This window comes from Amblyomma mixtum, chromosome 3 (assembly GCF_055824585.1).
Source record: "Amblyomma mixtum isolate Tamu chromosome 3, ASM5582458v1, whole genome shotgun sequence".
Lineage (NCBI taxonomy): Eukaryota > Metazoa > Arthropoda > Arachnida > Ixodida > Ixodidae > Amblyomma > Amblyomma mixtum.
This window is the reverse complement of record NC_143014.1, coordinates 64,244,197-64,315,781: the sequence shown is the minus strand read 5'-3', so window position 1 is coordinate 64,315,781 and position 71,585 is coordinate 64,244,197. Positions and strand designations below refer to the sequence as shown.

Below are 71,585 nucleotides of genomic sequence, written 5' to 3'. Positions count from 1 at the left end.
CGTCATGTAAAACGTCGTGGTGATAAAGCTTGTGAAACGGATAGGCGAGCGTATTTTCGTCGTAGTGATAGGGGATCTAATTCGGCGTGGTTTTTTAAAGATGTAACACTGGTGTACGGGGAATGGTCTGAAAAAATAAAGTGAACAGGGCTTTGCAGGGATTCAATGTTACGTATGGTGTAATCCTGGCTCGGGTCCCAGATTGCACATGCATATTCAATTTTAGGCCTGATTAAGGTGGTGGATGCGAGCTTTTTTAAGTGTGAGGGTACTTATTATAAATGTACTTATGTGAAGGCAAACACAGAAACTAGGTTGTACATACATGAACTCTTCGTTTGTGTGTGCACATGCATATACACCCCAGCTGACATTGCTGTGAAGTCAAGAAAGGGCTTGGCAGGTCATTCCTATCTAGCTGTTGGGCTAGGCAAGATCTAGTCGTCTTGAAAAGGCTTCAAAGGAACACATGCCAAAATGTCTCGTTGAGCCCTAAACAAAATTCCCATTTTGTACATCCCACATCGCGGTATTTTCTTAGTGGCAAATGTCATATCAGTAGGGGTTGGCCTTTTCAACTTAAACCAAAAAATGCGAATAAAAGTATGCCTAACTCATTTTTTTTAAATTCAATTCTAACCGAGAATGGTCAGTGTTTAGGCATGCATGTCGCAGCTAACTGGCTTTTCAGTACCAGTTACAGTAGGTCACAGCAAAAAAGTAAGAAAGTGCCAGAACCAAAAACGCAGTGAGACACAGGTATCTTGGGAGTTTATTGCAGTGGTTTTGGATGATTTTGGGATCACCAGCTTAGGGCTGCCACTTCGTTAGATTTGGCCACACGTAAGGACATTGACAATTTTTGGAATAATAACAAGCAACTGTCGGTGCAAAACCCTGCATAGTAAATGACGTAAATGCCATAAATGGCACAAAAGTGTTGTGTTCTGGCTTTTGCAATAATCATGCAGCAGGTCCATCGTTGCCTCACCACGCAGAGTAAATCTGAGAATGTAAATCGCTCGCACGCAATGAAACAGATGCAGTCGGTGCCTTTTTTTCTTGAAGAAACCCAATGTGGTTACAAAGTAGCTTTCGTGTTTGGCTGCTGATCCGAAAGTTACAGGTTTGATCCCGGTTGTCCCAGCTGCATTTCGATGGAGGTGAAATGCAAAAATGCCCATGTGCTGTGCGATGTTGGCGCATAATAAAGAACCCCAGGTGGTCGAAATTAGAGTAGAGACACCAGATTTTAGTTGTGTTTTCTATTTTGACGCTGCTGAAAAAAACTTTTCTTGTTTTGCTAGTAGTTTATATGTTAGAGGAGAGCACCTTTTCACTGGTTTGGAAATAGTTTGACAGGGAAAAATTCTTTCAACGCTAACATGATGTCACGGGGAAGCAAGAATCTCTATTCTCCCAACAGTCCTTGATACTACAAACTTGAGAGAGAGGCGGGGAAAAAAGAAAAAATGCCTAACCAATGAAACATAAGGTTGTGCTTGATTGTGATAAAAGTATGGGGGCGTGACTGTGAAGATCAACAGCTGACATCATTCCGCTTGTTGCATAAATATGCCAAAGGTTACTAGTAAATATTTGTTACGTGATGTATTTGGCTGCTTAAAACGGCTGCATACTGTACCATAAAGGTACTGGAAAGAAAATGTGCTACACCGACTGGAAAGTTTATCTTGTCAAATTGATCATTAAAGGGACTGTGTCGCCTGGGTACAAATGAAGTGAAAAACTAACTATAGCACCGCCCCCGCTGCATCTATAAGTTTGGGAATGGGGCCATTTTGCTCTTCAAATACCTCCCAATGCTGTTGAACCAAACCCGTCATATAGGTGCTTAGTTTGTAAAGTGCAGGGTAAAAATAGTGAAAGTTGTTGGGAGTGTGAAAATGAAACATGCCACTTGACATGCCTGAATGTTGAAAGATTTTTCTCACAAAAAAAAAAAAAAATTAGATGCTCAAGATTGCATCTTCCTTGAGAGCACAGTAAACTAAAATGGTTTTGCTGTGATGTTTACAGCACAATTTTTTGCAAATTATTTGCAGCGACTAAGGTCATGCTGAGCCCCCAAAGAAGGCACGGAACGCTGCAAGGGAAATATGCATGAAACGGTGGCAGCAAGTAGGTTAAACCCCACATATCACGCCATCTGTATGTGAAAAAGCTCATGTGCAGCTACTTTCTGCTTGTGCCCAGAACCATAACTTTAGGAAATAATCACTACCGAAAGCAGAGGAATGTGATAGCAGATGTATGCCATCATTTCTTGGGTAAATTTGCATTATGTTCCATTATCTGTTTCATTGTATGCAGACAAGTGCACCTAAGAATGCAAGTTGAAAGTGCAGTACTTGTATGTTTTTCTGTATGTTTGGTTTATGGAGGTTTAACGTCCCAAAGTGACTCTGGCTCTGAGGGACGCCGTAGTGAAGGGCTCCGGAAATTTCAACCACCTGGGGTTCTTTGACGTGCACTGACCGCTCACAGTACACGGGCCAAATTTCGCCTCCATCGAAATTTGACCGCTGTGGCCGGGGTCGAACCCGCGTCTTTCGGTTCAGCAGCCGAGCGCTATAGCCACTGAGCCACCGCGGCTTTTTTTTTTTTTATGTGACCATCTATGTAGCGCTGTTTTACATTGAATGCACAATATTTAAATCTTTTTTCGGTTTGTATCAATCGTGTTTCATCTAAAACTTGTACACCATCCAATAAGGTTGTAGCAATTAGAATTTGCATCACTCACTTGTTCATTTGCATTTTCTTGATGACTTGAAAAGAATGTAGCAAAACTTCATGTACAGATATATCTGTACTTGCTTCAAGCATGTCCTGTCAACGTGCGCAAAATATTCATATGTCTGCCTGTATTCTTGAGCAAACACAAAGTGAACAAGGGAAGGGGAAGTCTCGGATAGCTTGTCTGCAAAAGATATTCTCCAAAATGTGGGCATCTGTAACTGGATATTTCTTGGACACATGAAAGGCCTTTTTCTGGTTTTGGATGTTTCAATGGTTGCTGAACAGCAAAGGTCTCAAACACACAGCCCACTAGCCCTAAAGATTTCAGCCTTCGGTCCTGGAGCATCATACGAGTAACGTCTTGGTTTCTGTGTCATTTTTTTCCCATCTATTTATTGCTTTCCATGATTTGACACTGGCCAGTTGTTCACCGTGTTCTCCTTGTAAAGTCAGCAGCTGAACATACTTTGTGTGGAAATGGAGGGGTAGTAATCTCCTGTCTTTACTCTATCTCCAGCTGTTGGTTACCACTTGACTTCTGCTATTACTGTTTAGCTTTTGCAAAAAACCACCAGTCATCATTTTGATAAAAAATATTAGTGCAATGCGATTAGGAGCTCTGAATTAACAGAATATTACCACTTGAAGCAGGAACTTTCTCGCTATCAATATTAACAGCTCGCATTTTAACTTATGACCCCTAGAGCCTGCTGTTTAAATTGCTTACTCTGCCACCTTTGTGTAACCACAGCAAAAATTTCCATTAAAGAAGCTGTAATTCAAGGACCTCTGCAGGTTTTTGGCTATTTTTGTTTCTTTTGAATACTTGCCCTCTGGACGCGGGCTCGGTCCCAGCCGTGGCGGTCAAATTTCGATGGAGGCGAGATTTTACAGGCTCGTGTTCTGGGTGATGTCAGTGCACGTTAAAGAACCCCAGGTGGTCGATATTTCTGGAGCCCTCCACTACGGCGTCCCTCATATCCTGTGTCACTTCGGGGCGTTACACTTGGTAAGCCAAACTTGCCATCCTTTATGCTTATTAATACAACAAATTGGGCTAATTTCTTTTTACTCATGCGATAGAGTTGATAGTCTGCGCTTTGTCTACATTGTCTTCTTTTCATTCTTCATTTGTGTACACAGTGTACATTGCTAAATGAAAGATTTGTGTTGTATCACTGGGGGTAAAAGGCCACCACAAGCTGGTTTCCTTGCGTGAGAGGAGGAGAGGCCATGCTCACTAGTGTAACTTACAAAAAAAGAAGGTAGGGTACAGTACATTGATGAAAGGATGGCTGATTATTGCATGCATTGCCCATGCTGTGCTGGACCTGCCCGTTTAGCTTTTTCATGCTAGCATAGCCAAGAGGAGAGGGAGAGATAGAGAATGTGCACTGTTTTTGGAGGTTGTTTCGAAGAGTTTGTCCCCATTTTGGTCAGCACTTATATGTCACTGGGCAGTGCTGTCATAGCTAATCTTAAGGTTATTAAAGAAGTACTGGCAGAAAGTTTGGTTTTGATCAAACGCTAGGTGTTAGCTAGGTAATGATGGTATGTGACATCATTAATTATGCATGCAATGAATAAATGTTGTTTGTTATGACTGGTTTCGGTTTGATAGCCAAGACCACCAATAAGTGTGTGATGTCAAAGACTCACAACTGCAGCTTGTGATCACTTGGACTTGAAAGTCTCTGATGCTTGCAGTGCTTGAGCATGTGATACATCAGCTCTTTGCCAGTATGTTGAAGAGTCTGTTGATGGCAGGCCAGTACTGGACATCAGCAATTTGAATGCTGCTCTTGGATCTTGCATTATGTGTCATGCAAACACTTTTGATCACATTCATGTCTGCATTGTGTGGTCCTGCGCTTATGAAGCAACCACTTGTGCAGTCATTAAAATATATGCTAGCTTCCGCTCACTTTTAATACCTTATGGAAAACATCCGTGTACGCACAGAAATTGAACCACACACATATTTGGACTGCAAGATTTTCTGTCGATACTTCTTTACTATGCATGTCATAATCAAGGATGTGAAAAGGGATGGTGCATACCCACACTATTGAGGCTATTGCAACCAGTTGGTGGTAGCCTTTGTGGTTCCTATTTGTTCACTGTTTGACCAGTTGCTTACTGTCTCAGGATGACTGAAGCTGCAACAAGTTGCTTTTGTTCATTGTTAGAAAAGGCAGCTAACAGTTATACCTTCGGTGTGCTTTATTAGCTGCAATCTTGTATTGCGTGTGGTTTGTTTAATATTAACGATGCAAAACACTCATATGCCGAACTTAAGCATGAGACACAGAAAAGGCCTGGTTACCTCTACTCCCATCTTTTGTTCATCAATGCTCACCATTGCTGCCACCACTGCTTCTCATTGTTGCCCTTAACTATGATCTGTTTTATTTGTATAATGTGCATTTTGGTTGGTGAACAGCCTTTATATGTACAATATTTGTGGCAAGAAAAGCAAGTGAGGGCAATAGAAGTAGTAAAATTCTGCCTAGTCGCCTATTTCTTTCCAAGCAGTTATAAAGCTTCAATATTTAGATTGTAAATCAAAATTATGCTTGGTCATATTCACAGAATGAACCTTGTGCACTGCATGTTGCTCCCAAAACATTGAGACAGAGCTTGTTTACATTGTTAGGCTTTTAATATTGCTTTCTTAACAAATGTTTGTGCCATAGCTCTGACACTGTGCTGCATTTTTTGCAGAGACTGCATTGCCCATTTTTGTATTTGACCCTATGCTGCAGAGGCTGTTACAAACAGGGTATTGTCAGTAATGGATTCCATCATGTTCTTGCCTTATTGGAATAGTGCAATTTCATCACAGGAAATCAGGTGCAGAAGGAACCAGAATTTAAAATGTCAGATATTATTTGAACTTGTTGAGAAGAGACAGCTCAGCTGCTGCCTAATTATTGTACTGCATATCTTTGTCACTAACACTGAAAGAGATAGCGGGGTACCAGACATTCACAAGCGCAAAAAAATTAATCAAGAATGACACCTCAGTCCAGTTCCAACGTCCCACCAGCAAGTTAACAAACAACACCGGGCTTGGGTACTGCAAGAAACTGCACCCGGTATGCTGATGGCTAGATGTGATGTTTTCATAGAGTCAGATTACTGCTGAAGTGTTTGCGTTGTTCCCCCAAATATGTATTGTACTTTCACACATGGTACAGCACTAACACGATCAGAAGAGACAGTGAAGGTGGCAGGAAAGCACTGATCTCATCATGGTCTGCCCACATTATGTTTGCACTGTACCATTTGTGAAAAAGAATACATACCAACCTAACCAGCTCGCCATCCTGTTAAATGTTTACTAGGATTCAGTCTGTGTGGTTGTTTATAAGATTTCATCGAAGGTGAAAAATAACATGGACCTACTTCAGAAGCCCTCACAGTGATTTGTGAATATAATTATGGTGATCCACCATAGTCTGGCTGAGGACAGTCTTGTGCAATGTAATGTACTGTTGACCTTATTTTTTTGTAGGCACTTACTCGTTAAATAAAATATGTTGTGTTTGTTTTTGAGTGAACATCAGTAATTGATACTAGCATTCAGTAGCCCTACTTGATAGAAATTTCGCTTCGGCTAAATTGGCTGTGGTATGTGTAAAGAAACCAACTGTAGCTGAGTTGGACGACAGTCAAGTATATAATTTTTCATTGAGAGGAACAGAAGAACCCCATTCACTCACTGCAAGCCCTCCCACTGCTTTTCACTGCATGGTTCCTTGTTTGAAGGTCATGTTTGAAGGTTTATGGCTTGTTTTTCTCGTTGCTGTCACCATCATTTCTGCATGGAACATTATGTACCTGTATAAATAAATTCTCATATTCGTAGATATCCTTTCAGGAAGGTGAGATAATGAGCATAAATATGTTATCTTTTTACACCTACAAGGCCCGTTAAAATTTGGTGCGTGTTTTGTTTAGTAATTATTTGTAAGTCTTTCTTTTAGAGGCAGTATATAATGTTTTTTGCATCTTTCCTACACTTTCAGTACTAAAGTTCTGTGCCAAACACGCTCACACACAAAATGACTGCGCTTATACAGCAAAATGGGCAGCTCTGGAACACTGAAGTTTCAGCATGCTGCGTACAGTTCTAGAGCTTCTACCATTATTGTAACAATGCGACCAATATAATTTAATACAGCTCAAGGACAAGGTGGTAAACACCCCTCAAAGGAGGCCCTCCAGCCAATGGCGTCAAAGTTAATTCCTTAGTCTGACATCGCAGGTGACTGGCAGGTGCCCTCATAAGATAGGATTAACTTCAGCGTGATGACAATTGGTCAACACCATAGCCTGAGTCGCTTTGGGACGTTAAACCTCATAAACCAAACCAATAGGGGATATTCAAAATTCCGCAAGTGCGCTTTCCCGCATAACAATGTTGCCCCAAACAAGATGGCCGACTTCGCTATAAAGAAAGTACATGGGCTACGGGACCGGCACTAAAGGTGTGGATAGAATGTAAGAAACGTATTTTGGAAGAATCAAACAAAAAACCAGTCCTTCTTGCTTTGTTTCTGCTGGAAACACATGGTCAGCCATCTTGTTTTGGGCAAAATTGTTATGCGGGAAAGCGCACTTGAGGAATTTTGAATATCCCCTATTGGTCAATGTCATTGGTTGGAAGGCCTTCTTTGAGAGGCGTCTGCCGCTTCATTTTTATGTTGTACCTGACTGTTGTGCACAAAATGCATTGAGAGCCTGTTATAGTTAGCATTAAGTGTAGCAAGAGTATAGGGGCTCAGTGGTTATGGTGCTCGGCTGCTGACCCTAAAGACGCGGGTTCGATCGCAGCCGCGGCAGTCGCATTTGGATGGAGGCAGAATGCTAGAGGCCCATGTACTGTGCGGTTTCAGTGCACGTTTAAAAACCCCGGATGGTCGCAATTGTCCAGAACCTTCCACTAGATGTCCCTCATAGCCTCAGTCGCTTTGGGACGTTAAACCCCATAACCAAACCAACCAAACAAGTTTTATGGTACAAAAACAAGCAAAAAAACCAGTGGCACTACATAGAGAAGACGTGCTTCTGGTCTGGGAAGTACTGAAGTGTTATTTTTGTGTTCTTTTTATAGTCACTTTCTGTTTGTTGTAGATGCCACCTGGGCATTTTTGCTTTTGTTGTTGCTTAAAGGCCAACTTGGCGGGGTTTTTTGGACATTTTGAGTTGATAATTGCATCACATTCCTTAGGGTCCCCTTACACTGGGACACAAAAATATTTTTCAAAATTCCAAGTAAAAGTACTTAAAAAGAGCAAAAACTCTCAGGAAACCAAAGCTGGTACTGGGTTTCAACCAAACTATGAAGTCATGAATACTGTAACAAAACCTATCGTATGCACACTGATTGGCTAAACTGGCAACTGTGAGAGCTTGGGTCATTATTCGGCTGAAGTGAAGCGAACTCGAAATTTCATCCTCCAGCAAATTCAGAGCGAATATCAATGGCCGTGCGTCCAGTGCCATCACACGCAAAGTTGCCCGTAGAAATCTCCTTGATTGAGGCCTTGGGGCCATCGAATGGGAAATTTTAAAATTTGTTTCTGCAGCAACAATACACCGTCCCACTGTGAAATTTAGCATAAAAGACCAGAAAACTGCGGAGAACATACTACGACAGTTTCAGTAAAATCAGAGGAGGATACCAGCTGTGGTATTTGTTTAAGGTGCATTCGCTTCTGCATTCCCCTTCTTTGAGAGCTTTGTTCATTCGAAGTACCTCGGCATCCAGAATTTATAGTGGCCAGCTGCACGCAAATCTGTTAATTATGCATGACACTCGGGTACTGTCACCTGGTACTGGATGTTTCAACCTGTTTCAACAGGGTTTTTGCCCAGACTAGCTGTCGGTGTACCCAGCTGACGTCACCCACTTGTGAACAGAACTGCTGATCGACTCAACATGTCGCACCGAGGTGTGGTTAAAATCGCCAGTGCAACTGAAAATGCATTGGTGATGCATTCGATATGTGTCACTACACTAATACTGCTGTGCTAATACCACCGTCCGGTTATGCTGACTACTAATATGGTAATGCTAAACTCGGGGAATGGGCCTTTAACAGCTGTCGCTCTTAAATGCTTCTGATAAAAAAAAATCTCGGGGGTGTGATGCAGCAACAGGACGTTCCATTGCAAACACACATCAAACACCATACCACTGGCCTGTGTGCATGCATGCTAAATTTGTTTATTGGCCAAACCGGCGGGCGGTGTTGACAGTGTGAACACATTTTTGAAATCAAGCCACACTGAATAAAATAAAGCTTAAATTTTCATGGCTTTTATAGAATGCTTTTCTGCATGTTTCATTTTTATTAATCGTGCTGACCGGTATGATCGACAAGCATGCGACATTCTGATATGCTGCCAACCGAAAAAAAGTTCGCCTTGAAGGAGTGTAGACACAAATTTTAGGTTGCATGTTTTCTGCTTTGTAATGATGTGTAAGATATTAGCTACATGGATCACCGCGTGGCATTCACCTGTGGCCGCTAAACAATTTAAAACTGCATTTTTTTCTCATATTGTTCTAATTTCGGTTTTAACAGTCTAGTGATGGCTATGTCAAAGGTCAATGTAAGTCATGTGAGGCATGAGCAAAACTGATATAATTGCTGTTTTGTCGTTTTTATTCACTACAATATTAAGTTAAGCCAGCCTGTCTCAAAAGCCAAAACAATAGCGAGTGAAGAAGCAGCGATTTTAGTTTTTTAATTACTCGTGTGACCTGTCATGACCTTTGATATGAACCGAAACAGCATGACAAAAATTCAACTGTAAATTATTTAATGGTAGTTGGTAAATACCACAAGGTGATCTGTGTATTTGGATAGAGTTTTAGCACCACTGTATCCGTATACAGCAAATGTGGTTAGGCAAGCCTGGAAACGGTAGCAATGGCAACATGTTGCACGTTACTGTATTTGCCGTGCAGCTGTCCAGCTGTGCTAAAACTCTCCAATGTCTTAAGCATCATTAGAGAGAAGAAAACATGCAACTGAACTTTGATGACTATACTCCTTTAATTATAGATTTGTGTGATAACTCCTACAATGAAATATTTTAAGGCTACAAACTTGCAGCACTGCTTTCCAGGACGGCGCTTATTAGTTTCTGATAAGAGGCGAGTATTGTGAATCGTGGTACATACAAAAGGTAATGTGTACAAGTGCAGTCAAAATATTCTGAAGCACATTTCAGTATTTAAAATTTTCTCTTGCATTCCGTGGAGAAGATATAAAGGTTTATTGCATTCATATGCAAGCACACCAGCGGCATGTGCTAGCGTAAACGTATATACCAGGTAGCACCGAACATTAGAATAATATGGTATAAAAATATTACGCAAGTTGCAGTAATGTTATATATTGCATTGTAATGTTCCTATCATGATAAAAATTGACATATGATCACAAGACAATATGTTGGGCGAGTTGGTTTTTGACTTCCATAACTACAGCACATTTGATGGCACAGAGAAGACATACAACACACAGAGTATTGATAAAAAGCCTGCTGGCCATCCAATAGTTAGCTGTCAGTCAGTGCTCTGCGTGTTGTGTCTCCCCTGTGCTGTCAAATGCACTGTAGTTATGGAAGGGATAACATATGATGTTATAAGTTATATAGAAAATATTAGTTTAATTAACATTCTAAATAAATATTTTTTAATAGTCTTCTAAACATTGCAGTAATATTAGAGTCATAACTATAAAAAAATATTACAAATATGTTTAAAGCACTGGTTCTGAGAACTATTCCCACTGTTTTTAAGTAAAAATGTTTTTCAACAAGCACTACTTGCAACCACACCTCTAGGATAGTACTCGCCATAGACTTCATACAGAGCCCCATTATTTTGTCAGAAAACTTCGATTATTACCTATTTGCCACTATAATCACTCATGGGACACTCCTCAGTATATAATGGGCTTATAATAGCTTTTCTCCATGGTATCTGTTCGGAGGTGAGTGAATACGAGTTACATGTTATGCTGTATAGTGGAGCTCAAGTGTCGCTGTCATTGTTGGTTCTTGCAAAGCATTGTAAGTTGTGTGCTGTCGCAATTGGTAGGCCTGCAAGCTCGTGCAGGGCTGCTTCACCATTTTCGAGAATGTAGCAGTTACGTTACATTTATGTTGTTTAAATGTTTCATGAATGTTAGGAGATGGTTTTTTTAACATTCAGCTATAACATTGCATTACCAAAAGGTTAGAAAGAAAAGGATATTGAAATAACATTTGACCAAAAAAAAAAATGTATCATTATTGTAATGTTTCGGCGCTGCCTGGGATAGTGCATCCTAATTGTCGCGTGACTAAAGTTCGATCGCCGAAGTCTGCTCATATTATTGTCATTATGGTCAGGACTGTATGTGCGTATTCATGGAAACGTGTGTGAAAGCATGCGCAGTTGCATTAGTGAGAGATGTTAAGTAGCTATTATCCATTAACGGCTCACATTGAGGTATTGGTCGCTTTTCATCAGCATTACAATGTATAAAACATTGGCGAACAGCGGCACACGCATGCAATGAGCAGGTGCGCCATAGCACTCTAAATGAATCTGAATTCTGCGTCACTTCCGGAGGCCAGTAATATAGCAAGGCTGCAGTGTCTTCAGTTTCGGTATAATTTAGCTCGGTTTCAGCAGTTTCAGTATCAGGTCAAGTTTGACCGCCTCTTCTGGCATTGTATGTATAGACTGCATAAGAAATGGGTGTAAAAAAAAATATTGGAGCTGCTGCACTTTCCTTTTATTTTCAAAATTTCTGTTTCTCGTCAGAAATTCTGGAACATACCGACTGTTGCGTTGATCAGAGAAAATTAAAAAAAAATTCTCTCGGCCTAACCGCCTGCTTGTTCGGTCTCCAATTTCATACCAGTGGCATCTGGTGGTCAGTTTTGTTTTACACTTCGTTTGGATAGGGTACTTGCCTGATTCAGTCAGAATTAATCGAAAATCTTCATTGTATGCGATGATGGCGGACCGAAACGGCAAGCTTTTGCAGCAGTCGAGCCCATAGCTCCAGCTGTGCCCGCCGGGGGAACGAGCGCTCTAGCATTCAGGCTGCAGCGAAATGCAAGAGGGGTGAAAGCGCTTTCTCGGCTATTTTATCAAAATTGGGTGCAGAAAACGTTGCACAAAACTGCCCCCACCCCGCACCCCACGCTTCTCCCATATGAGTTTCTATGCAGCCTCCCTGCACTGATAAAGCGGTTGAGAAAGCGTATTCAAGCCCCCCGCACAGCACACCCCACCTCACTTCTTTGCACAATCTCCATGGCCGACAAACGAGATTGGCGCCACCGGTGCAATCGTTCAGATAACGGCTAGTTTTAAGGCGAAAGCCTTTAATGGCTCATGCTTGCAGTCGCGTCCGTCTGTGCGCTGGAATCGTGCCAACTGTGGCCTCTCCTCCGCACAGCGGCGCAACCTCCTCCCCTCCTTAGCAACCGGCGCGCCAGTGGGGGGCGCAGCTGTACATAGCAACCGTGACGACACACAGCAGCGGTAGAACGAGCGCGCGCGCGTCGGCGGCGGCAGCTGCACCGCCGTTCCTTCGTCAGGCGTCTCGTTCCCCTCCCCTTTCATTGGTCCGCAAGAGCCACTGACTGGCCAACATACGTCGGGACCAGTATCCCCTCCCCAGAATATTTCGTAGTTTCACCACCACCACTTCTCGTTGTGAGTGAGACGCATGGCTCCGAAGCGGCCCAGTGATTCCGCGCCAAGCGGTTCGGGGAAGCGGCAGCGGACGCCGGATTCCCCCAACACCAAACGCCAGAAGAATAAGGAGCGAATGCTCATGCGACGACTGAACATATCACCAGATGCGAACCACAAGGCTTTCTCCAAGCACACCCTGTATAAATATATAAACAGTTTTGACAGGTTTGCCTGTGATTAACCGCCTCCCCACAGTCTGGAAACGTGCCTCACGGTCTTAACTCCTCGCCCCGTACTCCTTTGTCATATATGGGTACGCGCCATTATTTTGAGGACAACAACAACAATCCAAGAATAGAGAAGATGAATAAGTATTAAGGCGGAAGCCTTTAATGCCTCATCGTTGTAAGTAGGAGTTGTCGACAGAAATGTCACGCTTTTCAATTGGTCGAAATGGTCGTGACGTCACAGTGCGCGAATTTCAAACGGGGCCAATTGTACTTTGGCTCTTAACCATGCAACCAATTAAAGGGATGGTGTAGTGATGCTCCAAGTAAGTGGGACTGAGTTTAGGTAATTCGTTTAGCCAGTTAGCCTAATTAATCTTTCTAGTCAGACGAGGTAAATAAATAAAACCGAGTAGGAAAATCGCCGAGTTGGGGAATCGAACCATGGTCCCCCGAGTGTGAGACTACCACGCTAACAACTCCGCCATGACAGCTCGATGGTTTGGAATGAACAAAGGCGCGTCTAGTGAATACGGTGTCATTCGTTCACTCTCATCTTCCTCCATTTCCTTACGGCGAGGTTCAGGTGTCCACCGAGGTATGCGAGATACATTTCCTTTCCTCAAAAACGAATTTACCAACGAGCAAGGCATGCATAGAGCAGAACGGGCGATGGCGTTCTGTGGACCCTCTGGCAGCGCTGCAAGACGCTGTCGCGTTCCACTCAGAGGCTAAGCTTAACATCTTAACCACACATCAGTGACACAGGCAGCAACACCGCGCTTAAGGCTTCCGCCTCACCGCACTTTAGGTCAACAAAGTGCACCCTGAATTTTTCGGTGAGGTGGGAAGAGTTGATTGGTGGAGAAGAGAAGATGATGACGACGAAGACAAGGATGACGTGTATTAATGACAAGGCTTTAAAAGCGCGAGGGATAGCGTGGCACGGGGGGGGGGGGGGGGGGGGGAGAACAGAGAAGCGGAGATTCCGGCGGGTCAGGAGCACCTCGGCTGGAAGAGAGCAACGCCGCTTACTGCTCCGGTGATCTCGAGTTCTACGGCATCGCACCGTAGACTTCCTGCCGTTCCTGAGCCCGTTCCGGGGAGTAAACGGATGACGCAACCACCTGCTATGGCCAGGGTGCCTCCAGAGCTGTTGCCACCTATCCGGGTGGTGCCCTCAACGCCAACATCGCCAGCAACGCCTCCACGGGCACTTGGACGACGCCGACGACGCCGCCAGCGACGCCAGCCTGAGCACTTTGAACGCCGCCTCGACGCCGGCTACCTAGATGCCACTGTTTGGACCCATGCAACGCACCAGCAGCACCGAACCGTGAGCACGAACGCCGAACGCTAGTAGACTGGGTGTTCCCGGGCCGTGTGTACTGGCAGTCTGTGTTTTGTGTTAGTTTTGTTAGGTAGTTTTGTGCGCTAGTGTTTGTGTCGCGTAGGGTGTATTAAATGTGCGTCTGTGTGGGTACACCTGTCGCCTATAGTCCATTCTTCCGGCCCCAGTGTTGTCGGGGGGATCCGTGACAAAGTGGCGAGCCTGTGCCAGGATTCATTTCCGTTTCTTTTTGTTTTGTCTCGGATCTTTCCGATCACTCGACGGCAGAAAGTATGGAGTTGGCAAAAACGTTAGAACTGGCTCTCAGGCTAGGTTTAAGCAAGGAAGAGGCGATTCGTCTCTATGACGAGGAGGCAACGAAGCAGAGAGAGGAAAGAGCACAGGCGCGTGAAGATGGCAGAGCGGCGGAGGAACGCGAAATACGTCGAGCAGCGCGGGCCAAAGAGGAGGAAGCACGTGAGAACGGGAGAAAGAAAGGATTGAACGGGAGAGGGGGTTGAGGCGGGCGCATATCACGGGAGGATATGAGGAGTTCACGGGCGATGATCAGCGTTCCTTAGCGGGTGCAGAATCTCCTAGACGGCCAGAGTTTGTCCAAGAAAGCTGATGGCTCCTTTTGATGAGAAAAGAGATGATTTGGACGCACATCTGCAATGATTCGAGCGGATAGCTTTGGGGCAAAGCTGGGAGCGCAGTGAACGGGCCACGGCGTTGAGCATGTGTTTAGTCGAGGCGCTGAATGTGTCAGGGAGGATGCCTGCTGCTGATTCGATGAACTACGAGAAAGTCAAGGCACTCCTCCAAATATTCAGGCTTACGGCAGAGGGTTTTCGCGAGATTTCGCACCGCGAAACCCGAGGATTCTGAAACCGCTAAGCAGTTATCATACAGACTGTCGGAACTATTTCGACAGGTAGCTTGATAACAGAAGAGTTTTGAAGGGGTGCGTGACAAGCTGGTGACAGAGCAGTTTTTAACATGTTGCAGTCCAAAGCTAGCGCTATTCTTGAAAGAAAGTTGTGTTCATTGGACCGATACAGCAGACCAATTCCTCGGGTCTCAAGGGCTGAGAAATATGAGTAAGGCAATTGAAGGAGGGAACTGAAAAGGTCCCAGAGACATGCGACAAAACGAAGAGCGTATGGCGGTGCTTCTAAGGCGCCAGTAAGCTGTTTCCTCTGTGGCAAGGTGGGACACCGTGAATTTGACTGTCGGACTGGCCCAAGCAACCACCGATATCCTTCGGACGGCCGACAGAGGTCTGTTTCGGATGTTCCGTACGTCCGCTGAACATCCGCAAACAACCGATAGACGTCCGTCGGCCGTCCGATAGCAGGTCAAAGGTATACGTTTCGCCCGCCGACGGACGTCCAGTTGAGTACGTCCATTGGCGGATCTTTTTCGAATATTCGCATATATAGTGCATGCGTGCTTTTTTTCACTTCGCGCGATTAGCGCGATGCAATAAAACGAAAAACAATTTGATGCACAGCAGGCATATTTTATTGTGGTTGATGATACATCAGCAGAGCGATGGGTTATATCAGGAAAATTTCTTAAATGTGACTCATCAAATGTGGCAAGCTTAAGGGACACGCATTCATAACCTTCCCACCCACAGGATTTCTGAAAAAAAAAAGAACGCGGCAAACATCAGTCACGTGAAACAAACGGTACAATGCAGTAGCCCAAGTAAAAACATTGGAACTAATAGAAGTGTTTAATGCTGCATGCTACCAAGCTAACAGACAATGCACTTTAACAAACACCTCAATAAGTATAAGGCAATAACAGCTCTCACTTTTCCACGCCATATTTTACAATGTATCTATTCTTTATTTATTCTTAAGGCACTAACTTGCGCAGCACTGTACGCGACAGTGCACAGAAAGCCGCAAAGCTTCCGTTGCGAACCACTGCGAACTACACGTGCTTCCTATGGTCTGCCTTTCGCGCGTTGGCACTCTTTATATAGGAACAGTGAACCTAGCGATGCCTTAAAAATTAACAAGATGCGAAAATACTCCGTCCCGCAACTTTCAAGAGGAGTGGGAATTAGCCGCGCGAGTTGAGGGCTCCCGCAGCTGTGTGATGTAGGCTCCCGAAAGTGTGAGAACAGCACACACTTGTGGAACCCATCTCCTCGCGCTTACTGCTCCCACTGCCCTGCGAACGAATGTTATATGATCATGCTGCATTGTCCTAAAAGCAAGTTCCAAGAAGTGTACTGGATACATACCGTCGTAGGCAATCACATGTGCACTAAGCCTTCTTTAAACCAAGGTCGACGCAGTACGGCATTCCGGTGTTCCAGACGAGCTTCAAGCGCTTCCCGTATTTTTCGAATTGCTTAACGTCCACAGACCGAACAAAGCCGCGCATTATAATAACAAAGCTATAAAGCAGCGCAACACTACGCAACAAATCATTTTCTTCCTCCATGCAACAACTCAACAATTACGCAAGACCCTAACTACGCTGCCGTACTGGATTGGATTGGGCTGACTGCAAACTGACATCTATGATGATGGTGATAGCAGAATGCGCGGGAGTTTTGATGTTTGCGAATGGTTTCAATGGCAAGTTTAGCTAGCAAAACGGTGGACATGTCGCACAACTCCACTAATTTGCAAAATTTTTATAAATATAAAACTAGTCATTGAGTTCCTGCAAAATTCTGCAACACCTGCTTCTCCTCTTAGATAAATTTAGCTTATAGCGCCCGCCAACGCTATAAAGAGCAGGCGCTGAGATCGGCGGTACCAGCACGCGCTAGAGGAAAATAAAGATGGACAGCGCGTGCTCGGAGCGCGCACGCCCGGCACGGGCAGTTCGGAACTAGAAGTCTGCCACGCTGGTCGTCTCTCTCTGGTGCTCTGCTGCGACCCCGCAAATCCTCAACAAGCCCGTTGGCGGCTCTTGCACTGCAGGTAGGAGTGGAATCGCACCAATTTACAAACATCTTCGCATCAAACCCTCCAACTGATGCAAATATATATTTCTTGAAAGAAGATTTGCGGAATAAGTCTTTCGCGGTTAAAAAAGCAAACTGCATAGTATACACAGTATACATACATGAAAGGCACGAATTTTCTGTGAAAAAAAAAAAAGTCCATACTCATGGTCTGGGAAAATACTCGGCCTTACATCCTTCGGACGTACACCTCGTCTCTTATGCGGATATACAAAAGTGGACACTGTCCGTAGCTTTGACGGAAGTACCGAAAAGGATATCCGAAGCCGAAATGTGCTTGTATGTCCGACGGACGTCCGATCTCGGCTCAGGACGTTAGGATCTAGCTCGGAAGTACGACGGATATCTGTGGTTGCTTGGGAGTAGCGTTGCCCAAAAGACGCAGGTTGTGTGTCAAGGTTGTAATAGGAGAGGGCATACTGTGGATGAATGCGCTGGAAAATGAGGGGGTGAGTGGAACACCCAAGTCGAAAGCAGTAATGCCGGTGGTGGTTGGACAAATAGGGGACCGTCTTATATTGGTGCTTAGAGACAGCGGAGCCAACACAGTTTTGGTTCGGAGAAACCTGAAGGACGAGGATCTTACAGGGGAGGCGTCGGCCGTCACTCTTGTAGATATCTGTCAGGCACCTTCCGGAAGCCAGGATTCTAGTGTCCACGTCATATTGTACTGCACAGGTAGTGGCAAAATGCGTAGAACAACCAATCTACGATCTGATCTTGGGAAACATTACGGGTGCAATAAGTGTCGAGAACCCCGATCCCGAGTGGAGGTTGCGCGACGTTGAGGAATGCCCAAAGGAGGAAAGGCCCACGACAGCTCAGGCGGTTGATGGGACAGTCAGTTGCTCGTCGGCAGTGGAGACAAGAGCTCAAGTGGCAGCCCGAACGCTATACTGGGTGTTCCCGGGCCGTGCACAGTGTATTAGCAGACTGTGTTTTGTGTTAGTTTTGTGCGCTAGCGTAGGGTGCATTAAGTCTGTGTGGGTACACCTATCACCCATTCTTTCGGCCCGAGTGTTCTCGGGGGGGGGGGGGGGGGGGGGGGGGGGGATCCGTGACACCCTTCCCACCCTCTCCCGCGCCTTTCGCATCACAGCTTTCGTTCTTTTGACCTCCTGCACCGGGCCCCTCCATGCATACATGGATGTACTCGACGCAAGCTACTGCCATGGTTACTGCTCCCAGTCACGTACCCCTGAAGGAGCCGAGCCAGCTCCGAAACTTTGGGTTTCAAGTTAAAGTTTTTGGTTGGAGATGTGTTAGAGTTTATTATAACACGCTGTATAGACTTTTATCATAGGGCGCGCGCAGATCTCCCTGAGGCATGCCGTTATGGAGCCGGGTGCCAGCCAAATGTAACAAATGCGCGTACGTTCTCATGTGGACAATCGGCACGTGCGCACTGGCGGTACGCGGTATACGCTGTGCTGAAATTTAATGGTGAAACTATGCTTTGCGCTAGCAGATTTTTGCCACTCTACAAATTCGATATCAGATACAGAAGAACGTGGTTGTGGCCATGATGAAATGCTAGTCGGGTGGCAAGGGTATGTACAGTGCAAGCATAACGAATGCAAGTACGCGCGAGCTTATATGCGGGCCGATCCCGTGTCTGTTGTAAAGGTTTGAGGAACGCCGCTCTTCGCGTCTGCGTGCCATCTGATTCAGAAGGGTGCGCATTTCACGTAATCCCGTTTTTAAAACTGGGGCGCAGGGTCCTCATATAATTGCTTGAGGGTGTGGGAAGCGTGCGCGTCATCCGCAGCTGCCCCCGGCCGGCATCCACTTATTGATACGGGCATGTGCCTTTCATAATGCTTGCATCTGCTGCTCTACGTACAGCTTGAAACGTCATTCTGCAGGAGCATAGAAATAAGTGAATCTGTTTACAGCTTGTGTGGACTGCGTGCGATAGGGATCGAGGGACGCATGCATGTTGCCACACATCGCTAGGAACTAAACACCCGTGGTCACACCGCTCGGGTTGCGGTTCAGTCGGTGGCCGTTCGATCTGGTCTCCACCGATGGCCTGTCCTGCCTCTTTCCACCTTTCATTGCATCTCTTCAAAACAAAGAAAAACGCGTTTATATCCGCAAAAAGGATAAGTGGTACTTATTTCCAGTCTCGTTCAATTTCAGTGGTAAAAGCGTTTCCATAATGGTCCCTGCTGTTCACCAAGTACAAACAGAAGTGCTAGTGGCAATTCTTCGAGCCACATTAATGCCAAAGCTGTCAAAAACTCGCAAGAGCACACAGCCCACAAGCAGCCCAAGCAGACTCAACCCCAACGCCTCCACTGCACACCAAGCTACCGGATTTTTGACTTCGCCCTTCGTACTTCGTCCACTAGGGGGACAAAAATGATGTCCTCGGCTTTATTAATTTCGGTACCTTCTCTATAGTGGCTCACCACTGCTCGACGTAGAGTGCTCTTCATGGTGGGCGTCAATCGAAGTATTTTTGGCGTGTTCACAGTGGCGTACAGCCTTAGCATTCAAGCTGGTTAAATTTTAGGCTACGTAAACGGTATAGTGCTTTATTAGCAAGTGATCGAGAGGCCTGATTACTGTCCCGAAGCATTGCCACCAGACATCCAGAAATGGTACGTACGTATGTACTAGGTAGACTTGCATTGATAAATATTGAAAAGAATACTTTGAGCTGCTGTTGACAGATTTAAAAGGTGAACACTTTCTTTTAGCTGTTTATGGTCAACCTCTCGATTTTATTCGACCTATTGAAGCGGTCACTGGCCCGTTTAAACGTTGACCTCACATGATGTAGCAATCAAAAGACCTCGTCAGAGCTTCAGTAAACTCGAGCGCGTGTTGTCGTAGTTAAGTGGCATGACGTGTATCATTCTGTTGTTGTACACTGCAATTTGTTAAAATAACGTTTCAGAGTGAAACTGCTTACTGTAAACCATGCAGACCATGTTGATCAGTGCTGAAGTCGCATCGTTCGCAGTACAGCTTCCGCGCAGTTAGCTACGTTAGTTCAAACCTGTAATTTTGTTGCAGCCTCAGACACCACAAGCATCTCCCCAAGAAGATCAAGAAAAGCTGCTTGATGATGCTGCCAGCATTGTCAAAGTCCAAGCATTTCACATGAAGCGCTGCCTTGATAAAGGAAAGCTTATGGAAGCATTAAAACATGCTTCCAACATGCTTGGCGAACTTCGCACTTCTCTCTTGAGTCCAAAAAGCTACTACGAATTGTGTATCCTTTGTTTTTGTTGTTCATGCTGCCTTGTACGCAAAGATGTGGCTAATTTTCAGCTTTTTTGTGCATAAGCCTTGTTTTTCCAGTTATTTCCTTGAGTCTTTCTACAGATATGGCAGTCACTGATGAACTGAGGCATTTAGAAATTCATCTTCTAGATGAGATTCAAAAAGGCCGCAAGATGTCTGATCTCTACGAGCTTGTGCAGTATGCCGGCAACATCATTCCTCGTCTGTAAGTTCAAATTGAGCTATGGCTGAGTTGCTTTTTGTCAATTCTTTTGACATAGTGCCATAGGTATAGTCTATATTATATGCAGTCAGCTGTGTATAAACTGGCTGTTAGCTTCATGGTCCTAGAGCATACAATAGCACAAGAATAAAGGATTACTTGCTACATGCTTGGCAGTCTTGTTACTTCACGTTCACTGAAGTGTTTAACTGCAAAACATAATACATGTTTGGCTACTGCCTGCATATTTAAAGTTGTGGGGAGCACACCTGTTTGTAGTTTTTCAACGCCCCTTTGCTTAAAAGAGTAAATGTTTTCCTTGACGTCTTGTATAAAAGCTCTTCCACCATGTGGCTAAATCTTACTTTCCTTTTTGTCATTACAAATTGTTTGTTACTGATTTCAGAGCCTGTTGTGATTTCCCATTTGAACCTTATGATAAATTGTATTATGAGACCTGCGTAAGGAGTAGCTGTGTTCATTAACATTATGGCCGAGTTGTTTGAGGCAGCTGGTGTATTCTGCTGTTGGGAACACGCTTCACTTTTCACAGACTTAAAAGTGTACCCAGGAAAGGAGCTGGCATTTGATGGCACAAGTTTTGATGTGAAAGTGTGCTGCCTGTGATGATGTACAAGCTGTGTGTTCTATATGAAACCACGTAGGGAAAATTTGTGTGTATGTGTGTATTTGTCTGTAGGTGTAGGCAAATTACTTAGTAATAACAATGCTTTTTAAGCAATTATTCACCTAAACATGGGGCCTGTGCTTTTGAAAGTTAGAGCTTTAACATAAAATCTATATGAAACCAGTGGAAAATGATGCAAACCGTTAGTAGGACACCAGGAAAATTGCAGGGTTCATCCTTTCTCCTCGCAACCCCTTTCATTTTCTAAGTTTCTGGTTTCAAAGTGATTTGCTGTTTATTTGTGGGAACGGAACGTAGATGTCATGCAGTTAAAAATAAAATGCTTTCTTGAAGCGTTCCTTCCATCTTTATGACTTGTAATTGTTGCATCTCTCCAAAGATTGTCTGGGGCCTGTGATAGTGTGAATCACAATGTTTTTTCTAGATGATCAGGAAGGCTGTTAGGGATGACTGCTATTCGTGAGCTGTCGCTAGGTGACAGAAAACTCTGAAAAGTATATTGTCTAGCTCTGATCATGTTAGAAAGTTTATTTAATTTGTTATTATTCTTTCGGTTAATCTCCCTGCCTCTCCTCTTCTACCTCCTCCTCCTCCTCTTTTGCAGTATTGCACTATGGCTAAATGTTGAGCGACAGGGCTGGCTTCATTGTTAAAAGGATAATAAACTGCCTTAGCTGAAGACTTTTGTTCCGTACCTGAGGCGGGTGCAATGAGAAAATTAAAAAAAGTTGACATTTCTGTGTAATCAGGCTTTCATCATTGCATTTTTGGTGAACCAAGCATTTAAATACTTTAAAGAATTTCTCCATGTATTCTTGGACCAGTAAGAATGAATGATTGCACAATTTCGGGCTGGTTGTGCATCTTTTTCCTTGTTGAGAAAGGTCACCTTTTTGATGGCAGTGCACAAAACATTCTGAATAACATTCTTCAGAAGTTACTGTCGTCAATATTCTTACCTTCTTGTAGAAGTACAGATGCATTCATTGTGTTCCTCACATGCTCTTGGTTAAGCAAAAGCTCCAGAAGTGTTACCAGACACTGAGAATTGGCTACTTGAGGGCCTGTGGTCTTTAACTGGACAATGCCCACGTGATGAAAGTATTAGTTAGCATCTATGACTTAAGGTTCTTGAAGTGGAGAAATCCGAACGATAATCTGTTGAGAAATTAAACTTTTAGAAACTAGAAAATTTAGGTAATATCTGAAGATCTGAGAACAGTAAAACTAATTCAGAGTAATTCAATCGCTTCTCATTTCAGTAGTACACCTATTGAATTTTTGGTAGCTTTTTGTGAGGGTTAGCTTTTCTGCAAGCCTTCTTTCAGCCAACATTGTGTGGTGTCCTTTTGCATGCTAGAATCAGAATAAGTAACATTATTACTCTCCATGTTGCACACAGTGCACTAGGCATTACAGGGTGGCGTGAAATGTAACCTTTAGATGCTGATTTTTCTTCATTATGGCTTTAATCATGGTAAGGTATGCTGCTAACATGTTCTTTTCTAGTTTATTTCCACTTTTCAGGCCTTACGTATTGATTTCAAGTGCAGTGTTTTGCTTCATTCTTGTTGCTTGCAGGTTTGAAATGTGATGTTTTGGATGTATGTGTTTTTATAGGTACCTTCTTATCACTGTTGGACTGGTTTACATGAAATCAAATGAGCACTCTAAAAAGGACATCCTCAAGGATCTGGTGGAGATGTGCCGTGGGGTACAGCACCCATTACGAGGGCTCTTTCTTAGGAACTATCTGCTGCAGTGTACCCGGAACATCCTCCCTGACAATGAAGAGGACTTGTCCCTGTAAGCCGCTTGCGTGGCATTCGCAGTTCATCCGCAACAAATGTGCCTTCTCTCTACTGTGCCTCCTCCCTTCTTGTTCTTTATTAGTGCTGCAATCATGAAAGTAAATGGGAGTGAAACATTTATAAAAGCATTCTGTTCTTCTTTAGTAGTCCTATAAGAAATATGCAACTGAAGTGTTAACGTATTTATCCACAGCTGCTCGCTTCTCGTTACTGTTGTATTGACACAGAAACAAAGCATCGAAATAAGGTATCTAGTCCACGCAAGGTTTGGTTTTTCTAGCGGTCTGTGTATTTCCTGTATATACTTCTCAAATATTCGAATATATCCTGCATAATATTTGAACGCATAGAGCCTGTGAGTTCGACTTTTCAAGAGGTGTTTACTAGCACCACACAGTCCTCTAGCGCGATTTGTCCCATAGCATTGCCCTTAGAATGGGTCTGCCATGGGCATCAGTAGACAATTTCAATCTATAAAAAGAGTTGTTTCATATGTCTTGGCCATTGTTTGATCTGTTACTCTCACGTCTAGGCCTCTAGCTTTATAGCTCAAGGCTGTGTGAGCATCATAGAGTTGTTTTGACTGCTACACTATTCTTTTGAAGATGTATTTTTGTTAGCTTTAACCTTTTATGAGGCGCAAGCTCTGTGCATGTCTCGCATGCATAAAAATGGTAAAACTGCACTCGGAATGTTTCTAGGAATTGAATGACATCACTTTCAAGCCATTCCAACCGCTAATTTTGTAGAAAAAAAGAGGTACACAGTTGTACCAGTGACTTCTTAAACATACCTCAGATATTGTACGTAGCTGTATCTTAGTCTTTTCGACTTACAACTTGGATTAGAATTGAAAATTGCTCAAGAACTATTATGAGGCAGTTGACTGATGGGAAAGGCTGAAAAGCTCGGCAATTTTTCAAAATGGTTTCTTCTCGCCAAGATAGGTATTGTCGAACTATGCGCCCACACTTGTAAAAACATACAGAACACTAAGGAGGCCCATTATTAAAAGATAAAAACGCACTGAATAATTTTTTTGATAGTTAATAATATTCAGCACATAAAAGTATTGTACGTAGATGCTCTGTTTTCCCATTGCCCACTATCATATAAAGGAGTATAGACTCCAAACTTCGTTACATATGTTGTTCTTTTGAAATGATTCGTAATAAGTATACATGTACCACCATGTGGTATTCACCTGCGACCAGTAAATAATTTAACTTTTTTTCTCTCGTGCAGTTTTGGTTTTGGTTTCAGTTTCAGCACCCCAGCAACAGCTGCGACATCAAAGCGAGGTGTAAGAAAACTGTGATATAATTGCTGCATCATTTAAATTTACTGTGATGCTTAAGCCAACTAGTCTCAAGGGTCAGAATAACAATTGGAGAAGCAGAGATTATATTGCAATTTTCTTATGCCTCTTGTAATGTATACTAAAATTTGATATCGCAGCCACAGCCTTTGCTGGGCTGTTTAAACTGAAACAAAAAGTGCATGAGAGAAAAAGTAAGTTATAAATTATTTAGTGGTTGCAGGCAAATCCACTGGGTGGTCTGTATGTACTAATGTCTTGCACATATAGGAAGACATGCAGCCAAAAATTTGGTGTCTAGTCCTTTAATATTTTAAAGATCTTGTGCTGGTGTGCTTGGCAGTGTGGTTACGTTGTTGGCTTTGGGAGCTAGTAGAGTATAGTAAAAGGAATAAAATTGGATGGTCATGAAATATATCCAGTTTAGTAACCACATTAGCATTTAATATAACCAGAAAATTCCATGGCATATGTGGATTATTAATAGGTGGGTGTTATTTCTGCAGATTTGTGGGTCGCTGAACGTGGCTTGCTTAGCAAGTTATTTTAGATTATCAGTCTCATGCCTCATCAGTATTTTTCATCGTTATGCTTATAGTGTTTTCCATGGCATGACAATAGTGGGATGAACAACAACATAAGAGCTGTGCATGGTTCACCAGAGCCAGTGGAACCATGCAATTTTTGTCTTCTAGTAACCCCGCAAATATTCAGAGTACTACTACTGATGGCTTCGTGTTATAGTATCTGTCAAAACGATTGAGGTACATACTGTGGGCTTCTCTTAGCTTTTTCTGTTATAACCAGTGAGTACCCTGGTGTATGAATGAACCCATCTTATTTTTGACTCCCATTCTGGGGTACAGGGAGTTCATAAAGACACAAATTTTTTTAAGAATTAGGATTGAGTGTTTCAGATAGGGAATTCAAGGATCATTTGGGCATGGAATTTTCGAAATTAAGATAAATGCGTTGGTGTAAATTTTCTAATGAATGCCTAGTATGGTTGCTGTTTGTGACATGACTTACGGTCACACAATGTTGCTTCTCCTGCCTTTTTGTTTAGCTTATCAGATGTAACGAGCAAAATTTCTCAGGAGATTTCCTTCAGTTCACTGATGTTTTGTTTGAAGGGCAGGAGGAGACATAGATATGGCATCTTAAGTGGGTGTCTTGTTTGATAGCGTCCGACAAATAAAGTGCACAAAGTTCCCCTACATTTTGCACTTTTCCCCTGTTTCTGCCAGTGGTCGCTCTCACAGTCAACTCGAAACTCTGTGAAATACTATGGAGCTTTTTTACCCAGTTGAAAGTAATCTTTTTTTATCTTTCCTTACTAAATTTGCTCTGAAGTTGTGCTGAACTACTGTTGTTAAATTTGCACAGGCATACTCTGCCACTACAGAAACCATCTCTTTAGGAGTGCTACATTGTCTATTGCCACCCACACTGGGTAAAAGAACAACCTCAGTTTGAAAAATTATTTGAAGTAAGCTTATTAATTACCACTTGTTGCTATTCTTAACCTGCAGATATTAGCCCATACCCTTTCAGAAGTGCTTGCTCTTTTAACTTGCTCTGTGAATGTTAATGACAATTTGCTGCAGCCTTTTAAGAAATAAAACTGATCTATATTTTTTTTTCAAGGAGGGGGGGAGGGGGGGGGGGGTTGAGCGATGCGAATATGAGTGAGGTAACAACAAAGTTAAAGGTGTGGTAACAAAGGTTCTGAGGGATTTTGACACTGACACGCTCTGCATAAAAAAAAAATAAAAAATATGCTATTTGAAAGCTATTGAACTGTTTTAAGAGTAAATTAGTACCATGGTTATTTAATTGCAGTAGCTGCTTGTTTATGAATTATATATGTGCTTGCACAAAAGTTTACGGGACACATGTTCTCAGAAAAAATTTATTTTAGCTCTGCCTCGTGACTTAGTGAGTAGTGAGGTGGCACTGTTACACTGATCAGAGCATGCATGTCCCCTCATACTTTGGTACATTTTGGGCAATTGGATTACGTGGCTAAGCTGAAATAATTATTTTCCGCACACTCCCATCCCACCCCATAAACTTTTGATCGTAGTAGTGCATTGGAATATCTGTAATTAAAACCCACTTAATTGAAGTATCCGATTTATTTGGATAGACGATTTGGTCTTATTGACGTGAAGTATGTTAAAAAGGATCCCCCTAGTTAGAACTGCTGCCACGATGGCTCAGTGGTTATGGCACTCTGCTGCTGTACTGCAAGACGTGGGTTCGATTTCATCCGCGGTGGTCGAATTTCGATGGAGGCAAAATGTTAAGCCCATGTACTGTGCGATGCCAGTACACGTCAAAGAACCCCAGGTGGCCAAAATTTCCGGAGCCTTCCACTACAGCGTGTCTTATAGCCTGACTCGCTTTGGAATGTTAAACCCCCATAAACCAAACCTAGTTAGAACTCCGTATAAAGGCCTGACCGCAAGGCAGCTTTTTTTCGTTGTCGTGTCAGCGTTCTGTCTACCGGCGTTGTTGCTCAGTGCCCGCAGGAGAGGGCAACCAAACACCTGAGGGCATACGAAGTGGTGTCTGCAGACAGGAATGAGGAGAGGTCGTGGGCAAAGCCCCTCAATTATCCACTGTCCATAGCTAATCATCCTATCCAGTGGTGACAAGAATCTACTGTGAGGGCAAGGGGGAGACAATAGCATTGGAACAGAAGGGGCGTTGCTGCCTTCTCAGAAACAGGCCATGCCTGTGGCAGTTACAGCAGAGGTGTGGATTAATCCAGAAGTCGCTGCCAATGCGCGGCTAGTCATTGGTCCCCACCAGTCCCTACCTACGAGGTATTTCTGGCGCCGACACGGAGATCTGGCTGCACCAGATATCTGTGTCTCCTTACGTCGCCTCGCTCCAAGCACCCGAATTTCGCTTCTGGCAACGCCAGCACCCGAGACACTGATGCGACGCCAAAAATATGCTGCCTTGTGGTCTGGCCTTAACAGAGACAAATTTGCGGTCCCTTTCGAGATAAGCGAGTTGAGTGATTAGACTGAGTACTGCTTGTTTTTCAGGTCATAGTAACTGTTTTGAAGATAAGGGCAGTACTAAAGTTTGAGTGTGTTGAAAGCTTGTCTTTCCTTCTTTTAACTTTTGTTTGTAGCTTCTATAAATTTCTGCAGTATGTGTATACATGCTACTCCTTTTGATGGCACTTTTTTGTTTTCTAGGAATGATGCAAACCTAAATGCTGATGGAGGAAAAGTTGAACTGCTGATGTATTCAAGGTAATCCTTTAGTCAAAGCTTGTACATTTAGCATGTTAAATTGAGGGAGTCATTTCATTGAATACTTTTACGGTATATGTAATTCATGTGCCTATTGTGGCAATCCTTTTTTTTTTTCAGAGAAAGTGAAGTGAGTGGAACAGTGAAAGATTCTGTGGACTTCGTTCTCCTCAATTTTGGTGAAATGAACAAGTTGTGGGTGCGGATGCAACATCAAGGCCACTCTCGAGATCGGGACCGTCGGGAAAAAGAGCGTCAGGAGCTACGTCTGCTGGTTGGAACCAATTTGGTGCGCCTGTCTCAGCTGGATGCTGTCGACATGGATCGCTACAAAAAGGTGGGTTGCCTTCATGCTCACTCTCTTCAAAAGCAGACACGTGAAAATTGTAAAGAGCATATTTGTCAGGGCTGCTTTTGTCCTGTAGAATAGGAAAGGTGTAGTGACAAACAGTGTTGAGTGAAATGCTGAGGCCTTTCCACTTAGTATACTTTTCAAACACTAGAAGTTGCCCTTTAGTGTGCAGACTTGTAGCAAAAATCAAAAAGCTTGCATCTTTTAATCCAGGCTGATGCCTCAGACTGAAGCTCATTGTGCATCGGGTTTTTGTTTCTATGTGAAGCCTGTTAAACTCTCTTGGTGCAATTTCATCGAAATTTCTGCCCCTACAAGCACAAGAAAAGTCTGCGTGATATGCTCTGGTCTTGGTAAGTTATAAAAGTAATGAACTTCTGTATCAGTGAAAGTATGCTAAAGAGTTCTAATAGATAATTTTAGCTGAGCGTCACCAAAAGCTTGGCGCACGCAATGGGTGCATCTTATGTGCACTGCTACCTGTACTGACAACAGTTTTAGAGAGTGGCTAGTGTAGCGCCCTAGAAGCGTAACATATTGTGGCATTATCTAGTGACAGCAAGTCAAAGCTCCTGAACTGTGTGCTGAAGAAACTTTTGTTTCATTAATGGCATTAATGGATGCATTCAAAGGCTTTTTTTTTTTTAGATTAAATCAATAGAATCAAATGAAAATATAAATTCTGGCACAGAGTGGGAGGAGTACTTTGCCTGGTGTAGTTGCTAAGACGACAGTGTACACCATACATAGTTAGGCTTAACAACAAGAAATTCGTCAATTTATCTAAAGAACGGTGACTATTTCTCACCTATATATTATTGCGGGGAGGGCAGAATGCGCAAAATAAAAGTGAACACGATGATTTAGAGCGAGCTATCACATCAAAAAATGCAGCGCGACGCAGTATTTGATTTGCAGCGGGCGGGCAGGGCGCTGCCGTGTTGTTAACGTTAACCACGCAAGTAACGCAAACATCACAACACAAAGTCCACTGGCTTACATTCGTATACAATACGTAGGCCTCATGCTTGTATTTTGCTCATGTGCACTACTGTCCCTGTAAGCTCCTTGCATACGCTGCCTTTGCGGATGCACAGCTAAAACTGTCTGTGTAGGTGTGGGGTCCTCTAAAGCGTTGTGTATATTACTAGGCAAAAAGTCATCTGAATATGAGAATTCTGTATCTGTTAGAAAATAAGCTACATCACTGATTTAATCACTACACATCTATGCTGTCTTGCATGATAACCATCGTGCATTTGTCACAAGTAAAGCTGTTACATTTTCAGCTTGAACCAAGTGTGAGACTGGAGCACAGGTGGTGACCTGGCAGTGACATGCAGTGACTGAGCATACCAGTGACCTCCATAGTAACTGCAATTTTCTGTAGAAATTACATAAGAAGGATTTTTTTTTTTTTACGGACGATTTGTCTTAAAGAAAAGCTGAAGCACTTTTTTTGGGGGGGGGGGGGGGGGAATTAGATGAGATTCAAAGGTTCAAATGTGTGAAGCTTGTAGGTAAAGCATGCCAGATTTTTTCTGTCGTAGCATTTAAAATAGCGACATTAAAACCACAGTGATGTGCAGACTTCTCCTTGCAGCATTCTGTTGTGTGGATAAGCTCAGTGATGTCATCTTGAGTAAGACTTTTGACTTCTGCCACCTTCACCCCCTTTTTATTGCACCTTGCCGAATGCCTCCAAGCAACACTCCACGGGCTTTACCTTCAATGGCGTTTTTCTTCTTTTGACTGAGCTTTTTAGTTTTGAAAAGGCAGTGCCACTCAAGGTGACTTCAACTTGTGGCCCTCTACCCAGCACTGTGCAATGCACAGAGGCGTGAATGCTGTCACGGCTTTAAGGATCGCCATTTCAAATGCTAGCTCATAAGGACTTTGCTTGCTTTCCCTGCAGATTTCAGGCATTCCACTCCTTTCTCGAACTATAAAACCTCTTCAGCTGCCCTTTCAGAGTCGGCAGGGTTAAAATTGGATCTGTAGACTGTTGAAATATGCGCAACTAGGTAAACAATTTTCTAAAAACAAAAATTTGAAGCATAGTTATATTTAAGGACCATTACCTCTAAATATCAGCTATTTAGTTTTATTGGAAATCTCTTCTTTTAGAATAACCCCAGGAAACCGGAATAATCAAATTTTTTGCAATCAGTTTTTTCCCCTTATATATATGTTAGAAATAATAAGTTCTTACTTTTCCGATTTTTATACAAACTCTTTCGTGCTCGTGCAACGCACTGCATTACCTTTTCATTTCTCCTGCTGACTTGGGTTGAATTTTTTGTTGAGAATGCTCTGTATGCGTTAGCAATGCTTATTTTTGTTAAAAAATCATGAACTTTTTTTTTTTTTTTTACTGTCATTTTCTGGGTGGGGCAAAAGGCCAATACTTGCATGCCTTGCATGTTTGGGTTTAGTATGTGGATGATGTTGGGCATCTTAGTGTGAATCTATTTGGAAGGTAAGCTGTGAGTCTCTCTGCAATAGGAGCTTTAAAACACTGACTAGTTTCACATTGCCACTGGGCTTGAGGAGCTACTTTTGCATAGAGCAAAGCTTCCTTGCCGTATGCAGTTTAGTAAGTTAAATTTATTGCAAGTTTGCAGCGTTAATCATTCTGTGGGAATCTTTTCTTCCCTTCCTGCCGAAGTACTGCCATTTTTCGTCATGTCATTTCTTCTGTTGCTCAAGGTTTTTCTGTTTTGAATGTATATTCCATATCAGTACTAGTCATGTGTGAATAGTGAATTTTCAGTTCGAAGCGAAGCGAATATTTTAGAATCGAAGTGATAGTTTGCAGCTGGAAATGTAGCATTAAAGAATATGCCAAAATAGATGGCTTGCAGAGTTCACTAATGAAACTGAAATAAAAACAAAACAAAATAAAAACATGCTTTCAAACTTGCATTAGGAAATTTTCCAACAGCAGCGAGCCAAAGTGCACTGAGCATCATATCAAGCTCTTATCATATGATTGTTTATGTGCTGCTGATTTTAATTATAAAAGATACTGAAAGATTTTTTGGACATGATTCATACTTGAGTGGCACCGAGTCATGCATCCTACAGTTCAGTGTGCAACCGTGGCTGTGTGCAGTGTTAAGCAAAATAGCTAGAGCTTTTTTCTCATACAATGTTAGAAAGGTGATTTAAAACTTTTTACATTGTACTCAAGCTCCGGAATACATATACAGTAAAAGCTCGTTAATTCGAACTTCAAGGGACTGGAAAAAATGTTCGAATTATCCGAAAGTTCCAATTATCAAATGACTCCCCAAAAAAACTGTCAGAACTGCTTGCGTCAAGGTAAATTTATTTGGTATACTGCGAAATGGCTGCCTAATTTTGAGATCGAGAACAGCGCGACAGTGGCTACGTTTCATGTTTCTATCAATTCTTTGTTGTGTGCATAAAGTTGGGAACATTGAAGCAGAACTGCACCAAAATCGTAAGAGCCTCCCGTATCCTTCACGGTGTGACTTGATGGAGCACAGTCGCGTGTGTGGTGGCTTCACTGCACAAACTGCAGATGGCATGTTACATGCACGCAGTTACACAGGAAGAGGAGGAAAGAGGGAGGGAGGGAGATACGCCAGTCTGTGTCCGATAGGGTGCTCAGCTGAGTTAGATTGGCAGGCTGATGCTGGCTGGTCTACTAGCCGCCCTTGCTGTGGGCGGGCGCAAAGCTTAGCAAAAGTGAAACCGAACTAAGTGGTTGGAGGGTATTGAAGATGGGGCCATTCATTCATCATCATGCCTGCACATCAGAGGTGCGTGGGCTACTCTGCAGCATGGAACTCAGGTTTTGAGTAGGGCTGTTTCGATGATTTCTTGCTGGGCTGGTCATACCTAGGTGTGGCCTCCTTCAGGAGCCCATTCAAATTAACCGGTGCGAGATCCGTAGCGTCCGAATTAGCAAGCATCGAATTCCATAGAACATCCGACACCATAAGCATTGTCCGGTACCGAGTTGATAGTTCATATGATCTTAGTTTCTGAATTAATGAGGTTGTACTGTATAACAGTTACCATATATTGCCACATGTCTTTTTTTTTATTGTTTTACGTAAATGACCATCCGAAAGGGTCGACTTACATGCGGAGGTGATCTATATGTGGGGGTCTAAGGTAGATTAAGATGAGAATGGGCCTACTTGTCTCAAAAGAACTGTTGACACTATGCTAGTTTCATTCTTGGTGAATGGAGTTGTGTAGCTCAAATTGCATGCAGCACCTTGTGTGTATCGCCATTTTGCCCAAGGTTACATGGTGTTATATTTTTGCTTTGACCAGGTGGTCCTGCCGGGTATACTGGAACAGGTAGTAAGCTGCAGGGATGCCATAGCCCAGGAGTACCTCATGGAGTGTATCATCCAAGTCTTTCCAGATGAATTTCACTTGCAAACACTGAGTTGTTTTCTCAAGGCCTGTGCAGAACTTAGGCCACAAGTGAATGTCAAAAACATCATCATCTCTCTTATTGACAGGTGATCACCAGTTTCTAATTTGTCATATCTAATGTTCTGTTTCTGTTTGTTCTGGATAAACTGGTCTGGTAGCAAAGCTTGTTTTGTGCCCGAAAAGGTGCAAGACATGCTTTTGCTGCTGTGCAGAAAGTGCACACTGCAGGTAGGAGAGTCACTAAGGCACCTTGCTTTTGAGCTGTGGGTTATGGTTATTGTGGATACAGGAAATATATGTTTCCATGGCCAGGAAGCATATCTTTCCTGTGTCTCGTTAGGTAGTACACAGTCTGCAGTATTTAAAGTAGCGTTTTTAGGAGCGAAACTGAAATGAAAGTTGTCCAGCACTTCTCCTGTGTCCTCTTGTCTTTCGTCCTGTTTTCGTTTTGTGTGCTGTTATGGTTTCCTCGTGACAATCAGCAGGTTGATCAAATCGTCTCTCTTCACTGCATTGGATATGTTTGAAAAAGTGTGCGAGGTATTAGATACAGTATTGCTGTGAACATATTGTGCGGGTTGTGTGTTTGGTTGTGTGTATTCTCCCTTAAAATGTTCACGAGTGGCATCAAACCTGGGAAATGAATGTGTATAATGATCATGATGAAAAGCAGCGCAAACTAATGGGACACACAAGGGAACTTCCTTTTATTTTTCCTGTTTCTTGCCCTCCAGATCAACCCTTATGTTACAGTCGTGGTCTTGTTACATTCGGGTAACTACGGTATTTCCTCATCAATGAGTTTTATTACTGTGGGCTCGCCAGAAAACTTCGAAAAGAATTTTGTATGCAGGAGATTGGTGTTCCAAAATTTATTGTAATGTATAATCAAATTTCATTACTTCTTACCTTACTTAATGACAGTAATGGTGGCTAAAGGTGTGCCTCAAAAGGTGTTCTCCGGTTTTAAGGCAGGTGTGCTTTTAATGGCACACTGACACAATTGTCTACAATTTTTTTGCACCAGTGGGCACTATGGATTATGTGCTCTGTGTGAGCAGGTGTAGTGGGAGTGTGGTGCAGCTATTAACATTATAACAGCATACCGGGTGTTTCAGCAAACACTTTCAAAAATTTTCCGAAATAGGCTTTTTGGGGTAAAAATATGGCTTTTGGGCATAGTATTACCAGTGTTGGTGGACACCAGAAATCCTGTGAATGGTCTTTAGTAAGCTGGTTAATTAATTTTTAATAATTAACTTTTTAACTATTGCAGTTAGGTGCCTAGTTGCAATTAGAGCTTTGTAGCCGGTTGTCTGTAACAGCCATATCAGTTCTTATAATTGCGAAAACGCGATTAGCCTTGGCGCTGAGGCTCGACAAAATTTGGCTTTTTCGACTAGTTATGTGCACTGGAGGGGTTGCTTTGCCTGCATGCTTTCGAAAGCGCATGCATTTTCGCACGATGCAGACAGATTTTGTCAAGCCTCAGCGGTGAGGCTAATCGCACTTTCGCAATTATAAAAACTGATATGGCTATTACTGACGACCGGCTACAAATCTTTAATTGCAACTAGGCACCTAACTCTACTAGTTAAAAAGTTAATTATTAAAAGTTCGTTAACAAGCTTGGCGGTTCACTGGTTTTCTGTTGTCCACCAACGCTGGTAATACTATGCCACAAAAGCCAAATTTTTGCCCCAAAAAGTCTGCTTTTGAAAATTTTTGAAAGTGTTCGCTGAAACACTTGGTATATTGTCAACAGCGCACCATTTGTGTCTCATGGCGCACGCACCAAAGCTGTTGAACACGTTGGACTGTGAAAGGCATACCTGGCACAGATTTTATCAGACATAACAGGCGATACACATTTTTTGAATTGCTAAAGTAAGTCTCTCAGCTATTTTTTGTGATGGAGATAGTTATGGCATTTGTACAAAACCACAGTGTACATAGCATCCCATCTCCAATCTGCCAAGATGCATTCATTGCCTCTTCGTTGTGAAATCAAGGGTTATGTGGTGAAACTATTCCTGTGCTGATTGGATTTGCATATGGTGGCCTCTAACTAGCCTCATTTGTAAGTTATTTGCCTTTTCTTGCCACCCACCCTAGGTTAGCAGCATATGCAATGAAAGAAGATGGACCAGGCATTCCAAGTGACATTAAATTATTTGACATCTTTTCTGACCAAATAGCACAAGTGATACAGGTTAGTGGGTTTTATGTATCTGTTAAGCTAAAGATATGTATTTCATTATTTTCATGCTGCCAGAACAAGTGCAGTCTTTTAGGGGCTCTGCATTTGTGTTTCCACAGGCTACCAACTGTAACACTGCATTAAAGTGTGGTTTTTTAGTTGGAAGAAAAAGCAGTGAAAATGATTTGATAAAACATGGGAACGCATGCATGCACTGGCCCTGCTAGCTGTGCTATTATCTTTTGTTATGGCAGATCGTCTGAGCCTGTGGAGCAGCTTCGTTCCCGTGTGTGTTGTTGGTACGGCGATTGTAAATATGACTGTGATAAGTGCACTTGTGTACATTCACTTTCTTCACGAACATGTTTGTACCTAGTCGGAAATGAGTCGTCATGCTCGATTAAATGGTATGTCGGATGGTGCTGTGCTTGGTTTCCGATCCATGATTAGAGTAGCTTTGCCGAAAAATCAGCAGCTGCTCATGATGGTCACAAAAAATGTTTTCTAGATACTGTACGTGAAATCATTGGTTTGGGATAGTTTGGGTCAGATGGTGTAAATAGTAGCATGCAAAGGAAGCCTAGCACTATTATGCATGCTGACAAGCGACTCTGTAAAGAGCAAGTTGTCTGATGCGAGAGGTGCAAGATTCCTTAAATTGAATAGTGAATGCCGTCTTATTTTCGGGTGATTTGAAACATCAGACATTTACACAGTACTATTTAAAGGGGCCTGGTGGTTCAGCCGCTATAGAATTTAGCTGATGAGCCCAACGACGTGGGTTTGAATCCTGTGCATAGCCACCGTGTTTCAGTGGAGGCAAAATGCGTAAACATCTTAGTGCTGTGCTATGTCGGGGCACGATAAAGAACCCCAGTTGGTTGCCATTAATCCTCAGCTCATGGCGTCTCTCGTAGCCCGCGTGCATACTTGCAATTTTAAACTTAAGTGTTAAGTATACCAAGCTTAAAAGTTTAGCTTCTCGAGATTCCAGGTGTAATCTTTATCAATAACAGAGTTTCGCTGAGGCAGAAGATTACATAGTGCCTCGAGAATCCTGGTAGCTATGCTTGGTCAGGTGAATACTTAACCGGCCATGGCATGCTCATCGCTTTCATACATATTACATCAACAGGGACGGAAAGCACCATTGAAACATCAAAGCAGCTAGGCGAGTGCTGTTGAGATACAACAATGAGAAGCATTACTCTTTGCATGCTGCACAGTCAGTCTGCGTGAAGGCATCATGCACAGCAGCTTCATAAGCTTAAGACTGGCACAAGCTTTAAGGTTATTCGTGTTCTCTCCAAACTGTTAGGCCAGCATCAGGATTAACAGTGATTAACGGTGACGTCCTAGCAAAAGAATATTGCGGTGTCACGTCTTGATATATAATGTAGCAAAGGGAAAGGGATGGGAAAGGGGTTTTTGTTCTTGGTTGTTTTCTCTGATTAGCCGAGAAATTCGCTGAAGGGATTTCATATAAATGACATCACAATTAACCCCCTGGCCCTTGATCCCCAGCGGCTGCAGAGCGACTGACCAAGGCGGTGGTCAGACCTGTTAGTAGCGGAGGGTGCTAAGAATCTCTGGCTCCGGACAGGCCGCCATTGGAAACTGAACCCCACAACGTTTAACACTAGAACCTTATCCAGTGAGGCTAGTCTAGCAGTGCTGTTCGAGGAAATGGCGGGTGTTATATGGGATGTCAGAGGGCCTAGTTTGATTAAGACAGATGAGGCGTATACAGTGCTAAAGGGTGGGCACGTACTATGCTATCATGGATTAGCGCACAGACTAGAACTAATTATGGGATTCCTCGTTAGTCAAGATATAGCTGGCAAAATAGAGGAATTCTATAGTATTAATGGGAGGGTGGCAGCTATCGTAATTAAGCTTAATCAGAGGTACAAACTTAAGGTGGCGCAGGCATACGCGCCTACATCCAGCCATGATGACTAGATTGTCAAAAGCTTCTATGAAGACGTGGAATCGGCAATGATCAAAGTAAACACACAATACACTGTACTGATGGGGGACTTCAATGCCAAGGTAGGCAAGAAGCAGGCTAGAGACCAGGCAGTAGGCAACTATGGCAGAGGCTTTAGGAATAATGGGAGGGAGTTTTATTAATAGAGTTTGCAGAGAGAAATAGTTAATGTATTATGAAGACCTTCTTCCACAAACGGGAGAACAGGAAGTGGACATAGAAGAGCTGCCAATTGTGAGACTAAAAATGAAGACTTCATACTGTGTGCTCACCCTGGAGTGGAGGTCCTTGGAAAGGTGCGTTGTAGTGACTACAGGATGGTAAGGTCTCGAATTAGCCTAGACTTGGCAGAGGGAACGGAAGAAACTAGTGAGGCAGAAGGTCATCATTGATGAAAAAACTGTAGCACTCGAGATAAGGACACAACGAAGACTACAACACATTATGACCAACCAGCTCACCCAAACGTCCACCCTGGTCATCATTGAGTTAGCTGTAAGAGGGAAAGTTGAGTTCAGTATCTCTGTGCAGAACAAGTGTTCAGCTTTAACTGAGGACAATTAAGCAGTGAACGATAATCTTACCAGTGAACAATAATCTTACCAGTGAACGATAATCTCACAACTTCGTTAAGGAGTGCACAGTAAAAGTAGGCGGTAGGATGGTTAGACAGGATACCGGCAAGCTCTCTCAGGAGACAAAAGGTCTGATTAAGAAACTCCAAAACATGAAAGCCTCTAACCCTACAGACAGAACAGAAATGACAGAGCTATCAAAGCTAATCAATAAGCACACGGTAACCGACATAAGTTCATTATGGAGAGAATCGAGCATGCTCTAAAGAACGGCAGTAGCCTAAAAGCACTCAAAAGAAAACTAGGCATAGGCAAAAATGGCTGTTTTTTATTATTTATTACTGTTTTCTTATGCTGGCATAAATAAAGCTGTGGCCGCCGTGGTGGCACAGTGGTTGCGGCGCTCGGCTGCTGACCCGAAGGACGGGGGTTTTATCCCGGCCGCGGCAGTCAAATTTCAATGGAGGCAAAATTCTAGAGGCCCGTGTACTGTGCGATGTCAGTGCACGTTAAAGAACCCCAGGTGGTCGAAATTTCCGGACCCCTCCACTACGACGTCCCTCATAGCCTGAGTCGCTTTGGGATGTTTAACCCCCATAAATCATAAATAAAGCTGTAATTAAAACACTTGCTAGAGCTACAATTTAGCATTTCACTTTTCAGCTGAAATGGCAGTGTACTGAGTGGCTGATGTTATCTGGATGCAGCCCACTTATCTAAAGTTCCCACGGCACAGTGCAGAGCCAGCTTCGCAGCATAAATAGGAGGTCACTAAGCTTGGTGTCCCTATTCTGAAACTCTAATGAATAAATGGACTAGATCTTGACATAATTTACTGGAATAAAATAAGAGAAGGCACTCTTATGCACAGAACCTTCTGTCAAATTTTTTCATTTAATTTCTATCCAAATTGAAAATTAAACGATGCCAGTAGTGAAATGAATTTTGCAGAAAGCAAGCATAACTGCACCAGTCTTTCAATCATGCTTCCAAATGGCTCTACCATGTATCACCACAAGTAGGACACAAGGTTGTGAGGGTTATGCTGCTATATTTCAATTTTTTTTTGTGCCTACAGTGGTACACCTTTGAATGTGGTGGAGTCCAGCTTGTAAGCTACTGTGGAAGGGTGCTGTGAAAATTGCTTCATAAAATATTTTGGAATTGTCATGTTTACTGATAGTTTCGCAAAAATGTTTCAGGAAATTGTGAAGACTAGTTGAAGCGTAAGTAAAAAATGAGGCCACGTTTTCCTTTTTGTTTGTTATGTCTAATTCTAACATTTCTGTAGTATTTGGCAAGCTGAAGGCTGCTGTATTGTTGCAAAGAAATCATTGAGATTCTACAGAAAAAGAAGTGTTTCTTGTGTTTTCGATAACAAAAATGACCAGAATGTCTAAAATCTTTTTATTTAAGATGAGGCAGGACATGCCAACAGAAGACATTGTGTCCTTGCAAGTCTCCTTAATTCACCTGGCCCTGAAGTGCTACAAAGAAAGAGTGGACTATGTGGACAAAGTTCTCCAGACAACTGAGGAAATATTTACCAAGCTGGGCATAACGAGGTATGAAGAAACAATGCTTACTTTCATGTTGAACTGGAATAGGATATGCAGTTTGAGAGAGCGCACACTAATGACAGTACAGTGAAATCCTGGTGATGCAAATCTTACAGGGTCGTGTAAAGTAATCATAGCACCCAAAATTCATATCTTTACTAGGTTTCGAGTCTCAAACTATTCTTTTCAATTCGAAACTATTTGCTTCACTTCAGAACTAATTTGAACAAAGTAACTATTTGCTTTAAACTGAAAATCACTATTTGCGCATGCTTAGTATGTGTGCGTATTGCAATATTGTACTGTTGCTTCTTGCACACCTAGAGAAGCAATATTACTCTGTCAAAAAAAAAAAAAAATATCTTCTCAAAGTGTTTTCCAGAGTGCAGGGAAGTGGCCCTTTATAGTTTTCAAAACACGATCTGTTCTAGCCACTGGTTCGATATTTTTTTTATCGAAGCCAGGTTTGGAGCTAAATGAAGCAATATATTTGCTCCTAAAGCCCCACATTTTCTTTAGGGGCTGTGTAGCACTTTTGCTAATGATGAGATGTGTCTTGTAACTGTAGGGTGCTGTACTGACATCCTGCAAGTATTTTTTTTTAAGCACACAAAATGAGCAAAGGAATTAGAGGTTTCCCGGAATAAAACTCTGTCCGGCATTTTCTGTCAGTGCGGTGCCCTACCTGCCAAGGCTGCATCCGTTACCATGTTAACCCTGCTCTCAGAACAGTCATGATTGGTAGCGTCGCAACCGTTACAAGGGTGCACAGGTACTGATATCGGCATCAGTTTAACAGAAAAAAACTGCCCCGCCGTGGTGGCTCAGTGGTTATGGCACTCGGCTGCCGACCCGGAAAATGCGGGTTCAATCCCGGCCGCGGCGGCCGAATTTCGATGAAGGCGAAATTCTAGAGGCCCGTGTGCTGTGCGATGTCAGTGCACGTGAAAGAACCCCAGGTGGTCGAAATTTACAGAGCCCTTCACTACGGCGTCCCTCATAGCCTGAGTTGCTTCGGGACATTAAACCCCAATAAACCAAACCTAAACAGAAAAAATGCTGCAAGAAACAGGAGAGCTTCATTTGCACTGTGTTCTTGGCCACAGGGCAGCATGTAGGGCTGTGTAACTTGGCTGAAATGCTGTGTGTTGACATATTGTTGAACTTTTTTTTTTTTGTGGCCAGCGAGGGGCGTAAGTTGTGGTGTCTACTTATATGCGGCAATACAGGGTCTGTTCTGAAAGTAGTAGGACTCATTTTTTTTAATAAAATTTATTCAAGAGAATTGTACAAACGATTAGAATTTTTCGAAGTAGCACCCTTCCGCACCTACACGCTGCTTCCGATGAGTTTTCCAGTTTTCGTACGCCTCCAGGAACGCCTGGACCGAAATGCTGTTTAGCTCCCTCGTCACGGCCTGTTGAACCACCTCTATCGATCCGTGATGTTTCCCCCTGAGCATCGATTTTATTCTCGGGAATAGAAAAAAGTCTGGCGGGGCCAAGTCGGGGCTGTGGGGGGCCTGAGGCAGCGTTGCCGCCTTTTGCTGGGCCAAAAACCGCGGTCCTCATTCACATGATGAGGAAGATCCTGCCAGATCACTTTCCGGTTGGCCTTTTGCTCCTCTTACAACACTCCTGGCACCAACTTCGCGCACGCTTTCCTCATGGATAAGTTTTCTGCGACTGATCTCAAAAACTTGGGTTTGAGGAATGCTCAAGTCATCAGCAATCTTTCTGATACTCATCCTACAAACACTGTTCAGTAAATGTTTCACTCGCTACACATTTTTGTTGGTCTTGCTGGTGAAAGGGCGTCCGGAGTGGTCATCGCCTTCCACTCTTTCCTGACCTTCTCGGAACAGCTTGTGCCACTCAAAAAAACACCTGATCTACCCATGGCAGCGTCACCGTAGGCCTCCTTAATAATGTCGTGAGTCTCTTTGCCCGTTTTACCAAGATTTACACAAAATTTGATGGCGCATCGCTGATCCAGTAAACGCTCTGACTCTGCGTGACGAGACGTTTCGACAGGGCTTCACAGTACAAGCGACCTGCTCTCTTCAACAGCCGAGAGCCGACTGCCGATTTTCCTCAGCATTCCCATTATCCCCCTTCACCGATCCTGCACGCGCAGATCGCCTCTCGCCCGCCCAGGAAAAAACCAGTCCTACTACTTTCAGAACAGACCTTGTATACCGCATACATTCCACATCATCACCTTTGTAGAGTTTTTTAGGATGTGTTTGTGAAATCTTCACATAATTTGCACACCCTTTTTTTTGAAGCCTTAATTTTCGAGGAAAAAAATGCGCAAATTGCCTGAGTAAATACAGTAACAATGTAATGTGGCCTTTTTTGGTTATTGGATCAGCCACAGTGGCTCAGTGGTTTTGGCATTTGGCTGCATTTTAATGGAGGCAAAATGCAAAAATGCATGTGTATTGTTCAATGTCAGTGCACAATCCCAGGTAGTTGAAATTATTCTGGATGTCTCCACTACAGTATCCCTCATAGCTCACATACAGTTTCTGGGTGCTAAATTCACCACATATCACTCACATCACCTTTTGGGATGATGCCATAGCTCGCTGACAGGGATGTCAAGTTGTTTATTGATGCACCCCCACAAAAAAGAAAGAAAATTAAAGTACCTCATGGCATTATCGACATTGGCTGGTGTTTTCTTTTTCTTTTTTTTACCCCTGAAGGAGGAGGAGAGAGAGTGAACCATGATGGTGCCACCGGGATATTATACACATCCTAAATGTTTGTTTATGGTTTATGGGGGTTTAACATCCCAAACCGACTCACGCTATGGGGGACACCGTAGTGGAGGGCTCCGAAAAATTTTGACCACCTGGAGTTCTTTAAAGTGCACTGTCATTGCACAGTGCTCAAGTCTCTCTCATTTCGCCGCCATCGAAATGCGACTGCTGTGGCTAGGATCAAACCCACGTCTTTTAAGTCAGCAGCCGAGCACCATAACCACTGAACCACTGCAGCTGCACATTTTAAATGTGCTGAAAAGCCCACTTGCTACAAGCACTGCGCAGGGCACAATACGTGACAGAGAGTATGAATATCAAGCACTATACTTGCTGAGCACGATTTGCTCATGGTGCTGAAAATCTCTCGAGTCTTGAAAGAAATGGTTTTTAGCGTACACAGTGATGCTCATTGATTGAATGGTGAAGGTTCGTTTGGATTTTTATTTTACAGAAGGAATTACACAACAGTTTTTGCCCTGAAAACTATCTTTTGTGAGAATTTATCAGCTCTTGTTTATTTGTATTTATCATGCAGAGGTGCTTGCATATGTTGACATGAGGAGCCATGTTATTTCCTATAAACTATGTGCATCTTTTCAAAAGTATTTCTGGAGAACTCTGCATGCCTGTTAGCCATTTCCCTACCACAAAAAATGACCAAGGTCGTACTAATATAATCACACCCTTTTTACCAACTTGCTCAAGATTTCTTTCTGCGCAAAACAGTAAATTCTTCCAACTTGCAAAAATACTTTAAAAGACTACAACTATATTTAAAAAAAGGCTCCCACTACTTCACTGCTCGACACCGTATGGTGCATTTCTTGTCCCTTGATATGAAAAAAGGGTGGGGGGTGACATGGTGATGTGACTGGAGCAGGTGATAGACTTTTCGATGCAGGATGATTGGTGGGCAGCATCCAAGAGGGCCACTCTGTCTGCAAAGTCAGTGCTGCTGGCGCCTTCACTCGAAACAGTGTTTCTATAATTTCCTGGACAGTCCTCTGCACCGCTTTTTTTTGATGAGGAAGCAGTTGAGTGCTTCTGTTTCTGTGTACACTTCCTCACGTGTGCTATTTATCCTCCGCCACTTTCATCATGATCAACATATGCAACCTGAACTTTGCATACGACCATCTAGGGCCAAGAACTGCTACAGGAGGCAAAATAAAGCTACCCCATCGCCAGGTTCCTGTGAGATGGATTTTGAACTCGGGATGAGCACTGCTTCTCGTGGGGCACATTTACCGTAAAAACCCGTGTATAATACGGACCTGCATATTAATACGAGGTGTAATGTGGGGATAGCAAAAACGGAAAAAAAGTTTTCACCAGTGTATAATGTGAGTAAGGAAGGGCAGTCAGCTCGAAGACGTTCCAGAATTCATGGAAGCCGAATGTCCTCTGATTATTTGTGTACGTCGGCACACCGGATAAGATGCGTGTTGCATGAGTGGCAGGTACAGAGGTGCCGCGCTCGCGCCCACTTGTGTCCTGCGTCGCGAGTATGCGCAGACTGGTTGTGGCATACACGCTGGCGCGCACACTTTGAAAGTGTCCGTTGGTGCTTTGGTGATCATTATCACCTGGTGTACCGGTACCATCGAGTGCGTTAGATATCCTGCATTTCATGAAATAACTAACGCCAAGCTCTTCTGAAATGCTGACCCAAGCGTCTGCGATCCGAATGCACAGCATGATTGAAGAGGCCCGTGTCCGGTGGCAGTAACTGCAGGCTGTCCCTACCTGATACATACAATGTAGCAGTGCTTGACGTGGCACCGATGCTTTCGGCAGCTATGATTACTTTCTTTTTAAAAGCAGCCAAGTGCTGCTTTCGCGGTCTGGATATCATGCAAGGTGCGATTGCTTGGGGCGTCGCGATGTCTGGTCAACATAGTTACTGACCTACGTCAGCGCTAGATAGTGCCACCTCTCGCTGGAAGCATGATTGTGATGGCGCTTGATAATAGACTTTTAGCAGAGCAGGTTTGTGCACCCATTCTGCTTGGCGAGCAAGCGGGAGCGCTTCTGGGCATGCGCGAACGCTGACAGGAGTGCGCGAGCAGAATGGCCTCTCGGTGCCGCTCCTGGGTGAGCCAAGCGGATAGGTGCGATGAACGGGCCTCTCAAAACCTGTTGGTCTCTCGCGGATTTTGACCGAAAATTGTTTGGATCCACATATAATATGAGATAGAAATTTGACATGCTAATATTTGGAAAAAAACCTTGTATTATACGCAGGTTTTTACGGTGTATCATGACGTGTGATGATGGATAGTACTACTTGTTCACAATGTGAAAGCACAACGTATATTGGAGGATGTTTTCAAAGGTGTTCGGCTCACAGAGCCTTGGCATTAAAAACTCTGGCTGCAAGAATCGGAAAAGTTAATGATCACTTTTTTCCGTTTTTTTTTTTTTCTAGGGTGGAGCTGTCTAAGCCTGTTGGAAAGGAGTTGGTGCGGCTTCTCAAAATTCCTGTCCAGTCGTACAGCGATTTGCTGACGATATTGCAACTCAGCCACTTTGGTAGTCTGCTGCAGCTTTGCGACTACCGTGGCCGCAAAGTGATGGCCAGTTTCCTTGTCAACAGTGCCCTTGAGAATGACACACTGATTCCAACACCAGAACAGGTATTTGCACCATTGTCTGAATCGTGGATTAAGGGGGCATCTGCCCCCCCCCTCTTATGTTTACCGCATTTGCTGCCTCGCGCTGTGGGTGGTGCTGTCCAAGCCAAGGTGGATGCTGCATCTGTCCTGCTGTCCCATGATAGCATTTTCAGTGTGATCGTGTGTTCTTTGTAGGCTACCTCGATGGCAACAGAGGGCATCCCATTATCTCGAATGACAACAACGGAGAACAGATAGCCAAGCCTATCCAAACCAGTCCGTCCGATTCACTCTTTCAGCGCCCGCCGCCCGCCAATTCTGTTCAAATTCAAGATGGCGCCTTTCTTGGCGGCAGAGAACGAGTTGGTTGTGACAGCGATGCCCGCTCGCGTTTGTATTAGGTCGAAATAAGGAACTCAGTTGAAAAATGATCTGCGCAGTATTGTTGGCATCTGTTTTAGTTTTAGACCCCACGGAGTCTGCAATATCGGTCATGAAAATGTGCACGTTCCTCAGTGAAGTCCGAAATATCACGCAAGTCCGAATTATTGGAGTCCGAAAAATCAGTTGGCTACTGTACAACAGGCAGTATGTTAGGAGGGCACAGAGTTCAAATAGAGTATGATGGCTTATGCAAGTGCTGTAACATTGACAATCTCCGTTACCACTGTCAGTGCTTGAAATCTACCTCTTGGTGATTAGTTCTAGTTCAGTTTATTTAATACTTGCTATTTCAATACCTCTGCTGCTCATGGAATCCTAAATGTCCATAAGACAGTGGCCAGACATGCCACTGCCGCACAAGATTCAGTGGTCATTGATAAATATACATTCACTGACAAATAGGGCCGGGCACAGCAAACTAGCATAGTGAAAAATTCGGAGGGGACGCTTAAGCTGCGCCTTAAACACATTACGCGATAGTGTTAATGGGTTAAGGGGGGACGAGGGTCTTAAAACTGACCTATTTATTTATGGCTAGAATCTCATGAAATTATGCACACAGATGCGTTTTTCTCTTCTGATCCCAAAAATGTGATCATAATTGTGCTGGTGGTCTTAGATCAAAAGTTAACTTAAATTCTATAGTGCAATTAGGTAATTTCTTACATAGCTTTAATGAACTTTCTCATTGCATAATGTTGCTTTTATTTACATGAATTGATAGCCAGCGAATTCCCATACCCGATGACATTCTTACGTTTTTTGTTTAGGCCACATATAAATAGCAATTTACAATTAGCTTAGAGAGTTGCAGTGTCATATACTGAGACCTTTACTCTCGACATAGTATATCAGGATGACATGCCTTTAGAGAAAAACGAAGAATGTCACTGGATATGGGAACTCTCTGGCTATCAAATCATGTAAATAAAAGCAACAAAATTCAATGAGGAAGTTCATTAAAGCTGCGTAAGAAATTACCTGATTACATTCTAGACTGTGTAAGATCTAAGATCACCAGCTCAATTATTACATTTTTGGAAGGAGAAGACAAAACCGCATCTGTGTGCAAAATTGCATGAGATTCTAGCCATAAATAAAAAAGTTAGTTTTAAGACCCTCGTCCCCCCTTAATGCCCATATATGCAGAATTGATCATCTTGTACTTTAACATTCGTGGATCCCTGGCAGTCCTCGTACCACTCCTGGCACAGTGGTGCAGCTCTTAAGCGATGTGCTGCTGCCTTGCGATAACAAGTGCTGCCACTGGTGGGGCGTGTGCGATACAAATTGGTCTTCCTGAGCAACCTTACGCAACCAATTTAACTGCCACCTGCCACGGTGGACAGTTTGCTCATGGGCAGGTTGCGATGTTGCCACAAGGTCATGTGGTATAGGTGGCCCACTAATCATCAGTATGAAATGCCACGCTTTGGGATGTTAAACCCCAATGAACCTATCATGTAATGTTTGTATTAATGCAATAGTGTTAAGGAGCCTGTGTCGCAGAAAAGCCAGCATTGTCTAGGCGGCCCACCTAGGTTACTTCTCTGGTGTTTTTTCGTGGATTTTTCGCTTGCGGTCAACGATGCCAACAATGATGACGACGCCACCTCTTCTGTGACACGGGCTGCTTAATGCTATTGCATTAAAATTGTGTAAAAGCACTTACTGTGAAGCAGTAAGAAAATTAAAAAACTTGTATTGAAATATGCTATACTATTTTTTTGTTGAAAGTTGTTCAAATGCTTCATAGTTTGATATAATTTATGGACCACTGTTTTGGGCTGATGGGCAACACTGCACACTTCGTTTCAGAAGCATTTGTTTCTTACTGCCAGCATTGCATTTATTTTTGCTATTACATAATTTATGTATGAAGGATAATGAACTAAATGGTTTAAATTAGGGCAAAGATTTATTCGCAGTTCTGCCGTAGAAACTGTACTGTTTTAGATGCACGAACATGTAGTTCCGCAGTGGGCGAACTGTGTGAATGAGAATTCATTTCACAAAGCAAACTTCTTTACGATGGTGCCTAAAAGAAAATTCTTGCTATTACCACAGTTCTCATTATGTGCTTTATTATCACAGTCTTCATTATGTGCCTTTTGTATCCATATTCACTTTGTCCCTCGTTTTGTGTCTTTACGTCAATTGTGGTTTGAATTGACAATATCCCTTCATGCAGGACATTTATAGGCCACATATAGACCTTATGATGTGGCTACAGATTACTGTAACCATGTAGTCATAGCTGAGACGGCAGTATAGGTGCAACTGAACTTGACAAATGCCTGTGTTGGTGCTTTTATATATGTGATGTTAAGCAAGAGGGTGCCAATTCTGACTTAGTGCATTTTACTTTCTTGCTGTGGCAGAGCAGATTTTCTGAGAAACTAGTGGCACATTGTCACTGGTGAAATTCTTCTTTCTGCCCCAATAACAGATGTCTTCTGTTTAATTTGACTGAAAATTAAGCATGGCAAGTGAAGTTACAGTCTGGGCAATGCAGATTAAAGGAATTAAAAAGTTATTCCGATTGATGCTACTGAGTAGTAGTTATCCTCTAAAGCCTTGATTGCTTTTTCTAGGCAGACCAGGTGCTGAACTTGATAAGCCCACTGGTTCAGGACCAGCCGGATCAGCCAGACGAAGAGGAAGACCCAGAGGACTTCTTGGAAGAGCAGGTGCTGGTGGGGCGTTTTGCAAACCTCATGGTGTCGGACTTGCCCGACCAACAGTATCTGGTACGTACCAGTGCCACTTGGCTGAAGGGGCTTGCACATTGTCTTTTGCATTATTCCAAAACTGGCATTTTGTGCACATCTTTGTACTCGCAGATCGTGATGACTGCCAGGAAGCACTTTGGCAGTGGAGGCAACAAGCGCATTCGCTACACATTGCCTCCACTTGTCTTCCAGTCGTACCAACTGGCTTTCAAGTACCTCTCCTTGAGTGACCAGGTATGAGACCAGCAGTGCTGGTGAAACTGCTTGTGCGTGTTAGTCTTGTTTCTTAAGCTTAGGCCACCATCTTGCTGCTAGTCTTCAAGAAACATAGTAGTAGTGTCGCAAAACTTGCCATATAAATGTACAGCTTATGTTATAAGTGGATGTTTTTTTGGATGTGGCCTTATTTCCAGCAGTACTCACGTGCCAGTGATGAGCTGACAACTTTTCTTCACATACAGGATGACAAGTGGGAGAAGAAATGCAACAAGATTTTCCAGTTTTGTCACCAGACTATCAGTGCTCTGATTAAAGCAGAGCTCGCTGAGCTGCCTCTGCGCCTGTTCCTCCAAGGGGCCCTGGTAGCTGGGCAGATCAAGTTTGAAAACTACGAAACAGTTGCCTATGAATTTATTTCGCAGGTAATTGCATTTTACATACATACGTTTCTTTTGTTTGTTCGTTTTTCTTCGCCATAAAGGGAGGCGGTGGATAGGAGACATCTACGGTTAATAGTTGGGTGTGTCGAGAGCTTGGCATTTCTGTTCAGTGGCTTTTACCAGTGTTGTTCCTCATGCATTGCAGACTTCTGTTTTATCTTGTGCGTTGTAAATACAGTAGAACCCCACTGTTGCATTTTCATGAGCCAGTCCCGTCCAAGCTTCCATAGAAACTCATCCAATAACAGACTCCGCTGGTATGTCGCAACTGTGGCAGCATTCCTGCATGCTACATCATGAAAGCGCTCTACCTCAGCATTTTGACAGCCTACGTTTAGCGCACACCTAATGGCGGTGACAGATCAGTGAAAACAGGACTTACTCCATCAGTGCTTGGCTGCCACCGCGTTTGGTGGCTTCCGGAGTTTGACCCAAGCCGATGTCTAGCACACTTACTGTTGGCATGAACCTTGTTGCAGCTGCAGTTCTATTGCCACTGCAGCGTGAGCGCGAATGACCAAAGATGCGAGAAGGAAACAATGCCATGGCAAACACCACATGGGCAGAGCTGCAAGTGAGAGAGAGCTTCGCTGTGTGAAAGCTGCTTTGCGCGAGAAACAGGCACGCATAATGGCTCTGAGGCATGTTTTCATCTCCAGTTTCCTTGTTACCTACGGTTTAAAAAGATGATGCTTAACCTACAGTGGAATCGCAGCTGGCAACACGAACTGGGGCACGCCATTTCGATCAAGTTTCACTTCAAAATGGCGCTGCTGCAGCCGGGTCTGACCTAGCGTTGCACACGGGTGGAGTGCAGGATGTGAATAGAGTGCTGTGCACGACAAGAGGCGCATGCCTGATTTGTAGCATTAATCTGCATCATGGACTGCCCCTTCCTATTCTTCCCTCTAGGCACAGTTGAGGGCTCGCTTGCATGAAGCAAAATTAGACAGCCTAGTTTCCAGTCTAGCCTTATTCGTAGTTTAGACCACGGTGCTAGTAGTGGTCAGACCCTCCGCTGGATTTGAGGAATGTAAAGGCGCATAATTGGCTCATTTTGTTGGCGGATACCGCAAATGTGTCATGAGAGAAAAACAAACACTAGGTGGAAACGAGCTTTTAAACTCGGTGACAGATTTCTGTGGCTATGCAGTGGAAGCTGCTTGCACGAGATGCCGGATTCCATAAGAGTGGTGTTCGCATGCGGTCATGAGCCAAAGACTGCCTTTGAGTCAGTGGTGCTTGCTCGTAACTTCTGCTAGCCACAGAAAGCTGTCCCCGGGTATAGTTGGCAGCGTTTAGTAAAATGAGCCAGTTATGAGTCTTTCCTTTCCTTTCTTGAAATCTAGCGGAGGGTCTAGACTGCGAATAAGGTTGTGTGGGAATTAGACTGTCTAATCTTATTCGCGGTCTAAACACTCGTTGGTTTTCAGGAAAGGAGAGGTACATAACTGGTTCACTTTGTACACACTTGAACTGCGCAGTGAGAAAAACTGTGCTGTCACCGCACCAGGTTTTTCCTTCCACTGTGTAATGAGCGATGCTGTGTGGTGCGACATTTAACTCCACCATCGTACACCCCTGTGTTTGGCTCTTGGACTAAGCTATTACAGCTTTCGCTGTGAAAAGCAATTTCTAGGCTCCAGTAGATGAGGATTGTGTAGGGTTAAAGCTGTTACTGCCTAAGCAGTGCAGAAGCACGCACACGTGCCCAAACTTCACCCGCTCCGCGCATCTACTTCTTCACTGCTGCCTCCTTTCCACCAACATCAGCTCAGGCAGACTGAGAGCGATCGCTGGGTGTTTAGGACATTTTGTGCATGCAAACAATCTCGAAAGCCACAAAGCCTTGCAATTCTAGAGAAGCATGCTGCCCTTACTCAAAGCTTTAAAAAAAAAAAAAAGGTAGATGTCTATTACCTTTTTTTTTTTTTTTTTACATGCACTTCCCAGCTACTGCGGTACTCGGCTGGGACGTTTTTTTTTTTTTCGTGGTCCTGTGAAAAACTAATACCCGTGCCACACGGACAGATTTAATGCCATTAAGTGCTTACTGCCTTAAGTTTTAATGGCATTCGTGTGGTGCCACACGCATAAATTTAATGGCATTAGCCTTACTGCCATTCGTGACCTACTGAGTTCACCACAACTCATTCGCCCGTGCAATGCGTACTCTCGTTTTCATGCCACACGTAGAAAAGCATGCAGCTTTGTTAGTAACAACTTCCTAACCAGTAGGAAATGGTTAATTCTTAACTTTCAGTCAGTTGAAGCATCTAAACCGCATTTTCGATGCGAAGAGCGCCATTTTAACCTGCCTTATTGACAAGTACTCTCGACTTATATGCTGACATGCGAGTTTATGGCTACTTTTTCGACTTGTAAAGCAGGAACAGCCATATTATCTGGAAAATCTTTTTACATTACATTTGAACAACATTCCCGATATATTGTGCTCATTAGGAGTGTTTATATTCAGATGAAACTTCTGACTACCTTGCAAGCGTTATCGTCATCGTCACTTTCGATAATGGCATTAAATGTGGATGTGTGGCACCAACTCCGAAAATAATGGCATTAACAAACTTAAGGCCTTAAGCATTTACTGCCATTTCTTATGCGCGTGTGGCACGGGTATAACTGTGGTCTACTGTAGCAGTGTCGTGAATGACTGCTTGTCTAAGTTCCATATCTGCTGCTGGCCTCTTGAGCATGCTGAACAGACCCTCAAAACCGCATGTCAGTTTCATCAAGGCCAGCTACACTGGTGTAAATCCTTGGTGCTAATCATTTCAAGATATTGCACTTAACAGACAGTGATTTATGTTTAATTTAGTTACTGTACTGGCCTTTCATGTCGGCCAAATGACACTCACCTAGAAATTCCTTTAGAAAAGTAGAAACATCAGAAATACTGAAGCTTTACACCTAGTGCTACCAAGCTATGATAAGACCAAGTATACTATCAGCAGCAAATGAAACGCAAACGAAACAGTTGGAACACCAACAGCTGGAAGAAGCTTATTACTGGCCGAGGTTGATTTCGCTTTGAAGGTCCTTCGAAGGCTGTCCTTGAGAAGTGCTAATCAACCAGGCTTGTATTTCCTCTCCAGGAGTTTTTGTGCTGGCATTTTAGTTTTATTGTTCGTGTTTCATTTTTTGTTGATGTTACAACTGTTAAAAATTTTTTTTTAAACTTAAGAACTTGAAGTAATAAATAGGTTTTCCTTGTTTCCTTTGCCCTTCCCCTTAGGCCTTTTCTCTCTACGAGGATGAGATCTCTGATAGCAAAGCTCAGCTGTCTGCAATAACCCTGATCATGGGCACAGTGGAACAGACAAGCTGTTTCTGCGAAGAAAATCATGAGCCTCTGCGCACACAGTGTGCACTGGCAGCATCTAAGCTTCTCAAGAAACCTGACCAGTGTCGTGGTGTGGGTCTGTGTTCACATCTCTTCTGGTCAGGCAAGACCCAGGAGTCCGGTGGCGAAGAGGTTTGTGGTCAACTGCTCATTTCAACTATGTCTTATTGTATCCATATATGGCATACATTAAGAGCAGCACAATGGTACTGGCATCATGCAGGTAGCAGAGGATGAGCTTCAGTGTTTACCCCTCAAGCCTTCTCAGTACATTTGGGTGCAAACATTAGTAGCAGATGTTGTTGGGGAAAGACTAGACATTTGAGCTGATTCTGCTTTTGAAGTTTCTGTGTGTCACCCTTGTTATGGTCTTTTTTTAGCTTCCTTGAAACAAAAGCACAATTAGAATAGTTTTTCTCTTTAAGTTAATATTGTATGCCACTTATTACGCGAAGGCAGCAAATGTAAGGTGTTATAATCTATTATGGCATAGATTTGCCGTGGGTTATGCTTTTTTTTTTCTTTGACATCTCTGCACTCTCACACTATGAGCGGTTCTCCAGTGCAGTGAATAGTTGAAAATGGGTATTGTTTACTACTATTTCTAATTAATTTTTGGTACTGAGTACATGATTTGCTTACTTTCAGATGCATGATGGCAAAAGAGTTGTTGAGTGCCTCAAGAAAGGCCTTCGTATTGCCACGCAATGTATGGATTCTTCAGTTCAAGTGCAACTCTTTGTAGAGTTGCTGAATTACTACATTTACTTCTTTGAAAAAGGCAATGAACAGGTGAGCACTGCAGAGCTTTTGCCCCTCTTTGTCATAATTATTGATTTATTAAGAGGACTATTGGAAATAAGGCAGCTGAACAGAGTGGAATTAGGCTGATTGAGCCTAATTGCCTAATTGACTAAATGCGCTGCACATGCAGTGCAGCATGATTGCATGCAGTGCGATTGCTACGGCGCATGTGCAGCTCAAAGCAATGAATGCTTGATGATATAATTGCAGAGTCAGCAGTAAGAGGCAAATAGAGTTGAAAGGCAGTAAAAATGGCGCCCTCGCGTGCGGCTTGGCTATCTAGTGGCAAACCCACAACCGGCTTAATAAAGCCAGTTGTGGGCAAACCAAACAGCAAATTGTTCGGTAGTTCCGGCTTCTGGTGTGCTTTATAGGTTATCTGAAGTTTGCTCTCGCAACTGTTTGTCTTGGAATGTGACCACCAGTGCCAGTGAACCAGGTAAAGAGCGCAAGTTGTCCCTTTGCCACTCCTTTTGCAGCCGCACACAGCGACATGGCCGCACCAACCTTCCCAAGCCTGGCTTGCGCGCACCCGCATGCATGCTGGTGGTCTGGTGTAGCAGAGAGCATAAGATATGAAAGTAAAAGTTTTATATGTATGTATGTATGCATGTATGTATGTATGCATGCATGTATGTACAGGCACGGACAAAAGTAAACGGAGCACGCAACTATCTTCGAATATTTTTCACGCGTCACCTAACTGAAATTTCCAGCAGTGGTACGCGCATGCTGGTGGCGGAGGTTGGTGGGCTTTCTTGTAGACAAACAACGCTTCTTCATCACCAATGGAGAAAGCGTGATTGCACTTCGAACGCAACAGCGTGCTCTGTTTACTTATGGCCGCGCCTGTATGTATGCATGTATGTATGCATGCATGCATGCATGCATGCATGTATGCATGTATGCATGTATGCATGTATGCATGTATGCATGTATGCATGTATATATGCATGTATGTATGTATGTATGCATGTATGTATGCATGTATGTATGTATGTATGCATGCATGTAAACCTGGGTGATAAATTAGAGGTGGGCCAATTACACAAGGGTGCAAGTTACGCGAGTAAATAAGGTATTTTCAAACTTCATTTCATTCAGTTAGAAGTCTTATCCAGTTTTGCTGTGTTGTATGTGTGGCTGAAATTCTACACTCTGTAGCCTTTTGCAATGAGCAGAAGCAAGCAGAGTCAGTGTACCTATTGTCACTGCTCCTGTGGTCTTCCATTGTCAAGCTTGGAGTAAAAATTCTTGTTTGTGGGTAGGAGGTTGATGTGATGAACAAGCAGCAGCCATGCATTGAAAGGTGGCCTCAATTTTATCGGTTGTGGAACAGAACAGCTCGTACCATTACAAGCAGCATGTGAGGACTGGCGACATACTGTACATAAATTAGGTTGGACTTCTAGAAATAAAATATTAAGGTATCCTGCCTACACCACTATAGCCACAGTGCGCTGACGTTTCCAACAGTGGTTTAAGCTTTTGATTACAGCAGATGGCGTCATTATCATACCTTGCATGTGTGATGATGTTGTCACTTTGCATGTAGTTTGCCACTCGTCGCAAACTTGTTATTGTGACAGTGAATGGTGTTACTAATGCTACTAATAGCCTGAATTTAAAATTTCTTGTTTTACTTTTGTCTTGCTTGCATAATCTCAGTGTGGGTATCATTTTATGAGAAAATTCACCTAATTGATCAAAGTAGTCATTGCAAACTAGCCAGGACATTGTAGTTTCACCAGTCACTTTTTTTTTTGCTGATTTTTGTGCCGCACTTGGACCCTCGCGGGTCCAAGTGTGGCACACGACCCTCTGGCATCTGTACTCCCTCCCCCTTCCCATTTCTGTCTCTAAAGACAGCTTCCCTTATGATCTAGAAAAGGTGCTTACTTCACAGATGAGGCCTCGCAATGCAGAGGCACAGTGGGCAATCACTGAATGTGTGGTATTCACTGTTACCACCAGCTTTGTTGGAAGAAATAAAACAAAAAAATTGCCATGCCCCTTTTATATTGTGGCTCTTCATTAAAAAGGTTATTTTTTATGGCTCTTTATCTCTTTATATGTCTGTCTGCCCCCCCCCCCCCCCCCCCCCCCCCCCCGGTGTATCATATACGGTGTATCATATACACAAGTACATATATGGTATGTACTTGTGTAAGGGTCGTATTTTGGTTTTGATGGGACCAGCATTTTTTTGTTAAATTTTTTCTGGCAACAGCGGAGCCCCAATTATGCGTCCCTCTTATAATGCTGCGACATGCATTTTTATGATGAATTAGTGCAGTCCTGGCGAATCCTTCAAATACATACTGCGTTGTGAAAGTATGGTCCTGTATAGATGATAGGACGCGCGCCCAACGGCCAGCACGAACTAACCGCAGAAGGTAAATCAGGTTGCTAGATCTGTTTACTGGCAACTGTCACATGATTCTAAGTTATGATCAAGGCCCTCTGAAGATCTGAACATTCTATTGACCAGTGGTTCGGAGTGGCGCGCCATGAATGCAACCAGAGGCCGTCAGTGTGAAGTGGCGTTCGCCTGACCTACTTTTCCGCGTGCTTCACTGTGGAAGGCCTTGTGGAAATCAGTTATATGTTCATTTTAATGTAAAGTTTTTGTGTGATAGTAAACTGGTAACAAGATTAGACCTTTTATAGAAAACTGTGACTAGATTCAAAGCACTTTCACTGCGGCTTCGATGCGAAGCGCGCTAGGCCTGTGCAACAGGGCGAATGGTGCAGTGCAGTGCAGTGGGCGGCACCGCAAAGAAACGCACCTCTCACGTGGTTGCACCCCATTCTAGTTTTTTGTGCAGCATAACGTTTTGTCCTTTCTAGTGTGTGAATACAGAGCGCATAATACGAGTTAATGGCGCTTGTGGCGCTGCATGTTTGCAGTTCCAGGCGGCGTCTGGCGTGTGGGTCGACTTATGTGTGGTCATACCGTGTCGCAGGTCAGCATAACTTATCACATCGGCAAAACTGTACATGCACGAAGCAATTCTTTTGGTTGACCTTTTTTATTTTTATTCTTTATTTATTTATTTATTTTTTTTTTTTCAAATTGCCAGCTGCGAAGATGGGGGTGTGGCTCTGACACGAATCTATTTGGTATATACCACCCTGCAGATACCACCAAAGTTTTCAAACATTGCATATATGCATTCTGATTTAAATGTTGTGCTACTCTTCATTTCTGTACATTTGGGAGCCTGAGAAACCAAATAAATGCTGTAAAAAAAAAAGTGTGTTAAAATATTGCTCATTGGCATATTCTTATGATTGGATACATTACTGTAGGGAAGAAGAATGGATTTATTTTGGCATTTTTTGTTCCTTTTGATGCATTCATGCCAAATGTGCAGCATTCTTGATAAGCTTTCTGTGTGACATGAATATGATGTCGTTAATTTTTAAAGTAAATTGGTGATGCTCACTGTTAACTTTTTTTTTTTTTTTACATTTTTCAGATCAAAACTGATACCATCAGCCAACTTATAGGAAAAATTAGAGAAGAGCTTCCTCAGCTTGAAGCCAATGAAGAGACTGATCAGATCAAGAAGCACTTCCAGAATACCCTGGATCACCTGCGGGCACGTATGGAGTCTCCGGATGCAGATGGCCCATCTTACGCAGGACTGTCACTATGAGTGGAAACTCGGCAAAGACTGTTCTTCAGGTGAGCTACTTGACACTGAGCTCTTCTGTGCTTTATTTTATTTATTTTTTTTGCAAGGCAGGGAGATACCACCATCTTCGTCAGAAGTTTCCAGGCCACTAAGCTTGTTTCAGGACTATTTAGTAGTGGGACTTATTTAGCCCCCCCCCCCTGTCACTCCAAAGCTCTGGAGGATTGCGGGGGGATAGTTAGCTCACTGTGCAGACCTTGGAGTTATAATATAAGCTGCATTGGATGGACCAGCTGCAGTCTTGGTGGCCTGAGATATTGTTGCGTGTGGTGGGGATGGGCACGTTAAAGAACAAATGGTGGTGACAGCAGACATGTTCCTAGCTCTGTTGCAATATCTTGACAGATACGGAGCTCTGTTTTGACAAATACGGAGCTTCTTTTACCTTTGTTTATTAAGATTTATGTTCTGCATGTAGTGCCTACCCTTCTCCTTTGTCCATGTATGCTGGATTTGTTCTCAAGATGAACTACATTCCACTAGCTCAAATCGCCATTATTCTGTTCTGCATGAGACTGCAAAATCCCTGGTCACTTAGTAGATAACTTTACTTTGTTCCAGGCTGCAATACCATCTTCAGTGATCAAAATCACATTATAAAGACGTATAGATGTGCTTATTTGGATGTGTTCAACATGTTCACTGCAGAAGCAATTTTCAGGGCCCTAATCCCTGTGCGTCGTGGCCCATCAATGGGTCACCCTTAGATTTTCTTGGGTGCAGCATCACCCACTAGTGAGCCTCTGGCGAAGCCAGCTTATTGGAACGTGCAACAGATGTCAATAGCAACCTGGTATGTTGGTTTTTAGCGGGCTTTCTTAAAAAATCTGAGCTTTCCCATAGCTTCACAGCACCGCTCGGTCTTCGTGCTGCGCAGCAGAAATACATGAAATGGCCCGCCACTGACCCTAGACGCATTGAAGATGTTAATAACAGAATGATGCAAAACAAGTTGCATGACAGATTGTGTGTTGCTTGTTTGTTCAGGACTGGCTTCTATTCCACTTTTCATGGTATCAAGTGGAATTGTTTGCCATGTGGCAAACAATTCTAGTTGCCAGTTTGATTCAAAATGCTTTTTAACTTGTGTATGTGCTCATAAAATGCAAGGTTCACCGCATACATAATGCGGTGTCATCTGAACTCAAATAAGTGATGCATTATTGCAGTCCTGTGCAGTCTCGGATTAGTTTTTAATATTCAAAAAAGCTGCTTTGGTAGTAGTGGCCCTGATAAGTCTCGTGCTTCTTCGCTAAGTAGGTCGTTGATATAATTGGTTTCAGTGCATAATTGCAGTGATAATTGCGCAGTCAGCTCCGTTGATTTTCTTCTTGGTGCCTTCTGATTTCTCATGAAGCCGGCCATAACTTCAAAGTTGAATTTATTCCTTTGTGTCTTTTGCAGCACAGTTCCTCTGATGTACCATCACAGCATTCTTCTCTCAGAAGAGGTGCTTAATACCCTACCTCAGAGGGCGTGTTCAGTCCGCTTTTTTTTTTAGCCAACATTTAGTTTTAGAAGTTCTGTCCTCACTTCTAATGTAAAGGGCTGCAGGACTTGCCTTATGTCCTTCCAAATACAGCAGACAATTACATACGCACCTAGTACCATAAATCATAAGTGTTTCATTGCAAGGATATGCTATTTTTCACTGCAAAGTCTATGCTATACCGGAGGAGTGAGATGGTGTGGTTTCTTCCCCCGTTTCTACCATGTACTATACTTGTCTGTACAGTCATTTGTGTTGTAATGAACATTGAATAAAAATGTGGTTTGTTAGTACTGAGATGTCAGCATTTCTGATATAATGAGGCAATGTAAAAGGTTTGTGGGTTTTTGTCTTCTTCAAGATTTTTTAAGTGCAAAGTATTTCCCTGTCAGTTTTACGTGTAGCCTCTATGGCACTTTTATTTGTCGTTGATGTGAATGCACTTCAGAATTTGTTTGTGGCATACTGTTTTTTCCTGTTGTAAACCTTGGCATACAGTGCTCCCCATCTATTTCACTAAGCTTGTTAGCTAACGCCTTTGTAGTTTCTGCACGTGTTAATGGCAGGCTGTGTGCATCCTAACACAGTTGCATCACTTGGTAGTTCGCCTTGCAAGTAAGATGTTTACAGAGCAAGGAACATCCATGGGTCTGACTTCCACACCCTTTTCACTGCAAGGCAGTATTTTCGGAGGATGCTTTGTTCAAGCAGCGTCTTACTTAAATTTCTAGATTAACTTGCGGAAGTTATGTAAACAGTTCTTTTGTGAACACGTTATACATTCCTGCATTCTCAGCAAGTGTGTTGCATTCCAAATAAAACTGCACTGCTCTAAAGTAAATTTGTAGAATTGCTTGCTGTAATTTGCTACAGTTCTGTTATGATTTGTTCATCAGAGAAGTAAAGCAACAGGGTCCCTTTTTGGACATGCCTTCTTTCCTTTTAGAAGTGCCATGATTTTTCAAAGCTCCTATACTGACTGTGTATCGGGAGGACAGCTTTTTAGGTGCGACTTTTTATTCTTGTTTTGCCGTGCTGTATTTTGGGGAGCACAGTAGGGGCAGTGGATTGGTTTCTCTACTCGCATTGTAGCATCTGGTCATTAGAGGCCGTCTGTAACATGGACTTGGCATTAATAAACTTGTCAGTTGCAACTTCAGAAAGTAGAAAACCTGAAGAAACAAGGTTGACTCATTTTCCTGGACACAGTGTGTCCTGCTTTGCTGACATACATGCATGCCATGTTTAGAACCTATTGCAGGTTGCTCCACTGGCTGAGTATATAGTCGTTCGACCAGTTTAATGTCCAGCTTCATACAGGCAATTGAATTCTGGGTGCACGTGGTGTTCACTGAATTGCAAAAAAGACTCGCAGTTTAGATTGGGCCAATTAAATGACTATTGCAGCTTTGTTAAAAAAGCATGCAGATTGCAGTCATCAGTGTCACGAGAAAGCTCCAACAATATGGAAAGTTTCGATTTGAGTCGACCACATAAGCTTCATTTTCCTCTTGCACATGCTTATACGCTTATATTTGTGTTACAAGTGAGGAGAAACCATATTTTGCCCAAGCTTACTGATCGAAGCAGTCTATTCCAGTGCAAAAAGGAAACGTTTACCTACTTGGGTGATTCAGCTAAAAACTAGTAACTGCATTGTAACCCTTCCTTCCTAATTTGTTGAACTAAGTTTTATTCATTCAGCAAATTGCAGCTTACTAACAAATTTCAATAGGTTACTTGGCACTTGCAGTATGAATTGAGAAATTGTACTGTAACGGAAGAAATTATTTGGCTAGTGAATCTACCATCATGTATTCTCTGGTAGACAAAATTCTGAGCTCACTGACAAATTCTTTGTGTCATTCTGGAAACACTAGGGCTCCCTTGTTCATAATGAGGTAAATGACTGAATACATCCGGCGTTTGTAGCATTCAGTTTTTATTTAGTGACTAACCAGAAGTAGGGTGGAAGCTGTCAACGGCCCTGTTTAATGTGTTCAGCGTTATGTGAATGATAAGCATTTTCAGGTTTCGGTAAGCTAGTGTGTTTTGTTCTGTTGTCAGTACCATGGTATCATCCGAGTTTATCTCGTGGCCAGTACTTTTGCATGCTCAATAATGGTTTTCATGCTAAATGTCCTTTCACATGTCATACTGGTGGTATTTAAGGTATTCTGGAAAATCTTTACTTCACCTGTGTACACTGAGGTAGATTCTGATAAACAATGCAAGAAAACTTGCCTCAGGAGAACCAGTCTCCTATGTTTACAAGCTCAACCTATAGGTTGCTTGTTGGAGCATGAACAGTGTGGATGCTGTATTGTTGCTGTCAGAGCGAGCCCAAGCAGGTAGGCATTTTGCTTCTCCTACCTCTTCTCCTAAAGCATGTGTCAATATTTTACTTACTACAAAAACATTTACCTGCATACATTCTGCACAGCAGTGAATGCAGCCATATGGGTCAAAACAGCAAACATTATGGCCAACACTAGCTCTGCAGCAGATCCTCTTAGATTACTATGGAAGCCATAAATTTTAAACCTTTGGACACTTCTCAGTCATGACAAAGTATTCCTGAGGAACGTGGATAAATATTGCTGTGTTCTAGACTGGAAGTATATTGGCTGTTCTCTGAAGCATCTCAGATCTGTCAGTTCTGGCTTTCACTCCAGGACACTTTGTAACTCGTGCTATAATTGGTCTTGCATTTCGTATTTACCAGATTCCTACTGACTTGGGGATATAACTTGGTCAAGCTCAAGCAGTTGATAGTGTCTTTATTCATTTGTGTCAGACAAACTCTACCCTTGCGTTTTGTGTTACTTGAGAAAGTTGCGCTTCTGCACAAGGGCGTCCGCAGAACTTTTTCCAGGGGGGTGCACCCAATGGCCGGGTATGGGGGAGGCGGTAGGTTAGCACCAAAAAGGAACTATATTTGTGGTCTAAACTGCGCACATGAAACAAAAATTATAAGCAGCAAATTAGTACTAGGCTTGGAGAACAAACATTAGAATTTATTAATGAACAAAGAATTGAACTCAGTAAGCAAGATCCGATAACTTAATATCACCTAAGCGAGCTAATCAAGCTATGTAGTTGTCTTCTACTAGTGCATAAATATCCGTAATTCCAGGGGGGGGGGGGGGGGGGAGGGCAACTGCCCCCCCCCCCCTTACTACATTTTGAGTATGTCTTGCTTCAGTCGTAATAAAAATTTATGCATGAAGATCAACTAGACTAAATTCAAGTTGTGCTGAAAGTCTTCTCTAAATACATTGCTCTAAATGACAAGGTGAGAAGAAAAGGGATAGTCTTGAAATGAACAGCTGGCAACACTCATTCAGAACATACAGTGAAGAGTGACACTGGAATGCCTTTCTTCCGGAAAGATGGGAAGTAGTTTAGGTGCAATGAAGCCACAGTGAGCCCTTGTCTCGTATTTACCATGAAACATTAAGGTGTTTGCACATTGTCCACAAGCATGGTATTTATATTGTACATGCTTTAATGAGAAGCTACACATCTAGCTTGTAAATGTGAGAGACCAGCTCCATCATGACAAGATTGCTGGCATCATTCACCAGACTACTTGCTCTGACTACACATGAATGCACAGGTGAAACAAAACATTTTCCAAAACTTCTTGAACTACACCAGTATGACAAGCAAAGGGACAATGTAGTCACAAACACCATTCTCAGCATGTAAAGAAAATGGCATGAGATAAACTGGGGTGATGCCAAGATATTTACAGCAGAACTGAATGTTTTGGCTTGCCTAAAACTGAAATATTTAATCATTCAGATGCCTGACACATTAGGATTTGTTGAGTTTGATGCAGTCTTTTTGTGCCAGCATTTGAAATTAATTAACGGATAAATTTTTACTGGCAGTGGAAGGCCTGTGGCCATAGTTGGGGGATGGGGAACAAACGCAACCATTAGATGAAGTAATAATTCAGTTCCAGGTCATAGGGCTACAAGTCAGGAAGAGGGTATGAGTAACCCACTAAGTGGGGTGAGAAGCCCCGCCTCACACTGCTTGTTTAAGGCCACTTAGACTGCCATAGGCAGCAAGGTCCTCCGTAATTAGTGCCGTGGATGCCGGAAGAAAGCAGTTGATTGCAGGCATTAGCATCTGTGTGTGTGGCATGTTTGGTTGCCAAGGTGACCCTGCCTCGATCAAAGAAGGAGCAGTGCCATATTAGGTGAACTAGATCTGGTTTGCAGTGAAGGGAACAGTACGAGCATTTCAGTAGTTTGCGCTCATGTGGGATCGGCAATGACGGTTGTGGGCGATGAGGCGTCATGAGCTTAGAAACTTGGTCCGCCCGAGAGATCTTGGAGGTGTCATCAAGAAAACTCGGGGATGGTATGAAGACGGCAACGACTGGCGTCCTTGGGGTGATGTAATCGAAAATGTAAGATGGCAATGTCCTGATCACGTGGAGCTACGGGAAACACATATGGTATACCGTCGTCAAAAGGGTCGAGCGCAGGAGTGGAAGTGGAGGTAAACAGATCCTCTCTGGGGTGGTGTAATATAACGATTCCCTCACCTGATTCCATGCCATTTTTCAATTCCCCACCCTTCAGCCAATAACTTAAGGCGGGAAATTCAAAAATGAAATCGAATGAAATCGTTATATTACACCGACCCTGGCCGCTTTGTGAGCGGACTTATTCCCTGTGCCGGTATCCGTGTGGCCCTGAGTCCATACGACATTAATGTTATGGCCATGTTCTTCAAACATAGATACAATGCGATGGAGTTTGGTCGTGACGGCGATTCCTGTGGTTGAGTGCAACACCCTGTTTATTGAAAGAGCTGTGGTTGTTTTGCCGTCAGCATGTTTCGCTGAGGATATTTAAGAGAGGTGTTAATAGAACGGACGTGTCTAGGGCAGCCATAGGGGTGCCGAATAAAGCCGCGTCGACGTTCAGGCTTCTCCGCAGTGCACAGAGCCGGGCAGAGACGGCAACGATGATGCCTGTATGGCGGCGCTACATTTCAGGCAAAGGAAAGGTTGCTTGAACGAAGGAAACCAACTCCATTGAAGGTGAAGCCCACGAAGCGTTATTAAGCCCACGAAGCGTTATTAAGCCCACGAAGCATTGCTTTCGCTTATGAGAATTCATTAACCAACCAGAAAAAAAGGGTGAGCAAGGTGGTGGCCCATTCTTGAAGCGGTGACTAGGGCAGCAGAACGGACAACAAAAAGACATGGTTTCATCCTCATGTCAGTCTCTTCTGTTATGCTCTTGTGATGCTTAGACAGTGTGTAACATAAAAGGAACAAAAACTTATGGAAAAGCATGGGCTCAAAATTTGTTAAGGTGGCAGGGTGAGTGCGACTATTGTCGGCTACAACTCGAGAACGAAGCGGCACATGCTTCTGAAAGGAGGCCTTCCAGCCAATGGCACTGACTGGTAGTCATTATGTTGCGGTTGATCCAGCTAGTCCACTTAATCTGCTGCTCACCCCCTTCCTCCTGCAGGCCTTCTGCAATGTGATGCTAGCAGGCACTAGGAGATTAACCACAAAGTCACGACAATCAGTGGACGCTGTTGGCTGGAGGGCTTCCTTTGAGGGGCATTTGCCACATTGCTCTCGAGTTGTACCAGATTACAGCAAGAGCACTAAACGAGCTCACCACATCCACGATAACTCACAAAAAATTTCGTTTTCGATTACTTTCCGTGCATTTTTGCAAACTTAAAAGTAGAAATAAAGTGCAGTTTACTTTCAATGGAGCAAATCCAAACAAATTATACATTTCAAGCTGTTTTGCAACATACATAAAAAAGTTTTGTATTGTCATACAGTTCAGTCATGAATAATGTTTTCCAGAACTAAAGGCGCCACGTTTCACCTTAAGTATGCATATTTTTGTCTCCAGCAAGGTAATGCTTAACCTTCTTCACTATATTGCAACACAGCCAACCAAAGGAGCATTGAGTACCTTCTTGCCCTGCTTTGACTGGCTTGGCCTAGCGGCAGTCAACTTGATCTGTAATAATGGGAAACCACTATTGTAACAGCACACTTGCCGGCAGGTGAGTAACAGCATTTTCAAGAAAAATGGATAGATCGGGTTGAAGATGCAGGAATGCACTTGAGTGGTCACTCCTACTTCTTTATACTTGCAATATTTTCATGTGATGATACACTAGCTATGCAAGTGCACATGCAGACAAAAAAAATAATGACATCCTTAATGCAAACAGACGAGTCAAACAACAAAGCACCAGAAATGCAGTGGTGGGGCTTTGCTGCTGCTTCGTTGTTCACAGTGTTTCCATACGAAGTCATAACAGCAGTTCTAGAAACCTGCTTGCTCGAAATTAAATATAAGATGCCTCATAAATGATGCTGCAGCACTTTTTATGGCAGGGAAAAACAATGTTCTGTGCAGGATGACTGTAAACATAATTTATTAAAGTCCCTAAGAAAACTACAGGTGGTGGCATCCGGGGGAATCTCCGATGCTCCCTTTTTTGCTCCACAGCAAGTTGTTGCTAAGCCTGTAACAGCTGGCATTAACTATTCAGTCGCTGAAATTTAATGTTGTGAACGTAAATTGTGCGGAAAATTTTGCGGACTAGACAAACTTTTTTTTGAACTACCATACATAACGGCAATGGCAGTTTTTTTTTTTTTGTGCGCAATAAATACTACGGCAAAAATATCACAACAGGAGGGCAAAGCAAATGGAGGAGGAGCAATAAATATGCACTGTCCAGCACTACTAGCCTGCAGGCGAAAGCCGTAGAAAGTCGGAGTCAAAGTAGATGACTGCTATCGAGATGTCATCACGAAAGCTGCGAACCACTTCTTGTGGCAGTGCCAGCATGGCAGCCAGCTTGCTGTGCTCAATACCATATTCAGTGCGCCCCAGCGCATTGCGGATAAGGTGCGTAGCTGCATTGGCATCTGTGGGCTTTTGAGCCAAGCCTTTCTGACGAGCGGCCAAGATACGTGCCACCTGGATGAGCCGCATGTGGGGCTGGGGCAGGCGCAGCCGATCCAAGGTCTGCCGGCCACTCATGTGCTGGCCCACCAGCTTGGCCACTCTGTGAGGTTGTAACTGCTCCCAAAGGCCATCCGAAGCCAGCACCAAGAATTTGTCATGGGGTCCAAGGTGGTGATGGGTCACTTCAGGCACAGCAGTCAGGTAGGGTGGCGTGCAGTAGTGTGGTGGCAATGCATGTGGGCCCGCCAGTGGCACAAGCAGCTCAGCCACTTGGCTGGCAGGCCATTTGTAGTTGAAATCGCCCAGAGCTCTCAGTGGCGCTAGCTGGCCTAACAGCCGATCTTGCCGGACAACTGTGTTGCGCTCACACTCTGGGTGCTCAGCTAGCACCCGACGAAGCTCCCCTATGTTGTCTGTGTTGTGCTCCAGACAGAGAGGCTTGGCTTGCCAGCTAGAGTCTTCCGTGAGGCAGCCTAGCACAGCTCTGCAATCACCTGCTGATGCAACGTGCAGGTGCATGCCGTCCACGTGTACAACGCAGGCACAGGCACCCATAAGGGCATACCGCAAAGAGTCCTGCCACTTCTGTTCAGCCACCTCACGTGAGATGTCAGCATCCAGTTGCAAGAAAGCTTGGTGCAAAGCATCCTGCATTGAAAACGGCCTCCCCACGCTCGAAAGCAGTTCATGGGCAAACGCATAGAGGCTGTCAAAATGTGCCTGATTTTGCTCATCTGTCATCGAGTCAATACAATGTATCACTTCAACTAGATGTGTCCTTCTGTTTTGTTCTATGTATTCTTTAAGTAGAGCATGAGGTAGGATAGACAAGGCTATGTAATCAAACAGGCGTTGGCTCACAAGCTGTGCAAAACCATGTCCACCGTGTCCGTCAAAGACGCCAAACAAGTGTCCTGTGGTAAGTAAACAGCGGGCAATGACAAGGCGATCTTCCATCGGGCTGTTGGAGGGAAGCTGGTTGGTATCGAAGGATCGCAGAGACCGCGCTTGCACCTCCCTGGACGTTTCATTGGCACGGAGAATCTTCGACACCTGCAGGAATAAGTAGTTCCTCATGATTCTCGAGAAACCTCCCCTGCCCCTCACAAAACTCGAGTACGAGAAATCGTGCTATGCGTTCACAATACATTTAAAAGCAGAAGTTAAACCACAACCCTGCTAGTTGACAGTGCGCGTTGTCTGAATGCACAGCCTCTCGACTGGAGCCACTCCATAAGAGAGAGATCCAAGGCAGTCGAAAGGTTACTAGTAACGGTTGGTGACTGAAGGACGTTACCTCCGGAGGCCCTAGTCTCGGCGCTCCAAAGAGGTCGCTCCGTGAGCGCGACAGCTGTTTGGGGACGTTCAGGCAGACGCATAACGCAGGAGCGATTCTTTGTAGCCTTGGAAGAGTGAAGTGCCGAAGTCCAGTCAAGGTCGTTGCCATCGCTTTCGCCAAAACATTTGTATTTTTGCGCAACCCCAGGCGCGCCTCCACCCACCAGTGTTCAAGTGCTTATTCTCGATACTTTGCCATTTTACTGATTATACATGTTCATGCAATATAATGATTCAGGCATTCCGCACACTACGGTCACACAACACAACCACAATCATGTGCGTCGCCATAAGTGTGGCCAGATGCCGGAGTCATTTTGCCAATACTGTCTAAAACTGGCGCAGGTGAGCGTCATGGGAGACTGTTGGTTGAAATCCTTGACAAAGACGCACAGAAAATCTAAACCTTATTTCTATCACGGTGAATCACATCGAAAAAGAGCTCGTGAACTGAACTAGAAGTGAACTAAAGGACTAGAGGATGAAAAAGTGGTGCTGTAGTCCTATGTAAAAACTACCGGGGACACTTAATTACGTGCTATGAATGCGAAAACATTGAGCACTACTGCTGTTTCCGTTGGTGCGTGTGTGCAACTTACTTCGCGTTGGCCGCCAAAGCACACACCATTCGGAGCTCTGTGGGTTAATGTCATTCTGTAAAGGCGGCGAGTCCTCATACCACTACCAGCCCGCAGTGGCGCAGCGGTTAAGCGATGCACTACTGCACTGGCAGGTAGCTATTCCCATGAAGTAAAAAAACCTTTATGCTGCTCCCGTCACAACATGCGTCACAGCCACCGGTAGGGATTGTGCGACCCATGTTGCTCTTTTCGAGCAGCTTCTGCGGTCACAAATGCCACTGACTCAATTCAGATTACGGGTTCCGTTCGAGGCATGAGCTCGAGCACGACGGTTGAGGAGACCGCCATAGCGGTAGCACTCGCTTCCATACGCCACATGGCCACACATGAACACCACGCTGGTCCGACATACACAGTCATTACACACTCACAGGCTGCGTAGCCATGCGTAGCTGTGTGCCGCGCCTTCGCGAAGGGTGCTTTATCTTTCCAGGCTGCGCGCGTGCTATCATCAATCAATCTCGATATACCCGACCGTGCGCACCGTCTGAACCCCTGGTCACGCCTCCCTTCCCGGCAACGACAGCGCCCACGCGCTCGCCCGAGCAGCAACCTTCCGTGCGCTGTCGATGGAAACGGAGGAGGAAGAAGACACAGAGGGTGCCTTTGGGGCTCAGAACACTTGCACTCATATCACAGAATGTTACCGCAGCCGCCATGGTGGCTCAGTGGTTATGGTGGTCGGCTGCTGTCTCGAAAGACCGAGTTCGATCCGGGCCGCAGCGGTCTAATTTCGATGGAGGCGAAATTCTAGAGGCCCGTGTACTGTGCGATGTCAGTGCACGTTAAAGAACCCCAGGTGGTCGAAATTTCCGGAGGCCTTGACTACGGCGTCCCTCATAGCCTGTGTCGCTTTGGGACGTTAATGCCCCATAAACAACATAAAACCACAGAATACTACCGCACACAAAGAAGAACACTGCCACCACAGCACCGAACTTACCAAGGCCGAAGCTGTGGCATGGCGTCAACTTCAGACTCGCACGTATCCTAACCTATATCACAAATAGGTGTTATTCCCCACCCTTTGCACGGACAAATGCCCGAACTGCCAGTAATACCGACCTACACTGTATCATCCCGTTTGGGCCTGCAAACACCACCCGGCGGCGTCCAACCCAAAACCCTCCCTACCCCTTCCTTTTGGGAAGATGCCCTGTCATGCACGGAGCCGACCGACCAGCGCCGACTCATCGAGCGTGCCGAGAAAATAGCGGTGGCAAACGGGGTCATGGAGTGAGGATCGCGGCGGCACATGGAGCCCTGGACTGAAGGCTCCACTCAAGAAGACGAGCACAGTATAGTTTTCTCATAAAAGTTTTTCCTCCCCCTCCTCCTCCTCCTCGGAACTTACCCGAGTTTACACAGGTTACTAGCCGATCAGCTTACCCGAGCTTACCCGAGCTTCCTCCCATTGGCTGCAGCTTGCGAGGCGCGCTCCTCCGAACTTACCCAAGCTACTTTGTGGACAGAAAGTGTGGACAGTTTCTGTCCTCTCCACGCACGAGGTAATGCTTACTTTCCAAAGGTAAAAACTTGCGCAAACAGTAGAAGAAGAAGGAGACGGTACAACAGGACAGAGCGCAATGCGCTCTGTCCTGTTGTACCGTCTCCTTCTTCTTCTACTGTTTGCGCAAGTTTTTACCTTTGGAAATTATGAACCAACTCGCCCAGAAGAAAGTACTTATTGTAATGCTTACGCATTAAAACTCATAATGAATGAACATCTTATAGCATGAGCCCAACACGGACACCAAGGAGGCGACAGGACGCCTTTTACAGCGGAAAGCTATTTTAGGGAGCTCAACAATGCCCTGAAGTTCGTTTCCTTCACAAGCGCGCTGGCCCTGCCGTTGCTGCTGTTCCGCGCGTCCACATAGAACTGCCAAGTGCGAAAGAGAGGGGACGGAGGTCGCAGTAATCGACACTCCGACACAGGATTTGGCTACAAATTAGCCGCAATCGTGGCATCGGCCAGGCCATCGGCAGAAACCATAGGGTTTCTGCCGTGAAGTGCGTGAGCGTCATGAAGGGACTTTAGCAACAGATTGCGGCCGAATCCGTTTCCCATACGACGTCACTGTTGTGAGGCGATGCTTGTCCCGTATTGTCTGAAGCCCCTCGCACTCCCGCACGAGGTGCCGCAAATTTAGGGTCACTTGACAGCCTCACGCGTAGCACTTCACTGGTGGCGGTGATTGCGGGTTGGCGGGTCATTGCATTGCCGTCTCCACATCCATAACGCGACTATGTCCTCCAAACTTAGCAAAGAAAATTTCACATAGCATAGGGGCAACACTTGAGCCAATTCAAATCACCTTTCTGGATATAGAAATGTTTCTACGGCTAATAATCGTGGAATTCATGGTCAGGAGTTCTAAAAAGGTTCCATTATTGTTAAGCTAGACGCATATGGCGCCAGTAGCTAATTTTCCCCCTACCGTGTCCGTCTGGAGGGGTTAGGAATGGCGACAGGGCGTCGCGCGCCTCGTACGCTGGGCAAGCCGCGGAAACCCGACCGCGAACAGCCCTGTCGGGGCCGCAGGCGGCCGACGACCTTGTCCCATTGAAAAGAGATGAGCTGTCAAGTGGTGGAGGGGGACAGTAAGGTCGGCGACTTTTGAAACCCCCGAAGCAGTGGACTTACTGGCGCCTCTAGAGTCGGGCTCTGGCGAGCACTGGGCTCCACCCACTTGTATGTACAGTGACATTTCAGCAGTATTGGTTGGAAATGGGCGAGAGCAGGTTCAATAAAGCTCCGCCCAATTATGGAAGGTATTAAAACCCGCTGCAAACAAAGAGTAGGCACGAGCGCGCCGAGTCCCAGTCTCGGCCGCTTTTCGACAGCCCTTCTTTTAAACCGCCTTTTCTCTAAGTGTTTGTATTTTGCTCCAGTCTTCAATAAATTAGTTTTTTGCTTCTCAAGAAGTTTGGAGTGGCTGCCCCAACCGGCAACGTGTCGCCGGACGAGTGGACGAAGACGTGAAGTGCCCAGCATACGATCAGACCAACCGGCCATTCCGACCTTTTTTAACTATTATTAACACCGCACGAATTCTGAAAATGCATCGGTCTCGCCTCTTCAATACACTCTCTCACAGCAATGAACAGTTCATCGTGCGGAACCGAGCAAAAAAGTTCCTCAGTGTCCACTGAGAAAACAAAGTTTGCACTGCTCAATTCACTGCGCAGATTGTCAGTTAAGACGGCTGAGCTGGCGACTCTAAAAGGGCCCACAGTAACAAGCCCGCTGAGATGACTCTGGAGGATCCTGCTTAGACGAGATTGTCAGCTATGTCTCTCTGTAATGATGACTCTGAAAAGGCACTCAGTATTGTGCGTTTTTGCGTTAAAAAAAATCGTAAACGCATCTCCTTTGCAGTTGCTGACTCCCTTCTCTAGCCTGTCCAGCGTACACCCTTTCAGCAGCTTCAGCGCAGTAGTCCTATCCTTAGCTGGCTTGAGAAGCGAGCGTTTTAAGTTCTCAAGTGAATTATCAGCCTTTATCTCACAAGGAAGAACGACAAAACCTTCATCCTTATCTGCTTGCATCAGAGACAGCTTTGAATGGCGAAAGCGCCCAACGACACTGTTCAGGTTTCTGCGGCTCCTTGTTCCAGACGTGTAGGCCTTGTTGACTGAGCTAACATTCTGAAATGCAATGTGCTCTCTCCTCGCCACTCGCCTTCTCTGTTATTCTGTGAACTGAAGCAAGTATTTCATGCTTCGGAACAGTCACCTCAAGGCTGGACTTGAGGCCTTTTTCCAGAACCCGCTTAAGTCCACTTGGTAGAGAAGCATCCTCCAAGAATGTGATTGGAACTTTGCCTACCTGCTCCTTGGACGTCTTCGGAAGGCTTTGAAGTTGTTTCTGCCACAACCACTCCGTCAACGCGGTTGCATTACGTTGAAAGTTTCGGAGCATCTTTAAGCCAGACGGGCAAACACCTCTCGAGTTCAGACACAGCAACCAGCGCCAGTGCTGAAGAAGACCAACCTGTCTCCAGAACTCCGCTTTTATTATCTTGGCGATCCGCTTCCAGTGGCTTGTGGAACGATCGACAACTCCGAACACCCCGGCGAATTCAGGAGGCCAGCAACGTTTCCGTAGGCAGTAACTGAAGAGTCGGGCTCAGCACGTCGTAACCGCGATAAGCCTTGCGCGGAGTGCACATTGCTCATGAAGGAGATGATAACAAATAAACGAACCCAATGTAGAAGTGGACACTGTGGAAACCGAACGATGAACACTTCATTGTTGTGAGAGAGCGTATTGAAGAGGCGAGACCGGTGTCTTTTCAGAATTCTTACGGTGTTAATACTGGAACCTTTTTTAGAACTCCTGACCATGTATCAGAATTCCACGATTATTAGCCATAGAAAACATTACTATATTCAGAAACATGGAATTTGCATTGGCTCAAGTGTTGCCCTTGTGCTATGTGAAATTTTAAATTTGGATGATTGCTAAAGTCCCAGCTGCACGCTGTGCGTATTTTTAGATACGTCGACGATTTCCTTGTTTTTAAACTTTCTCCTATAGAGATGACTTGGTTTTAGTTGCAGACTCGATTCTAACCCGATTCAAAGGGATCATGCATTCATTTTTTTCCATTGAACTACTGGCTCACGACTTCATTCAGTTTTTAGATATTCGCCTGTATTTTAATCCTATTGGGCATTGTTGCTGGTCTTACGAGCCTTGGTCCAAGAAGGCGCTACTGTCTTACTACTCTCCGCATTCGTATCTCATAAAGCGAGGCAGAGCAACAACATGTCTTATGTTAGCACTCCTAAAGTCCTGTCCTCACAGAGTGGAATGACAATTAAATTCAAAGGCTTAAGCTGGCTTCCATGCCGATGTTCTTGTGGCAGTCGCAGAAGCTCTCAGGAAAAAACTACAAAAAGAAAACATCCTTTGCAAAATGCACCTGTAAAACAACAGAAAAGGAAGTTTGTGGTAATGCCTTATGCACTCTCGCAGAACTTGAAGAGAGTGCGTGAACATTCTTGCAGGCTAGTTGGCACATATTTGCCGAATTTTTAGTGCAAAAAGACGAGGACACAAGAAACGATGTGGACAGGACACAGCGCTGTCCTGAGGGTGGCAGTGAAATTTGGGGTTGGCATTGTGTTTCCAGCACCCCTCAAGCTTGCAAGGCTATGTGCTTTAGCAGATCACGAGAGGGATAATATAATTCAGTATGTGACACAAAGCACAGGAAGCCGCACGTTTTATGCGCCACTGGCATCGTTTGTCAGTTTCCTCTCCGTTGTGGGAGTGTGTACATTGGGCAGACGGGCAGATGTCAAACGTAAGGCTGGGTGAACATGACTCTTCACTTTGTCTACAAACTGGCGAACACTTGCCAGAGCACTACAAGAACTGCAAAGGTTGATTTTCCTTTCTGAACCGTAC

At 44.0% G+C, this 71,585-nt stretch overlaps 2 protein-coding genes, 1 long non-coding RNA gene and 1 pseudogene across 4 annotated transcripts; 2 read left to right on the top strand and 2 right to left on the bottom strand.

The window, feature by feature from the left end:
• Nucleotides 1-15,539: 15,539 nt before the first annotated feature.
• Nucleotides 15,540-16,546, bottom strand: LOC149350442 (uncharacterized). Its single transcript, XR_016289452.1, has 2 exons — nt 16,299-16,546; nt 15,540-15,685 (listed from the first exon to the last, which is right to left on the bottom strand). It is a non-coding gene; the product is annotated as an uncharacterized LOC149350442 (long non-coding RNA).
• An 80-nt stretch (nt 16,547-16,626) lies between these two features.
• On the top strand, nt 16,627-18,147 carry LOC149350441 (uncharacterized; annotated as a pseudogene).
• Nucleotides 18,148-19,424: 1,277 nt separating this feature from the next.
• Nucleotides 19,425-57,503, top strand: Vps35 (Vacuolar protein sorting 35). 2 transcript variants are annotated; one of them, XM_089579462.1, is made up of 17 exons: nt 19,425-19,639; nt 20,058-20,256; nt 20,370-20,493; nt 22,760-22,945; nt 27,484-27,540; nt 27,661-27,877; nt 32,204-32,397; nt 34,427-34,523; nt 38,493-38,641; nt 43,834-44,041; nt 47,059-47,214; nt 47,308-47,430; nt 47,658-47,837; nt 51,109-51,348; nt 51,865-52,008; nt 55,503-55,711; nt 57,131-57,503. In XM_089579462.1, the coding sequence occupies exons 1-16, from the start codon at nt 19,637-19,639 to the stop codon at nt 55,680-55,682; spliced, it is 2,457 nt and encodes an 818-aa protein (XP_089435588.1). In that variant the 5' UTR covers nt 19,425-19,636; the 3' UTR covers nt 55,683-55,711; nt 57,131-57,503. The 2 variants fall into 2 exon arrangements, with proteins under 2 accessions (XP_089435588.1, XP_089435587.1); XM_089579461.1 differs by having other exon boundaries at nt 57,126-57,503.
• Nucleotides 57,504-63,628: 6,125 nt separating this feature from the next.
• Nucleotides 63,629-66,021, bottom strand: Pdp (pyruvate dehydrogenase [acetyl-transferring]-phosphatase 1-like protein, mitochondrial). The gene is made up of 2 exons (XM_089579460.1): nt 65,485-66,021; nt 63,629-65,240 (listed from the first exon to the last, which is right to left on the bottom strand). Exons 1-2 carry the CDS (start codon nt 65,632-65,634, stop codon nt 63,963-63,965), a joined length of 1,428 nt encoding a protein of 475 aa, XP_089435586.1. The 5' UTR covers nt 65,635-66,021; the 3' UTR covers nt 63,629-63,962.
• Nucleotides 66,022-71,585: the final 5,564 nt, after the last annotated feature.

Bases quoted from the DNA above. Each gene is read 5' to 3' on its own strand.
- Vps35 (XM_089579462.1), top strand. The intron at 27,541-27,660 runs GTAATCCTTTAG...TTTTTTTTTCAG, and splicing joins GAACTGCTGATGTATTCAAG to AGAAAGTGAAGTGAGTGGAA. The intron at 47,838-51,108 runs GTAATTGCATTT...CCTTCCCCTTAG, and splicing joins CCTATGAATTTATTTCGCAG to GCCTTTTCTCTCTACGAGGA.
- Pdp (XM_089579460.1), bottom strand. From the start codon at position 65,634: ATGGCAACGACCTTGACTGGACTTCGGCACTTCACTCTTCCAAGGCTA. The intron at 65,241-65,484 runs GTAACGTCCTTC...TTATTCCTGCAG, and splicing joins CGAGACTAGGGCCTCCGGAG to GTGTCGAAGATTCTCCGTGC.